This window comes from Bidens hawaiensis, unplaced genomic scaffold, assembly GCF_021521415.1.
Source record: "Bidens hawaiensis isolate Kalapana, Puna unplaced genomic scaffold, B.hawaiensis_p1.1 tig00019456_1, whole genome shotgun sequence".
Lineage (NCBI taxonomy): Eukaryota > Viridiplantae > Streptophyta > Magnoliopsida > Asterales > Asteraceae > Bidens > Bidens hawaiensis.
This window is the reverse complement of record NW_027492958.1, coordinates 379,392-445,231: the sequence shown is the minus strand read 5'-3', so window position 1 is coordinate 445,231 and position 65,840 is coordinate 379,392. Positions and strand designations below refer to the sequence as shown.

General features: G+C 36.9%; 4 protein-coding genes across 4 annotated transcripts in view; all 4 read left to right on the top strand.

Annotated features, from left to right (window-relative positions):
* Positions 1–11,739: 11,739 nt before the first annotated feature.
* On the top strand, positions 11,740–13,926 carry LOC143558424 (outer envelope pore protein 16-2, chloroplastic-like). The gene is made up of 7 exons (XM_077047263.1): positions 11,740–11,887; positions 12,007–12,058; positions 12,134–12,205; positions 12,318–12,349; positions 13,388–13,421; positions 13,503–13,570; positions 13,675–13,926. Exons 1-7 carry the CDS (start codon positions 11,759–11,761, stop codon positions 13,816–13,818), a joined length of 531 nt encoding a protein of 176 aa, XP_076903378.1. The 5' UTR covers positions 11,740–11,758; the 3' UTR covers positions 13,819–13,926.
* A 15,066-nt stretch (positions 13,927–28,992) lies between these two features.
* LOC143558423 (uncharacterized) lies at positions 28,993–29,766 on the top strand. Its single transcript, XM_077047262.1, has one exon. The coding sequence runs from the start codon at positions 29,000–29,002 to the stop codon at positions 29,579–29,581; it is 582 nt and encodes a 193-aa protein (XP_076903377.1). The 5' UTR covers positions 28,993–28,999; the 3' UTR covers positions 29,582–29,766.
* A 1,353-nt stretch (positions 29,767–31,119) lies between these two features.
* On the top strand, positions 31,120–32,874 carry LOC143558422 (UPF0481 protein At3g47200-like). Its single transcript, XM_077047261.1, has 2 exons — positions 31,120–31,346; positions 31,443–32,874. The coding sequence occupies exon 2, from the start codon at positions 31,443–31,445 to the stop codon at positions 32,655–32,657; it is 1,215 nt and encodes a 404-aa protein (XP_076903376.1). The 5' UTR covers positions 31,120–31,346; the 3' UTR covers positions 32,658–32,874.
* A 31,310-nt stretch (positions 32,875–64,184) lies between these two features.
* LOC143558421 (DELLA protein RGL1-like) overlaps positions 64,185–65,840 on the top strand; it is a 1,805-nt gene continuing 149 nt past the window's right edge. Inside the window, exon 1 of the mRNA XM_077047260.1 lies at positions 64,185–65,840. This exon is cut by the window's right edge and continues 149 nt beyond it. Within this exon, the coding sequence (XP_076903375.1) occupies positions 64,271–65,840 (1,570 nt within the window). The 5' untranslated portion in view covers positions 64,185–64,270.

The window sequence follows — 65,840 nt, the reverse complement described above, 5'->3', positions numbered from 1 at the left end:
TAGTTATGAATGTATTGAATGTTGTATGATAACAGAAACTCCTGACTTTTAGTATGCACGCAGGTTAGCAGATTGAGACAGATGGTTTGAGTGAGACATATGGCAGAATCCGAAGGGGCTGGCATCTGGAGATTTATCGTGATGTTTGAAATACTATGTTTTATGTTATGTTTTTGAAAGACAAGTTATGGATGTTTGTAATGAATGGTTGACTTTTATATTATTCCGCGAAAATTTTTAACAACTCTAATATTTAGAACCGCGTTTATGAGTAAATCCAATGTTAAAGTGAGGCACCGGTAACGGGGCCTTACACAATATTTGTTAATAATTAATTTTTCTTTAAGTTTATTTTAATTTCGGGACGAAATTTTCAAAAAGTTGGGGATACTGTGACATTCGTCAAATTCGAGTTTCGATTTTCTTTCGCGTTTTATTTAATAAATTATACTTCAAACTTGTATTGTAAACCTGACCCGATAATTTTATTGATCATTTAAGTCGATCTTCAAATTTTTCACGTACTTAGTTCCTCAAAACCCGGCATGTTGGCGTGTACTAATCGTTGTTCATTTAACATAAAATTAGTTATAAATTGTAAAGGGTAATTCTTGCCATTTTCGAATCTATATTAGCATTTCTTAAGTTTAATACCCCTTCGTAAAATACTTAGAACTTGGAGGGCCTTTCTATAAATATGTGATACATACATACATACATACATATATATAACCTAAAACTCTAACCCTAACATCTTTCATCGAGCCGCCACCCCCTAGCCGTTTTCCGGCGACCTCGAATTTCCGACGAGAAGCCGGCGACGGCGACCTCCGACCCCAAACACCTCCAACACCACTACTCTCTTTCCCTCTCTTGGTTGATCCGGCAACCCTTTTCCCTCTTCTGCCCGTTTCTTCGGCGGCCGGAGCGGCGGCACGGTAACCCCCTCTCTCTCTCCGTCACTCTCTCTTTGCACCCTCCGTCTCTCACTCTCTCTTTCTCGCTCTCTCTGTCTCTCTCTCTCTCTCTCTCTGCTCTCTCCGTCTCTCACTCTCTCTTTCTCGCTCTCTCCATATCTCTCTCTCTCTCTCTCCGCCTCTCTCATCTCTCTCTCTCTCTTCTCACTCTCTACTTCGCTTTTTCGGCAGCCTCCGGCGGCCAGAATCGGTCTTCGACGACCCCTGCTCGGATCCAACAATTGTTCTCGGCCAAACATCATTTATAGGTAATGAGATTTAGAGTTTTATTTGTCTTTATATCTAATCCGTTATTGGTAATCGGACTTGATAATTATAACCGTTCGTAACGAAAACGCGTCTAGTTATAAGGTTTGGGAGGTCACAAGTTTGATTCCCCCTTGAACCAACTTTGAAGAGTATTTTTGGAATTATTATTATTAGTCTCATAACTTATTATAAAACTCATTATTATTATTATTATTATTATTATTATTATTATTATTATTATTATTATTATTAACAAAACAATTATTTTTATCATTATTTCATAATAAATAGATTATTATTATTATTATCATTATTATTATGATTATTAAGTAGTACTATTAAATTCTATTATTGTTAATATTATCCATTTGTGTTATTGAACCGAAACCCATGTGGGGCCTAGTTGCCATTTAACGTCATCGTTACTCGAGTTATATTTTTATCACTAATACTATTATTATTAAAATGTTATAAGTATTAGTTATTATCATTAATATGGCACATATAATTATAATAATAATAATAATAATTAGTAAAATTTATAAACCTATTATTAATGTATTCAACAATAAAAGTAATTATTATTATATTTATTACTATTATTAGTTGTAACAACAATTTTCAATTGGTAGTATATTTATATATTATTATCATCATTTTCTTATATATATATATATATATAACATATTTTAAAATTATTATCATTACTATAATTATTATTATTAATATTGTTATAAGTTTTATTGTAAATTCATTTTTATGGAACTGAACTCTTGATTTAAAATCCGTCTTGTTTCTATTTAATATTGGTTAGGTATTTAAAAGCCCAATAAAATAATATTATTTTTATTTTAATTATCAATTTAGTATGAGTCCTTAATCGTTAACAAATTAACCGGTAACCAGATTAATAACCGAACATTCCCGTTCAATGTTTCAAATGTAGTTTCAACTAAAGTTCAAGTTCATTAATATATTATTTATTCGTTTTCAATTAGCTTTCAAGCCGGATTTGTTCGTTTCGTTCGCAAGCTTACTATATTTCAATCATCTATTATTCTCGGTTTATCAATCGAGGTGAGTACATTTCATCCCCCCTTTTTACTTTTATATTTTGGGGGTAACATGCATACTTATTCAAAACAAGAATGATTTATTATACACATTTCTCAAACCACAAACTTTAGGGTGTATGATACTTAGAATACTTGCTCTTTTGTGTGTTATATGTCTCATATGCTTTACGTGCACGAGTGTTTATTTTTATGTTGTTGTTGAGCCTCATTAAGTATGATCATACACTCTCCTAACTACTTAGCCTTGTGCTGGTAGAATAGGGCCTCATTATCCAAGTATGTCGGTTGTTACCGATTAGAAAGGATCCTCATTTACATATGTTTTATATACCACGATTGATGCTTTTGTTTATAGTCTCATATACGTTTGTGGATTTCGCTTATATTATATATACTCAAACTATGAAATTTCTCACCAACATACGTTTTGACAAATATTATTTTATGCATTGTTACAGGTTTTGACTTTTATTGACTTGAGGACTTGACGAAAAACGTTACCAAGACTATTAGGATATTAGCAAAACGATCAATATACATGTTTACTTGTATTAAATTTGTTTGTATGAACAAGATGTGTTGTTTATTGATTTTATGAAATAAAATAAGTTGATTAAATATTGTCTCTTTAATAGCGTCTTGTGTAATTGTCCAATCACGTTGTACCCCGGCATGTTCCGCCACCTTTGATCGGAATTTGACAGTTTATACCAAAAATCAATAGTATAAAACCGGACCGAACCGTAAGAGGTTATTATATTAAAGTTTTGAAATATTTCATATATAAATATATATTAGACATAATTAAGACTAAAATTGTTTTTAACTCGATTTAAGTTAAAGTAAATTAAAAGTAAGCAAACCTACTATCTTATTTTTCAATTCTCAATAGATTAGATACCATAAGTGTGCTTTCTAATTTGTAACAATAAGTTTCATATGTTAAGTTATAAAATCTTTATAAAGTGTGTATGCCCGTATATTTTGTTTTATGTGACAAATGTTGACATCATATATGTTCCTTTTGAATTCTCTTATGTATCTAGAATACGTTGATTGTTTAACCAAAATCGTTTATTTTGGGCATCTTGTATAAAATCCCAAAGTGTCTAAACCGTGAAACCAAAATGTTACTAACGGTTTGGTTTGGTTTGGTTTAGTTTAAGGTTTCTACGGTTTGGTTTTGGTTTACAAAATTAAAAAACCGTTAGTAACGGTTTGGTTTATGGTTTAATACAAAAACCGTGAAAACCAGACCGTGAACACCCCTACCATCTATGGTTGTTTTCCCCGTGATCCACTCATCGATAAATCTAATCGTAGCCCCCAAGTAATGTTCTTTGTCCAACCTGATAAGACTCTGTCAACTCTTTGATCAACATCTCATTAGAAACCACTAGTTACTAATTGCTACCCTTATGACCACAAATCGAAGCCGCCGCACCACATTATTATCTCCGCCACAACCATGCCTACTAGGCTACCACCATCAGTGCTTGAATGTATTCACAACGCTCGTCCGTCATCATTAGCCACCATATAAGCACATGTAGCAGATGCACCCAGTTTTATACTCTTTCTTTTTTTTTCTAAAATTATTCATTTCACTATCACTCTTTTGTTTATAAGAATATGTTTATCCAATCCAATTATAATAATAGGTTACAGAAGAGTGGGATTCAATTCTTGCCATACAATAAGATCCAAGATTGATTATTGGTCGTTCGATAAGGATGGATTAAAGAGCGGTTACTTTTTGTCACATGTAACTACCTCACTACACCTAGTAACTACCCCACTACACCTATTTACATGGGTAACCAACCACCCATTACTAGACAATATTTATATAAATTTTGAAGCTTTTTTTTTGCATACATCAACCATTGCACAAAATATGGAAGAAAACCAAAGTGATAAACATGCCCAAGTAAGGTGCAATACATATGTAAGTTTCTTTTGTCTTACATCCATCATTTAACCATATTATTTGAAAGATGATTATGTTGTATTTTTAGTTACAATGATAATGTACACTTTATATATTTTCTTTTGTTGCTTGTGGTCTTGCTTATTTTCAGACATGTCGTGAGAGTGTTGAAGTTGTATCATTCGGAACCTATAGTCCATACAAATCACAACTTTCTCGTGAGTTCAACGAAGAAGTAGTTTGCATGAAGTTCTTCTATTAGACTTTTAATGTATTTATGTCTTATTAAGTTTATGAACTTCCAACAAACAAGTTATTTATGTTTTGTAGATCCGTCGTATAGTGAAGAAAAGAAAAAGAACCGGAGCCTTGCTATAATGGAAATGGAATGACGTTGTCGAAATCAGCAGTTCTAAGGAATCCTTTGAGTTTGTTGATATCATTGTCGATGCTACCATCCCGTCTGATTATGATTCGACACCCTCCGAAGATGCAACTGCCGACACGGCTGATTCGCTAGAGAGTTTCTACAACAGACTGAACATTCCAAAAGTTTTCATTAACCACCACTATCGTGTTGTCAAGCTTTAAGTTGCTGCTTTTTAGTTTTTTTTTTTTGGGTATGTTGTTTTGTGTCATTTTGTTGGCTTCTTAAGTTGTCTTATGTTTATGTTACAAGATTTACTTTATCTAATTAATATTTTATAACATGACTCAACAAATGTTTAAGCCAATTATTACAATCATAGTATCTAATTAATATTTTATAACATGACTCAACAAATGTTTAAGCCAATTATTACAATCATAGAAAAATCATACTTACTGTTGGCCCTAAATCCCAATTTATTAACTAAACACATAAGCCCAATGTTGCATAAGCCCAAATTAATCAAACGGGGTGGATTATAGTTATTTAACGTTAAAATCGGATCCTATACCTACCTTATACTCGACCCTTATAAACTCAATAAACTTATCTCGCTCTTGATCTACGACGACAAGTTTATTGTAATTAAGTTTGCACAATACACAAAACTCGCCTCACAAAACTCCTGGTAAGTTTAAACCATGCAGTATATTTTCCATTAGTCAACTGAACCTTGCTATGATGCTACTTCTTTTAGGTGGTACGACGTTTTTGGGAATAAAATGATCCACGGGCCGCTATTAATGCCTTGCAGAAATTGCCAGATCATGATGTATGAATTCCAAATCCAAAGGTACTTTCTGCATCTTCAGCGTTTACATATTTATGTACAATATTTAATAAATTACACTAGTGATTAAATACGTCTTATAATTTATATTGATTTTTTTTCTAGGGTAAAATGTTACAAATAAAATTCTCAACTGGGTATTAGTTATTGTCCTCTACCATGCTCTCCTACAAATAAGTTGAATTCAAATGTTCTATTTAATAAAGTAAATGAATTTTTATTAAATATAAACATACTTAGACAGTTTTAGTTTTTATATTCAGCGGTTACGTCTCACACAGCATGTTCACTATCTCCTACAAAGTTGGGAAATGGAGTTTCAACTGCTATGGTAGTGGCTATGACTCTATATAATGTATTCTAGATACCACTTCTCAAGTGCATTGTTTATTGTGTTGCTAAGTGACTCTTATCATGGATAAAGAATATAATCATCACACAACTCTCTATAACGAGGAGGTACGTCAATTAATTTCTTTTTAATAAATAAATTCATAATCACAACCAAAGTTATAAGTATTTATCCATGAAATTACTTTCAAGTCAACCGAACCTGCCCCGTTTTGAGTCATACTGACAAAACAACCTGTTAACTTTTTTTTGAGTTTTGACCCGTTACCCAACCCATTAGTCTTACCATCTCAGGGCATAGGGTACACCGCAAGCAACTCGACCCAAGAAGCAATTTACGCAACCGAACATGGCTTCGCGGCCGGAATGAAAACTTCTTTATTCTATTCGTCACAAGCACGTTCATGAGAGCTTGTTTAAAATAAGTTTTTATTTATTTATTTATGCTTCAAGAACTTATATTAATAAACTTTCAAGACTAAAACATGTCTTTCGTTTACATTATTATCAGGTGGATTTATGCCCGAAGGCCTCGAATGACAGTTCTATTGTCTGTGTTCACAATTACTATTAAAGGGCAAAATTCTCTGCGGTACTCTATTAGTAATTATTGTTAATTCTAATAGTAATTTTAGAATCAAAAAGTTTGCCCTGCTTGTGATACTATATGGCCATATTTTAGCATGACAAAATGGATGGACTCGGTTGGATAGGGCAAGGGGTCCAAATGGGTTATGAGCATAATGAGTTTTGATTGAGACATGTTGTTTTTAAAAGTATCAATTTTGTTCGGGTAAAACAAATGTTGGTGATTTAAAATTGGGTGACACTCAAAATGGTGAAATCGTCTTTGGTCATGGCTCATTTCCTGATCAAAATTAGAAATATATTCAGTGATGACTTTTCAGGCTGGGTTGACATTTTTACTCTGTGGATCTTTTGGATGCTGTTGACCAAAAGTCAAAAATGTGATCAGAGTTACTTTGAGTTTTAAGTGTCAGATGATGAATAAGGAGAATATGCTTGAAGTCAGAATTTAATACTATATTGGGCTACAAAGAATGCAAAGAGAGTTATATTAGGAGTTGGCCATAATTATTTTTCCCCAACTAATCTGGTGTTATTAGAGTATTTTAGATCTTGTAATTTTTACTATTAACTTATAAACTTTTACATATTTAAATTATTGAATCTTACGGTTAACATATTAATATTATTGAATTAATGTAGTCACATTCTCGTGTTGATATTCCCGTTCACCGGACGGGGAAAATACTAGTTGATACAAGTTGGTGATGTGCATAAACGGGCCGACCCCAAAAACCCGATAAAAATAACTGGATCAACTTGTTATAAGTTGTAACCTGAAACTTCTTTAAGTGAGTTGGTGTTTGATCCTGAGAATATTTTTGATCTTAGGCCGGTCTGGGCCTAAACCTAATGAGAACTACTAAAGCATGAAAGCGCTGCTTGAGAAAAGTAAAATTAATGTTTCTTGCATATTCTTCTTTATGGGTAACTTTGGACAAGTAAATAAAATTAAATCAAAAGAAAAACCTTAAGTTGACTAAATATTATTTTGTTTGTGTCATCGAAGCCTTTGAATTCAAAACAACAAAAATAAAGTGATCTAATTGATGCCGTGTTAATCTCAGTTGGAGTTCGTATAAGTCGTATTCATCCCAATTTTAGTACCATTCGGTTCTTGTTTTCATCCCGGTCGAATCATACGCTTGTATCGTATATATGAAAAGGCTTTTATACTATATGATCGAAAAGATGCGAATTATTGTAATGACTTGGGTGATCTTCTTGACCCCAATGTGATTGATAATTGATAGTATGCTAAAAGTTTACTAGAATTATTTAAATGAATAAACATTACAGATTTTCAGGTCAACATATATGATATTACATGAGTTAAAACAGAATTACACATACACGATCTTTATTACGCATCCTTTATGTACCTTGGTGTTCCTAGCTATCAACTCGTTTTTATCAATCTACTTTCGGGTAATACATATGTTAATAGACAGGGCCAGCTCAATGTTTTTAGGGCCTAAAACGAGTTATTAACTCAGGCCTTTAAAAAATTCCCTTACGATTTTAATAATTGTTATAGTTAGATTGTTATATACTACTTATATATGCCTTCAAACTTGGTACATACATAAGTCTACAATCCAAAAACTAAAATAGGACAAGAAAGTTTGTGTACAAGTAAAACTGAAAGAATAAGAAAAAAAAAATAGCATTGATAGCTACACTTATTTATACGAAGTAAAAAAATGTAAATAATAATTAAACTAAGGTGGAAGCAAGGATTCGAAATAGTGTCTCCATACTATAGAGTTGAACAGTTGTCACTACATCAATACAACAATCAATCAACTTTATATTTATATATATATATATATATATATATATATATATATATATATGAATTTATGTAAAAATTGAGGACCTAAAATTTTGATGGCCTAATAAATAGTAAAATCCTCTTAAAGTTGATCTTTTGAACCCGCTTCAAGTCATGATAGCTAAACAATAAATCTTGGGATAGACAATCTGTAATACTTATATTAACTTTTCTTAACTTTTATACATAGGAAATGAGATTCAGTCTTTTACTACAAATTTATAAACCGAAGATGAAACGGTCGGTTAAAAAAATATAAGGTCTTGTATCAAATAGGTTCAAATAATTCTCAAGTACAAAAAATAATTTCGAACATTTCATATCTTAATGCTCTTGAACAATTTTGGGCGGTGGTATTTGCTCGTTTGATAGTAAAACAAAACAAACAAAGTTTCTCTACGATCAAGTTGAAATAAGAAGCGACAATTATGATATTTTGACATTATGGAACTATCATTTTATTTTATTTTGTACCGCAACTATCATTAAAATCGGTAAACTAGCAAGATGCTAGAGCCACAAATCACAAAATAAATTAAAAGTTGAATTTAAACAAATTATTCTAACGAAGAGAATTAACTAAAAACCTATTTTTAATCTAAAGAAACCCCAAAGACTTGGCATCCGTCTCCGATGTAACAATGCTCTAAAAAATGGCCTGTTTTTTGCCTTCCAAATGCTCCAACAAACCGTGAATATAATACCATGAAGTGCTTTCTTCTTTATACCCAATGGAATTGTTTTATGAATTTCGAGAAGATCCCGGACCTTAAAGACGAAAATAGGGAAATATGACGCCCAGAGCTAATGAAGCTTCAAACTTAATTTGCGATTTGGCAAGAAGTGAGTGTATGTTCTGCCGATCGTATTGATATCTAACTCTCTTAAAGATGGAGAAAGGGAATACTTATTATTTTTGTATGCTTTTTTAGTGATTTACTCAATGCTAATTATATTTATGGTTATTAGATAATCTGGATATTTTGATTTGCAGTCAGTTTTTAGTACTGGTGTCTGAATAGTGACGTCGTATAGAAGCTCATTCTCCTATCCTTGAGGCAAATACCTGCACGCAAGATTGGGTTCGAAAGAGAAGAAAGGAAATCAATGAAAATGAGGATTTAGAAAATCTTGGCGAATTGCAAAGGGCATTTTCCTATTGATTAATCATAGTGTTAATTACATTGGGATGAAGCTTTAGAATTGTCATATGAATTGTTCTGTTTCAAAGTTGGAAAGTTTGAAAAGATACAAATTATTTGAATGATTAGATTGATTATGAGATGGTTATGAATTCTCTTCGTTCTTCTTACTTAAAAATGTAATGAATTATTTTTTTAAAAAACAAAAAAAAAGTGTAAAAGTGATTGGGCGCCACGTGGCGCATAACGCTCAGGGATGAGGCATTATGACTACACCCTCTTCTTGTAAAAAATCATAACTCTGACTGGATGTCACGTGACGCTTAACGCCCAAGGATGAGGCATTATGACTACAAATGGTCTAAAGTTGACAGCCCTTATTGGAGCTCGAAACACCACTGACCCCATGCAAATTTGGCAACCCGACCTGAGACCAAGTCCTTGCTCTACCGGGATCAAATAGCCTGACACAAGTGGACCGACCCATACTATGATGTAATGGTCCAATCCTCGAGTTTGATTTTGTGTGGTTTTTCGTTTCAATTTCATTCCAGTTCGGTTTGGGTTTGACCCATAACCCATTGCACACTCTACGCACTAGCTAGTTTTACTTGCATAAGTGTCAACCTCAACCTCTATATATAAACAGTGTCAATATAGAATGTAACTAGTAAGACTCAACTTGCACGTTCTGGCGATGACATGACATAATTTAATTGGTATCTGTTTGTTTCATTATAATACCAATATGGTAGTTATTAACGAACGAGAAACCCAAAAACTAAAGTCGTAATACATCCAAATATGATGGCATTGATGGAACACTGTAAATATATAGCGAATTCATGTCAGTCGTAATACATCCAAATATGATGGCATTGATGGAACACTGTAAATATATAGTGAATTCATTCACATGATTAAGTGACGATATCAACAACAAATAATGTGTGTGTGTTAACATACAAATTGAATTATGATCATACTAAGCTTTTAATTGATAAAACAATTCGCAAGTTTCAATTATTCAACTGGTTATTCATAATTTTGTCACAACGTGTCTTCTATTCATAATTTGATTCACACGGAGGTCGAATAATATAAACCTCTTAGTAAATTATTATCACACACTACATTTTTTGTCACAGCGTGTCTTCTACCAAAATTGGTCTACAACCCTTAAGAATGGCAGTGAACCCGAACCCGATGAAAATACCCGATACCCGATATAATTGACCCGTCCCATTAGGGTATGAGATGGGTCTGGGATTAGTTTTTAAATTTTTCACGGGTCTGGGACGGGTATGAGATTTCTAATATACCCGATTACCCGATAATATAGACCCGTTTACCCGATTATATACCCGACATAATTATATATACACACACATAATAACAATAAAAAATGGTATTTGTGTTCAATTGTCCTTTGTGTGTCTTCCATGAATATTAAAATTATCTTATATATATATATGGGTTATATTAAAAAGAAGAAGTTTCCTAGAAAGACTAGGAATAAATCATAGCAATTGGATCATGTTAATCAATGGTTGAGATTTAAAATTACCAAAAACCGACATAGTCTCCTAGAATTACTCTTTCACCACTATAACCGACATAGTTTCTTAGAATTGTTCTTTCACCATATGTTGTAATGTCACTTGTCAAAAATCTATTGGTTCTTACCATTCTTAGAAAATACTTTATTTTTATTTGAACCCTTATATATATATATATATATATATTGTATTACATCCCGCCACTCACTCATCCTCTATAAACTACGTAGATTTTTTATATATATTGTTTGGTATAATTTTTTCTTTTTGTTGAATTGAGTGTATCATGAAACTAGAAAAATATTTTTTTTTGTATTTTCAAAACCCGATGGGATTTGAGCCGGACATACCCGACGGGTATTTTTAATAAACTAACGGGTATACCCGTAACCCGCGGGTATACCCGATACCCGATGGGTATTTACCGATAAATACCCGACGGGTCTGGGGCGAGGTTTTATAATCGGGTCCGGGTCTGAGAATACCTAGACCCGTCCCAAATCCGACTCATCGTCATCCCTAACAACTCTGTGTTAATTTAAGATAATAATAATAATAATAATAATAATAATAATAATAATAATTCATTATCCTTAATTCAATAATTATTTACATAGAAATGCAAAAACAATGATTCACCTCATCACCACGTGTGACTACGATCCGATCAACCGCCAAAACCCTCGGCTGTGCATCCCTCTTCTCTTTACACGTGTGCACTTACACCATCACACGTGTCACTCCCTCCTACATCTTCCACTCTTTCTTCATCACCCAAACTCCTCTTCACCTCTGCAACTACACTTCTCACACACCAACTAATTGTTCAACCATGGGACAGAATCTGGAAACAAGATCATTGCTTGATGAACTCAAAAGCTTCGACCGAAAAGGCGGTTTGTTCAATTTAGGGCATCCCTTGTTGAATCGCATGGCCGAATGCTTTGTTAAAGCGGCCGGTGTACGTATTAATTCTTCACTCTTAATTTAATTACTCACGTTTGTTGGTACATACCAGTACCGGTACTATTTGCTCATCCCTATTGCATAATATATTAATTGGATTTATTATTTTTGCAGATTGGAGCGATTCAGGCGGTGTCGCGGGAAGCGTATATTACGATTACGGATAGTGAGTAAACTAACCGTAATTTATTTGAATTTGTGTAGTTTTGAAGATTTACAAAAATTGGTTGTTGATTTATAGGTGGAGACTCGAGTTCTATCCCGCCGGAGATTCCTACTGGACACAAGAAGCATCGGTTTTCGGAGCTTAGAGGTATAAATAATTAGTTGAATATACATCATTTTAAATAATTATGGAGCATGGTGTATATATGTTTATTTTGTCACTTATGAAACGTTACGATTATAAATGGTTATTGTTGCAGGAGAAACAAATCGAAGCTCTGTCGAAGCGCTGGTATGTTTATTCCTATCATTTAATTACTAGGTTATTTCTAGACGTATCAGGTTTTAGGGTTATTACATCTTGGACCAGTATGTTTTTTATGTTTACCATTTTTTTAGAACTCTAGCCTGCTTAAATACCAAGTTCACAATTTCATTATAACTTGTATTTTTGTTTACAATTAGTTGGGTCGACACGTAAGCTCACTTATTAAAAGCTTTCTCATGTTTTACAACAATCATGTTCATCTAACATGTTTGTTTGGTTAAACGGGTTGTATTCTCCTTGAGTATCTAAACATGTGCACCTGCTAGCTTGTTTACTGTTTACAACATGTTATGGCTTTTGCTACAACCCTCCAAACATTTAACACTTCATAACTTGATTGCAACCAAGGGTGAAGCTTGTATTGTGCCCTGCTCCGGCCATCCCATATTTTGCTCAGTAGTGTAAATTTATGTGTGTTCGTCTAAATTTTTTTTTATTTACAGTGCGCCCCTAGTTTATATGTAGTACAAAAAATTATTGTCCGAAACTTTTGAGCCCCCCCCCCTAGTTTATGAAACTTTATACACGTATTGAGCTCGGTTACCCTGGGGTTTTCGTCCAAGCTTCGCCACTGACTGCAAATCTTTGTACTTGTTCAACTAAATGAGTTCAAGGGATTGTACTTGTACAACCTGTTTTAACTGCTAACGCATTTAGCTTTTACGACCTGTTTTAGTCCATTTTCCGAACTTGCGAACTCTTCTAGTATTTTAACATGTTTACAACTTGAATAACTTGATTGTAGCATGGCATATCAAGACTTGTTTAGATAAATAACAAAACTTGAATAACTCGATTATAGCATTAGCATGTCGTGTTCGATTTTTGTGTTTTAGTGAAAGTATGGCGGTGTTAGGATGTATGATTTTAAAATGAATTGGATTTTACAATTCAACAATTTTCACCAAAGAACGAGTAAATTACATTTTCAACATCTCCATTATATGAATTAAAAGCAGTTCTGATCGATGTCTGCAATTTTATGCGTTTAAATGTTTTCAGATCAAAAGCACAGGGAAGGAATCACTACAATGGGGTAAACACATGATCAACAATATATCTAAATCATAACTGTGCTATAGATATTCTTACAATCAAATGTATCACCGTCTCTCAGGTTTGGCTGCGGGCATGTATTCAGGCATTACATATGGATTAAGAGAGTCGCGTGGAGTTCATGATTGGGTAAAGCGATTCAAAACTGTGTTAACTACAATTTCATCCATGAGACTATTGAGTCCGAATAACAATTGGAGCGTGATAAGTTGTGGTTTTGTGTTTGTGTGCAGAAAAACAGTGCAATGGCAGGAGCTGTTACGGGTGCGGCTTTGGCGCTAACATTTGAAGATTCTTCTCATGAAGAAGTTGTGCAAGGTGCCATCTCGGGTGCAGCTATATCCGTGGCGGCTAATCTTCTCACTGGCATATTCTAGAGCTTTATTTTCATATGTTGTTTCTGAATCATATTTTTTGTGCATGCAACATGAGGTGTGTATAACATTTCTGCATGATTAGTGGCTTCAGATGTTTTCATGTTTTTTTGTCTTGTTATAATTTAGGAGTGATTTGGTTGGCTGCTAAAGGGTAGTTGAGGGAGTAGTTTTTATATCATATAAGAATGTTGGATATGAAATATAGGAAAACGTTTAGAAAAGGATATTCTTATAAAAATAAAATCGATCAAATAAGCAATCCGAATGTATGTAATTTAAAAAAACCATAGAAGCATCACCGGAACATACTATGGTCTATGACCAGCCATTGTTATTCCCGCCCTTCAAGCTATGGTCAGCCGTTGTCACTGCAACATACAACCACTTAACCATAGGAGGTCAACGGGTGGTGGTGGCGCATACAGAGTGGTGAGAGATTGCATATAGTTGCTAGCAAATGTTACTATTTTTGGTTCGGGCTCTTAAGTCGTGAGAGATCGAGTTCACTTTGGTTGAAAATTTTCAATGTTAAAAGTGGTGAGAGGTGACAATAGTTGCTAGCGAGTGAACTTCTTCAATCTTATTTAAGTTGCTAGCGAATGAACTTGTTCAATGTTATTTGAGTGGTGAGTGGTGGTATACACTTGCTAGCAAGTGTAACTATTTTGAATTCTGGTCTTTTTTAAGTGGTGGGAAGAGAGATCGAGTTCATGGTCAAGTTCACTTCAATTGAACTTCTTTAATGTTATTTGAGTGGTGAGAGATGGTAACATATATAGATGCTAGTTGTTGGGTTTATGGAGGCTTAATTGGGTCCGATAGAAGACATCTTTGTGGCAAATTAATTAAATGAATACTAGTGGCAGACCTGACCTGTATTATTTAATTATAGCACATTATTAGTTTCTTGGAGATTAAGTTGTAAACCATAATCATGTATCTATTTATGCTTAGACTTGTACTTGTAATCCCTCATCACGAGTGAGGCAGAAAGCAATAATAAAGTATCCTGGTTGCAGCCCGTGGACGTAGGTCAGCCGACATAACCGCGTAAATCTCGCGTATTCATCTTCGTTTATATTTTTCTCTGCAGATTTTTTGTGTTTGTTTGTGTGTTGCAATACCCGAATCCCTAACAGTGGTATCAAGAGCCGAAATTATGGTTACATACCAGAGCACACAATCGCTAGAGAGATTGTTTGGATCAAACTAGGATAAAATTTTTGGCAGCCGGCCATTAATTGAAACCTAGTTAGCTTGATTGGAGTACGGTACCCACACCTCTCACATTTACATCATAATAGAAAAAGCGGTTAGTTTTTTTTTTTTTTTTTTGTTGTTGTTTTCGTTTGCCAAGTGTTCAACAAGAAAAAAAAAGTAAGAAAGCAATTTCTTTGCTTTTACACTTAGGTAGCGTTTGATATACAGGAATGGAGGATGAAATGGAATGACCCATTATGATGGAATGGAAAATAGTGTGTTTGGTTGACCAAATGAATGGAATGACCCATTACATAGTCCATTCCATTCCCTCTAAAATACCTCAATTTCATTCTATCCATACCCCATGTTTTTTTTTTCTTTCCATTCCCTCATTCACCCTACATCACCTTCACCACCCTCCCAACACCACCACCACCCAACATCAACACCCACCACCACCACCAACCACCGCCACCACTTCCACCTTCTTCGCCCATTATTGCCACCACCCACCTCTACCAACCATCACCATCGGTGCTAGCCACCCAGCACCGCCAGCCACCTGCCGCATATACCAACCATCACCCCACAATCACACATGCCGCCTACCGACACCGCTGTCACTACCACCACCATCGGCGTCCACCGCCGCCACACACCCACCTCCACAAACCATCGCCATCAGTGCTAGCCACCCACCACTTCCAGCCGACCGCCGCATCCATCAATCGGCGCCCCACCATCACGCACGCCGCCCACCGTCACCGTTGCCCACCACCTCCTCCACTGTTACCGCCACCACCACCTCCACCGTTACCGCCACCGCTCTCACCACCACCACCACCACTCACTACCATTTTAATTTTATTATTTTTTATTTTTTTCTTTCCTACCAACAATACAAAGTAATGATTCATTTCATTCCCATGTTGTAACCAAACATTTCATTGGAATGGTAATAACCCATTCCATTCCTTTGTCCATTCCATTACCACGTCCATTCCATTCCGTCGTCCATTTCATTACCTCATACCAAACAGACCCTTATTGTTTGTTTAGTTGAGATAACCTCCACTGCCACCGTCATAGTATTATATATATTGATCATAGCCATTACCTTTTTTTTCTAGCAAATTAGAACATCGATCAACAGGAACTAAAAGCAATTATATTGCTTTGTTTTTTTAACCATCTATGATCAGAAAGAAACCTTGGAACATAATCGCGTTGTTAGTTCCTTTCAGTTTCTGATTATTAATTTGGTTTGGGGTTGGTTTGTGAGTTTGAAGTGGTTTTTTTATTATTATTGGGTTTTGGCGTTTATCGGGCAGTTTAGCCGGGTGGTTTTGTTGTGGTTGTCGGGGTTATGTTGTTTGTCTGAGATTATTTTTTCTGATTTTGTTACCGAGATCCAAAGTCGGAAATTCTCAGTTTGAGAATTTGGCTGAGAGCGGGAAACTTCAGATTGAGAAGTTTGATGGTAAAGACTTTGGTTGGTGGAAAATGCAAATTGAGGATTTGCTAGTTCAGAAAGATTTGGACATGGTATTGGGTGAAAGACCGGAGAAGATAAAACTCGATGAGTGGGAGACTTTGGATAGGAAAGCCAAGGCAGTTATTAGATTGTCGTTATCGAAGGATGTTGTGTTCAACATCTTGAAGGAAATCACAGTGCGTGGGATAATGAATGCATTGTCTAATATATACGAGAAGCCTTTGATAGCTTATAAGGTTTTCCTGAATCGTAAATTGGTGAATACGAAGATGAAAGAAGGAAGTTCAGTTACAGTACACATCAACTAATTAAACTCGATTTTGTCAAGACTTGGGTCAGTTAGTATCAAATTCGAGGATGAGGTTCAGGCTCTACTACTGTTATCGTCCTTGCCAGATAGCGGGTCAGGAACTGTTACAACGATTACTAGTTCAACCAGTGAGTTCACTTTTGATGGGATTCGGGATCTTATTTTAAGCAAAGACGTCAGACGATGAAATTCAGGTGAATCATCAAGTGATTTAATGTATGTTGGCAGAGGAAGGAAAAATAACAGAGGTAGTGGGAGCGGGAACAGGAAAATGAGTCAGTCTAGGACTCGGAAGGATGTGGTATGTTGGAACTGCAATGAAGCGGGACACTTTAGGAATCAGTGTCCGAATGATAAGAATGAAAATAAAGAAGTCAACACTGCAGAAGAACATTCAGAGGATGAGTTTTTAGTTCTTAGTGTTGAGGATAATGTTGATTCATGGGGTCATGGATTATGGTGCTTCATTTCATGCTACCCACAACAATGAAGCATTGCAGAATTTGAAGGAAGGTGATTTGGTAAGGTTAGACTGGCGAACAATGATGTTCTTGATGTTACGAGCATGGGTGACATGAATTTAGTTACTTCAGCCGGTTCATGGACCTTGAAGGATGTCAGAGTGATTCCAAGCTTAAAGAAAAAGTTGATTATCGTTGGGCAGTTGGATGAACAGGGACATGAGGTTAAATTTGGGAACGGGCAGTGGAAAGTTGTGAAGGGAAATATTGTTATTGCTCGAGGAAAAAAAAGAGGGGTTCATTGTATATGGTTAGTTTATCGTCTAAGGAGTGACCAACCCAGTTCAGAAGAAGACCAAAGTCCGGTTCACAGAGTCTAGTGGGCAGAAGAAGGTTTGTTTTGCAGGAGATAAATCCAGAGCCACATGTCAGATTCAGGTTGAACGTGCTAGAAGAGGTTCAGAAAAACCAGTCAGAGGTAGGGATGTTCAAAACCGGATATCCGAAAACGGATATCCGAACCTTTCGGATAGTGAAAATCACTATCCGAATCCGAATTCGAAACTTCGGATATCTGAAGTTCGGATATCCGATCGGATAGTGAACCGGATATCCGGAAATCTAAAAATAAAAACCTATTTTAAAATTAAACTTACAAGATCTCATGGATCTAAATTTTCCAATCCAACAATCTAAAATAAAAATTGTTCAAAACACATACAAACAAGCAAACAAAACAATCCATTGTTCAAAAGAAACCCAATCATTCTTTCAAAATTAACAAGTTTCTTGAACAATCATCTTGTATTTAAAAGCCATCTTTAACATCATCATTCCATATATCCATGCCAAGTGACGAGGGCCGGACTGAAGTGGTGGTGGCGGACCGGTGGTAGACGGATGTAAGGCCCCGTAACCGGTGCCCTACGTTGGACGTTGGATTTTGTAACGATTCCGGCAAATTCAGGTATACCCTAGCCAGAATATACTATTTACGTGTTATTTAATATTGAATATATGAATTATAATGTGATTATACGAGTATATAAGATTCTCAGTACGAATTATACTCAAATGTACAACTAGTCGTATCGGAATTACGATTAATCGATGAACGGTTATTGAAACCCGAACGAATCGGGAATTACATTATAGACGAAATATATAATGTTTAGTGATGTTTACGAAGTATTAAAGCTTCGGGATAAGGGAATTATAGCACAGAAAAAGGGATTTCGATTTATTAGTACGTCGGTACGATAAACGAAACCTTTAACATCAAACCAAGCAAGAGACGATCGATCAAGCCGAAAAAGATGCACAATTACCGACAATACGAGGTGTTAAGTCATTAAATGTCATGGTTTAAGTTTTTAAAGTTTTTAAATCAGTTTTATATAAATTTCATTTTTAAGCCGAAAAACGACCGTTTTGGCCTCGTTTTGAGCGGAATTAAACGTTTAACCGAGAAACGAACTGAACCAGATTATCCACAACATTATCCGGATTACACAATCCAAATGTGTGGCCATGGTTTGAGATGTGGGCCCCCCCCCCACACCACAACTAGAACCGGCCCTATGCACACACACATACACATTTCATTTTTCTTTTTTTCTACACTCCAACTCCACATTCCTCTCAACACCCTTCAAAGTTCATCCAAAAACCCAAGTTTTAAGCAAGAATCATAAGGTATAAACATGTTATCATGGTTTAATCTTGCTTTTAATTCCATAATCTTGAGAAAATGAGGTTTCAAATGAAAAATGGGTGAAAACCCGAGATGAAACCGATTCTTGGAGGATCAAGTGATGTATACAAGTTATACAAAGGATCTTGGTCCAAGAAAGGAGTTAAAAGAGTCAAAAACGAATTTTTACGGTCAAAATCTTTGTTTTGATGTTTTAATCGAAACCATGAAAGAAATGGCTTGATTGTGGGTATAACTTGCTTGGTGTGGTGTTGTTGTGCTTGTAAGTGTTGTATCTAGTGGCTAGCAAAGGCTAGAAACCAAGATCTTTGCGATCTAACGCTAGAAACACAAAGTAGTTCGGTTTTCGTATGATTTGTGTGATTTGGACAGATTGTGGTAGGCTTAGATTTGGGTCATGAAATTTCACAGAGATGATCTACACATGAAAATATGAGATCTGTGAAATTTTGGTAATTTTTGGATAAAGGATGAATATTTGGTGAATTTAATGCTCAGTTTTGGCTAAAAATGGTGAAAAATAGCTAAACATCATGAAAAATTCTGGAAAATTTAAGATAAGCTTTTTATAACATATAAAAGTCACACACAAAATTTCAGGTTCATTGGAGAAGTCTAAGTAGGCTTTTCGGTAAAACGAGTTCTAGGGATTTCTAGCTCGGTTTGGGTGAAAATGGCATGAAAAATGAGTTTTTGGTTCTGGAAAAATTACTGGGAACCATATGGATGGCAGGAGTCATCTCAGAAAAATTTGGGATTTTTCTAAAGTCTTTTGGTATTTTCGTCATATTTGGTGTTTAAATGACGTTTAAAAATGGTTAAATAAATCTTAGATATAAAAATTAATTCTGGAAAAATTTTATAAAATTCCTTACTGTCAAAATATGGTTTGTACAAAATTTCAATGTCCAAGACTAAACGGATATTTATTTGTGCTAATTGGAACTTAAAAACAAACTTTTAAAGCTTAAAACGAGTAAACCGGCGAAGTTCGCCTAAGCGAACTGACTGGTGCATAAAAACCTTAAAAATGGACTATTTTCATGAAACTAAGTTAATCAAGTAAAAATAAATCATCCGAAAATAATTCGGATGATTTGGGTAATTTTACCCGATTTAACCGTTTCCGGTGTATTAAAGACGGAAACGGGCCCCGCGGCCAAACGGGGTGTCTAACCGAGCTCTAATTTCACCACTTTAATGAAAATATCAATAACAACTATTTTCAGGGTGTGTGTGGTCAAACTCATTTTTGAAAACATAAAGACGGATAACCGTGCTAGGCACGCAAAACGAAAAAACAAACTAACGGTAGTTTTGACCAAAGAACTCTAAGTGATATCACAATCTAAGTCCTGAAAAGTATTTCGGGGTTAACATTGTCCCCGGATCGAGTACGGTACTGGGTTAGCAATGTCCCCAGACGTACCGGTTAACACGAATTTAAGTTATATTGTTAGAAATTGTGTAGTAACGATTTGGGGATCGTATTACAGATCTGTACCAGTAGCCATGCACCGTAGTACATCTTGCTCACAGGAATGTGAGTTTTCACGAGCCCCTTTTACTGAACTGTTTTAAATATTTTCCCGGGGCGGAAAGCATGTTTTTATCAAAGTGTTTAAGTACATGCTGATCGCATGGAAATGAACGTATTTATATATGTTTTATTGTACGGGAATCGTACGGAAATGTACTAAGATGGTAATTGTCTGAGTTACTAACATTGTAAGGCCCCGCAACACGAGTGATTAACTGAAAGCCGGTAGAGTGTGGATAGTACTATTGGTCTGACAAACCCAACTGGTCCGGCATGGATTTGCTGATGTTTCCCAGCCAGTTGCACATGTCTATTTTGGGTGTTATATATATTTTGCTATGTAATGTTAGACATAGCGGTTTGGGGCAGTTCCGTGGACGGGGGATATGTCAATTGTGTGTGATGGTCAGAGGTTTCACTTGTGGGCTCAGCATAATTACATCGCTAATATATGATTTATTATAATAAATTGTCAATGTTTATTTAAATCAGTGAAACTCACAAACTATTCGTAGTTGACCCGTTTTCTTTACATGCTTTCTAGGTACACCCAAATTGGAATGAGTGATACGTGCTTGATGATGTGTGCTATTTTGTGGAAGATTAAGGATCTATATTTTGTTTTAAATATGTTAATGTACTATCGGTAAAACTTATGTGATAACACCTAGATGGTAACGAAACTCGGAACAATGTAATTCACTTAAATTAATGTAGTGGTGTTTTCTTTATAAGCAATGCTGTTGATATCAGATGTGTCTGTTGCATCCCGTGTACGTTTCCGCTGCGGTTACGGGGTGTTACAGATTTACTCATAAACACAGTTTTACAAATCAGAGTTTATTAAAACTTTCGCGGAAACGTTAACTTTGATCATTTAACACAAAAACATAACATATTTTCTTTACAACGTAATATACATCATATTTAAAACATCAATTCTCTTCTGTCTTCAGATGCCAGTCTTTCAATCCATGTCATGCGCCCTCCTCATGCTAGCTCATTAAACACATTCACCTGCGTGCATACTAAAAGTCAGCTGCGCTGAGTGAGTTCTAATTAATCATGCGTCATACAATTCAATCTCATACATTTCTTTCTGTATCCGAAGACACGTATTAATACCTTAACCTATAAATATCCATAAGAGGAACATCACGTAATATCTAATAAAACGACCATTACTAATACCCATGCTATATATTCTCCATAGTAGGAACACTCTATATACTTTCCATCGAAGGAACACCCTATATACTTTCCATAGAAGGAATAATCTATATATATTATCCATAGAAGGAACACTATACTATCCATAGAAGGAACATTACACTATCCATAGAAGGAACACTATGCTATCCATAGAAGGAACATTGTACATTATCCATGTAAGGAACTCTATATATTATCCATAGAAGGAACACTGTATATAAGTTATCATTTAATATCTATGTAAGGAGCTAATCACTTCTCTTGACAATACGTGCAATATCCGAAGATCGTTCACGTACCGTCAAGCTTTCATTCATAACGTTCATACGTCATCTTTACATGTTACATACAATATTCATATCTTTATTTATAATATGACAATACATGCAATATCCGAAGATCGTTCACGTACCGACAAGTCTTCATCTTTACATCACATAGAATATTCATATCTGTATTTATAACCTGACAGTATGTGCAATATCCGAAGATCGTTCACGCATCGACAAGCCTTCATTCTCGTTCAAGACATATATAGATAACATATAAATCATACATGGCATACACTTACCATTTAAGGTAAGTGTATTAACTATCACATCGAGTATGCACACATCCCCAAAAACATAACAATGAATGGGGCTAGAAACTCACATGAATCCTTTTTCGTTCTCCGTTTATTGTTATTCCTTTCCTTAACTGAGCTCGGCTGACTGTACATTAATTATTCGTATAAATATATAAACCCTAGCCATATTGTATTTCTAGTTTAGTTAATACCTTCAACGAATGGGGGTCCGGGGACAGCGCCCTTGGCAACAGGGTTCTATGGGCGGCAGCCCCTAGCGGGGTTCAAGGGGCAGAGCCCCTAGCTGGGGTTAAGCTGCCAGGTCAGCTTAGAAAAATTTTATTTTCATTAACTGTCTTAACGTATTTTCCATTAGGATTTTAAATTATTATCTTGTTCACCCACTCATTCGTTACAACGAATTAAGCCTAATTCGTTTGCCTAATTCGTGGTCTAGTACTGGATTACTTTTACATAACATATTTAGGGTTTTATTTATTCTAGTATTTTATCCCTTAGGTCCTTACATTGTATACCTTCACGCATATGCACATATATGTATACATATACGGGTCGCCATGTATCCAGGCCCAATTTAAGCGAACTTATATATAAGCGAACTTAGATATCATGCGAACTTACATATAAGCGAACTTAGATATTAGGCGAACTTACATACGGCAAAGTTAACGCAGGCGAACTTGTTATACACGCGAACTTATATGTGAGCGAACTTGCTCAGCGAACTTGTAGCAGCAGCTATGGGTTCGTTCTTAACCCCCATAATCATCTCCGTTTCAACGTGTAAACCCTTGATATGATACTAACCAATCCTGCGAACATTCCCCTGATCATTTTCGGTTAAAACTCGGCCCGGAAAAGCATAAAGTTTGGACCTTTAAGCTTAAAAATGTTTAAAACTAGATCTAGGGTCTTTCTTTAACGAGCCGTTCATAACCGCAGGTTCGTTAAGTTCATTTTAACATCAAGTTTGCAACTTTAATACTCGTTTATACCCGATCTACTCTAGGTTTACGTTTCTAGACTAACCGTTTATAAAAATGTAAACTTTAAGATCACAAACATACCTTTATGTGTTCTTTAGGTCTCGGTTATCTTGGTTATGAACTTTAGAACTTGTATCTATCTTGTATAATGAAGATCTATCAAGAATCAACGTTTGTTTGGCTTTGGATCTCTCTCTCACTCTCACGGCCAATTTAGGGTTTTTGGGTGGTTTAAGGGGGTATTTATATCCCTTGAAGCCCATGGACCTAAGGCCCATTACCCTTTAATCCATCTTAATTAATCCAAGTCCATGATCCTTTCTTTGCTAATACTAATTAATTATTTATGCTCATCAACTAAATGCGACTTTCTTTTATTAAATATGAAAATTTTAGGATGTTACAACAGAGAAGAAAGGGCTCGAGTGATGAGCGAAGATGGTTGGGCTAGAGTGGTGATGAGCGATGACTGACGACGAGATGGTGACCGGAGGAGGTCGGAGGCCACTGACCGGAGGACCTATGGAGCATAGATGTGAAAGATGTGAGTGACGGCTTTATGAGGAAATTACTAGGTTAATGTTAATATGTTATGTTATATGAGATCAAATGCTTGTTTATATATTAAAATAAAAAAATAATAACTTTAATATTTCGGATAGTTCGGATATCCGAACTAACCGAAAATTCTAAAAAATGCTATCCGAATCCGAATCCGAATTTTCGGATATCCGAATTTTCGGATATCCGAAATTTCGGATAGTTCGGATACGAATTATTGGATAATTCTGATACGGATTCGGATACTTTTGAACACCCCTAGTCAGAGGTTTTCGTGGCAGTGGGAGCACTGGCAGTCAGTCAGTCAAAGCTTTAGCCACAGTTACCAGGCAGTGGGTTAAGAGAACCAGTATTTCAGCAGTTAAGTCTCTCAGAAGATTACCTGCTTAATATGGAGAGTGTTGTTTGTTCTCAAGGTATTCCAGGATTCGGCACTTCGTGTAAATGGGAGCCGGTAGGGACATAGAATGAGTCGTTGGCAGTTGTAGCCATGACTGATGTGTTGGAGCTCGGGGGAGCTTCAACAGGAATTTAGGTCAACTGATGAGAAGACAGATGCAACCAGGAAGACGAGGAAGATTACAAGAGGTACAAACGATCGTTGGTAGGCAGTTTGAAGATTATCAATCCTCCAAGTGGGAGATTGTTGGGTTTATGGAGGCTTAATTGGGTCCGGTAGAATACATCTTTGTGGCAGATTAATTAAATAAATACTAGTGGCAGGCCTGACCTATATTATTTAATTATGGCCCATTATTAGTTTCTTGAAGATTAAGTTGTAAACCCTAATCCTGTATCTATTTATACTTAGCATTGTACTTGTAATTCCTCATCACGAGTGAGGCAGAAAGCAATAATAAAGTATCCTGGTTGCAGCCCGTGGACGTAGGTCAGCCGACCGAACCACGTAAATCTCGCGTGTTCATCTTCGTTTATATTTTTCTCTTGCAAATTATTTGTGTTTTTGTGTGTGTTGCAATACCCGAATCCCTAACACTAGCAACTACCACTATTTTTGTTTTTAGCTCTTATAAGTGGTGAGAGATCGACTATACTTCAGTTGAACTTCTTCAAATGTTATCTGAGTGGTGTGAGAGATTGCATCTACTTTGGGCAGGAAAGACTGAGTGGTGAGAGATTTGAGGATACTTCGGTTGAGCTTATTTAATGTTAAGTTTAGTTACATGAAGAATTTAAATTCTAATTTATTTTTTAGTTAGAGTATGTTTAATTTGTGAATTCTTTTAATGAAATTGAATTAAAAGAAATTGGATTTAAAATAGAAGTTTAAGAAGGTTATGTTACTAAAGAATTTGAAATCTATCACTACATTTTGAATCCCTATTGAATTAGGTGACAAAATACTTACCAAAAGAACTAAAACATGTCACTTTGACCATCACCTATATACCACACAACCACAATGAGACCATGTCGCTTCTGCCATTGGTCTACTGCCTATCCCTCACCCGGTTTAGGCATAGTTGCTACAACCACCTAGCAATCGTCATAAACGCCATATCCATCTATCAAGTGTCATTACTTATTTACTTACCGGTCGTTACTGCAACCATTGTCGAATGTCAATATCGTTGTCCATTGCACATTTGAACCACGACCATCGATGGTGATGGCGAAGACGAATCCTAGGGTACTAGCGGCGGGAACTGTGGCAAGGATGCGGGTAGTGTCGTGGTGATGGCGTTCAGGTGACAAAAGACTTTGATCTTGACATGATGGAGTGGAAAATGTGACGTGGACGAATGGCTGGAGACTTGGAGATACTATTTGATTTGATTGAATTCTTTCACATTTTGTAAGGACTTTTTTTAAATAAAAGGAACTAAAGAAATTAATTCCAATTTTAGTTCATTGCTCAAGAAACATATATTAGGATTCCAACTTCAGTAAATTATGCGAATCAACAAACTGAAAGATAAGATACAGATTTATTTGATACAAAAGAACATTAATGGATAACGATTGATGTTCGTGGTTTGTAGGTATTTTTTTTTATATAAGATTAAGGGAAGTCTAGTTATGACCATGTGAAGTTGTGAACTGCAATATCCACAATTGTTTATAGATAAGATATGCCATGTCTAGTGCAATATCCACAATTCTTTATGGATATGGCATGTGGTCTAGTTTTTAAATTGATTACAAATCTTGCCATGTATTTGTTTTTATATTTTGACATTCATTGTTTGGTCCTACTTAAATGTAAGCCTCTACTATAAACTAATTTACATAGTTTGTGTCGGTGCTTATAAGCTTATGAATATCATTGTATAAGGGGTAAAACACTGAAAAGGCAAATGAGACAAAATGGACGATTCAACCATACTTTTGCTTTTTATCATATTACATATGTTTTTCAGGTATAGTTTTGTGTGAGGGTATATGATATATGTAGTAAGAATGTTAAAAGCAACTAAGAACCATGTTGAGAATTATATACCAACATTGATTATACACTTGTTTAAGAATAAAAATTGATTTTGTAAGACTAGAAATACTTAAGCATAATTTGTTAAGTTTAAAATAATAAGATGTACATTTACCAAAAAATTTCTAAATTAGAACAGTCAAGACTCAATTTACCAGGCTAAGCAAAAATCGAGGATCAATCCTATGATAGTAAGAAAAATCGTCATTATCTCGTAGCCGTCGCTATTTGCTAATCAAACCGAGTAATTGACCACACCAATAGGACGGATAAGGCCTACGATACCAATATAGAGGTGTTTTTTAACCATGCCTGAATACCAAACCCAGCCCGAAGCTACCTGAACCCGAATTAGAGAATATCCGAATAACCGCGAACCCAAACAACCCGAACCTTAAAAATATTTTGAATTTTATATTTATTTAGTTGCTTGATGATATTTTGTGAATAAAAACATTATTTTTTTCATTTTAAATTTAAACCCGAAAGCCGAACAACCTGAGCTTAACTAACCTGAACCGAACCCGAAAAATTAACTAAAAAAACACCCGTGCACTAATAGTTGAAAATTTTTGGGTTAACCTTGTCAAAGATTGAAATGAAAAAAAGGTCAATTAGTGAAAACATAAAACCATAGGGTTCAATATGCCATATATATATATATATATATATATATATATATATATTAAGTTAAATCCGAACAATCAAATTATTAATATCAAGTAGAGATCTGTACAACCGCCGCCGGTGACGTCATCTTCCGTCTCCAATTGAGCAGTAAGTTTCAGTAGACAAACTAATTATTATTCCGTCTGATTGATGCACGAATCATATACTTGTTGCTTAATACTCTATATATTTTGTTTGTTGTGATTTAGTTTTGTATTTATAAATAATCGTATGCATAAATTGATCACCAGAAACCCTAGCTAGGATCTAATTGCTTCCTTAATAAGACCTGTAGCAGCAGTTTGAGGTGTAGAAATATTGATAGGATGTGTTCATTTTAGAACCAATATTATGTTACGAGGACCGTGAAAACCGCATAATAAGTGGGGGAAATACCCAAGATATAGACACACCACTCAAGAGCTTCGTTGGGCGGAATTTCTAACCCGAATTCCCGATACGGTCACACCGTGAGAATCAGAATTAGCCTTCCCATCAGTTGTGTAACCGTCTTATGTATTACATTCAAAGCACTACAAACAAGTGCATTGTGCGGTTCTTCTAGTTCTCAATGTGTTTTTAGTTTATAATTTTTTATTTTTATTTTTATAATTATAGTATCATTAACTGATACGCTATATATCATAATATTAAAAATAAAAGGATCCAATTACAATAAAGAGGCAGGTAAGCGGGCAACAAGCTGCGCCGCCACCCCCTTTTGAATGGCAAAACCGATCCTAAAAGTTGCAGTGTAACTATTCATACCTCCCACAAAAGTTGCAGTGTTTTGGTTTTTTACAATTACTCAGGATAGGATAACTCTGTTTCCATCGTAGTCATTATTATCTTTTCTGTTGATTCTATTAATCTTGGTTCACAATATGCTCTTGTTTTGTTATTATTAAAGGCGTTTAAGATGGTACTCATTTACACATGCTTCTACAAAACTACTTGTGCTGTCACACAATGTAATTTTCATATCACAGAGTACCAAATATGGTTACAACTTTGAAGATTTGTAAAGTGAAAGTACCCTTGATTCTATCACAAATGTTGTTCTTTTAATCAAATAAATTGTGCTTGGTCAGCTGTAACTTAAGTTTAGTTGCAATTAGCTTTAGGGATAGCTTTCTTCAGTAGTGTTGCAGTTGAATTTCAGTTGTATTCAAAGTTACAAATGACCGACTGAGCTTTAGTGGAAACTTCTAGGGGTGTGCTTTAGTGGAAACTTCTAGGGGTGTGCGTGGAACCGAAATAACCGACCTGTAAGGGAAGTAACAGAATCGGTATAATCTTATCCAACCCAAAACCAACAGTTTGATTTTAGAATTTTTCAAAAATCGAACGAAAACAAAAAAAATTGGTTTGGAATAGTAGTTCTTGTTTTTAAATGTTAAGTAATTAAAAAAAATGTTAATAAATGTAACCCAAAAAAGATTTAGGTCTAAATGTGTAATTATCAATTAGTCATTAATTAACAACAAATTTAGGCTAAAATCATTAGTTTTGGCCGTTTGATTCGGCTCAAAAAGTTCAAGCCTGAATGGAAAACCGAAAAACTGAAACCGAATAGAACCCATTGTGAAAACCAAAAACTGAAAAAAGTGAAACTGAATGGTTTCTGGTTTTGGTCGGTTTGAGCCCAAAACCGACTCAAACCGAGCCATGCACACCTCAACTTCCGGTCAGTAGCAACTACGCTTGACTGACAAAAGTGGTTTTGTATCATGAGTCCCTAAAAATCCTAACTAAGTAAAAGAATGGGCGCCTTGCTCAACGCCTACTATTTAACAATGTTTTGTATAAAGTTATACACACATTGTGTAAGAACAGTGTCTTGAGTTGCGATTAATCTTGTATGAATCTGTTCCAAGTTACCTTACTAAATTTGTTGTCAAGTGAAAGGGTCAAACTATAAGTGATTGATCTATGTTTTTCTCTTGGTGTTTAGGGAATTTGAATAACTTTTAAATCAAGATATATTTGACCATGTCTGAGAAAATGAAGGCTGCAGCCTTATCAGCAGCAACTAAAGGGTTAAGTCGTGTTCAAGCCGAACGCGCAGCAGAAAACGCATCACGAAACGTAAACGCATATGGGCAGAAAGAAGAAGGGCCAAGTAGATGGCAAGAAAAGAAAGAAGCAAAAATGCAAATGTATCTTAACAGTACCGAAAAGCAGCCGACTTTGAACCAAAAAAGATGTCAAAAGTGTCACCAAACTGGGCACTGGACATACGAGTGTCAAAAGCCGGTACCTGAAACCCCCAAACTGGATGGTTTGCAAGTTTCACATGATTTAGGTGGTGTGTTTGTCAAGAAAGATGAGAAAGCTGAAAAGGGTTTGAAGAAGAAGGAAAAACGTAGTAAACATAGAAACAGGAAAAGAAGACATAGGTCAAAGTCAACGTCAGAATCCTCTGATTCAGAATCGGATGATGATAGGAAACATAGAAACAGGAAAAGAAAATATAGGTCAAAGTCAACGTCAGAATCTTCTGATTCGGAATCAGATGATGATAGGCGCAGGAAGAGGAAAATGCATAGCCGAAAGTCTAAAGGAGGTCGGTAATTTGAGTAGTGTTAAGTAGTCGTAAGGAGATGTATTAACATGGTTTAAACAAATCTAACGTGATTTACTTGTTTGAAGTTCATTTGTGTTCTTTTCGTTAAGGTGTTTTTTTTTTTCTTTTTTGGTTTATATACATATATGGAGGAGTGGATTCAAAAGGCAACCACTAGATAAATAGAAACCGTTATAAGTTTACATGTACTCATCAGTTGAGGTGTGGCAGTAAGTATACTCACTCGGTAATAATGCCTGGCCTTTATGCATCTTTTTCATATCTTTGGTGGGTCTATTATATGTACAGGTGCCATTGTTACTTGATGTACAGCTACAAGACCTTTTGATCAAGCGAATCCATGTTAATAGACGATGTCTCAGTTCTTTGTTTTTTTATGGTTTTATCCCCCTATGAGTCATCGTTCATTAACATGGATTTGCTTGATCAGAAGGTCATAGCCGAGAGGGTTGTGCATCCTGATTAAAGCATCGCTAAAAGCCTAAAATGAAAGTTGTGCATCCTGATTAAAGCATCGCTAAAAGCCTAAAATGAAAGAAGTAAAAGAAGAGAGACTGAAGGTTAGCCTTATTAGTTGAAGGTCTTAATATTATCAATTATTGTTTAAACAAAAGAAGTAAATGAAGTGTCGAACAACTTACTGGGCCTACTGACGCGATGTCTACCCTTCTATGAGACAAGTGGACCGAGTAGGCGAAATGGCTCAATATGCTTTAGACCGAAGTCGGGTTTCACTTAGAAAAGCCAATGATGTCTTATTGCAAAATGTAAATGGGGTTTGGGCATAAGAGCTAAATATTGGTATTCGGCTAGACAGAAATTAGTATTCTTAAAACCAAAGCAAGTAACTGATTCGGGTCAATGGGCCCGGTATAAGGTTATACGGTTCGACTTAATTAACTATATGATTGATCTGAATTGGTTAAATTTGTAATCATTCTATGTATAATGCCTTTTGAATCAGACTTATTTGACTATATGATTGTTATACATCAGTTACGTTTGTGATTTTATGATGTTTTGCTATCATTATCCACGGTTATTGCTACCACCGCTAACCTTTGCTATTCTTACCAATAGTTATACTCGAGTGGTTTCTTATTTGTATCGCTATACTCGAGTAGTTTCTTATTTGTATCGTTATTGTATCCTTAAACCATTGTATTACTTTTGCTTCTTCACTATCGATTTCACCATCACTCAAAGATAGCATATACAACAATACAAACAGAAGTTTGAATCTGATATAAAATCAAGGCAACCCCATTTGAATAGAGAAATAAAGCTATGGTTGTTCCAAGATTAGAAGGTTTGGATGAACATAAACCAAGGGATAACATTAAGGATGATAATAAACAAGAATAATTTACCTGTTCCTTAAATTTTAAACATGTATACTAATCAATGAAATATCATGTGCTACTGTAAACAAAAAGTATGAAAAGCAAGAATCCAAACATTAGTATTATAATGGTTCAACTCTATACAAGATGCTACATCAAAGAATATAAAATGTATGCATATGTAAGTTTTCTTTTTTCATTTGCCATCATGAGCAAGCCATCTTTTATTCTTCTCTCTTTTCTTATTCAATACTCTTTCATACTTATAAAAATCGAAATGTAGGCTTCGATTTAATCCTAAGTACAGCAATTAGATTCATAAAAAGGTTTTCACACGACATACGATTCTAGGCAATATCTTGGGTGCAAACATACTTAAAATTTGATTAACCAAGTGTTGTAAACAAAGGTATGCTACTATGCTCTTATTTGCTGCCGTTTATAGTTTATTTTGTGTTTTTTTTTTTGCAACTTGTTAATTTGTTGTGATTAAATACCTTCAAAGATGAAGTTGGATCCTCAAGGGTCACAGACTCAAGCTTCAAAAGAGATCAAAGTAGATCGACGCCAACACAATACTAATCTTGTTTCGTTGATTAAGAAGAAAATGACCAACACATCCGATTTTAGTCGCATCTGCAAGGTTTCCGAGAAATTTTATAAGGAAGCCGAGGATATATACTTCCCACGTATGGTAGCTATTGGCCCATTTCATCGGGGCCAAGAGAAGTTAAAAGCCATGGAAGAGCGAAAATGGCAATACCTCAACACACTTCTCTTGCGTGTAGTAAATGCTGACACACATCTAGAGAAGTGTGTTGAGGCAATAAAAATGACAGAAGACCGTGCTCGAAAATGCTATGGGGAACCGATAGACATGGAAAGCGATGAGTTTATTGAAATGATGTTGGTCGACGGGTGCTTCATCATCGAGCTTTTTCTCAAATGTTGTTGTAAAGGAATAAGACGAAGAGGCGACCCATTTCTTGCAACAAACCAAGTGTTTATTAACCTAAAACACGACTTAGTGTTGCTAGAAAACCAGATTCCTTTCTTCGTACTACAACATTTGTTCAACCTAGTACCGGTCCCAGCACAATGCCAGGACTACTCGTTAATCGAACTTGTGTTTCGATTCTTCAAGAAAATGGTCCCCGACGACCATCACAATCTTCAAGACAAATACGGTCAAGAAATCCACCATTTGCTTGATTTTATTCACCAATCGTTTATATCTAGAACACATATTCTCCAACGACAACCTCAAATGGACATTCCGACAGCAACTCAGCTCCACAAAACAGGGACACGAATTAAGAAAGTCATGTCTCCGAGTGTGTTGGGATTAAGGTTTTACAAAGGAGCACTTAGGATCCCGGCTTTGGCATACCATGATCTCATGGAAACGTTGTTAAGAAACCTTGTTGCAATGGAGAATGGTTGCTATGATGCTGCAAAGTATGTAACATCTTATGTGTTTTTCATGAGAAACTTGATCCGGTCGAATGAGGATGCGAAAATACTTAAAAAGAAGGGGATTATCGACAAAGAAGAAGAGTTTGTTACGTTGTTTAGTGAAATATCGGTCGAGGTTGATGTGAAAGATTTCTACTATGGGGATATGATGGAGAGACTAGGCGGGTTCGTAAAACCGAATGTAAGTATTCGGTATGCAAAGAAAGTTAGGAAGTATGTTGTACGATGCCTGCGACAAATCTAGCTTTAATCGAACGTTATACCATAATGAATCAACTAAGTGTGTTTGTAAACAAGTATAATGTTATAAGTCATAAGTTTGCTTATCTCTTTTTTGTAGTCAAAGCAGATTGAGTTATGGTTAAGATGTTTAATTAAATAAACCATATGCGAGTTAACATGTTTTGTTAAATAGGTATTGTTTGGTTTGACGTGTTTAACATTTTTAGTTTAGACAAACAACGGTTTAGAAGTAGGAAAGAAAATATATATATTATATATTGTCAATTGCCATTTTATAATCACCAACCCTTTTAACCATTTTACAATTTGGTTATAACACATTTCCGGTTTGTGAGCCCGTTTGATTTGTTTAGATAAACGTGCAAAATAGACCGATTTGGAGTTACATGATTCAAGTGTCCAAGTTAGGTTTATGTGTTTAACATGAAATATATATATAAGGGGCGTGCCCGTCTTCATGATTCAAGTCCATCAAGCCGAAACCTAGCAGCCAGACACGATTGTCATCCTATTTCTGGACATCAAAACAATTAGGCTAAGGGGTATACGCCCGTCAACACCATTCCCCTCACTCGCTATGTTTGTGTCACGTCAGTTTTACCCATCATCATTCAACCTCACCCTTAAATCAGGAGTATACACTCTTCGCCTCATTCTCCATCATTATCTGTTTTTTATTTTTTTTTATTTAATACAAACAGATGAAGAGAGTGTGTGACGGCAGTGACCACGGTCACCATCCTCACGTCACATGTGACCAAAAAAGGGGAGGGGCGGTGTACCAGAGGTGTCACGCGTGGAGTTGGAGTATATCGCTAGCCTTAGTGTTGTTAAAGCACTCCTTAGCGTAAGAACTTGAAAGATTAGTTTCATTGTGTATCAACTTTTGAATATAGTCAATATACAATACCACTAAAATGATTTTTTTTTTGACAAAATGACAAAACTAGTTCTTTATGTTTTCACGCTTTTTTAATGGTCGTCCTTTGGCAAACTTAATGTCAAAAAACATCATTTATTCTTAAAAACTCTATCACGGTATGTCCTTTGGCCCTAACCCAATTATATTTTTTCGTTAAATCTAGACATGTGCAAGGCACATGAGGGTAGTTTAGTCATTTTACTATACTAAAAAAACTAAATGATATTAAAAATAAATCACTCTCTTTTTTCCATCTTTGTTCTTTCTCTCTCTCTCCCTCTGTGTATACTCTATCTCTTGATCAGGCTCACCACCACATCAACACTATCATCATCCCGTCCAGTTTTAGCTCACCACCACCGCTACCACCATCATTCAAATCCACCACCACAGGCCACCGTTGTCGAAAAAAGCTTGGCCCAAACCTCCCTCACTCGCCGCACTCTTTTTCCTCAACAAAACCCCTCCAATCCACCACAACATAATCACATCGGTTTTAGTTGGACTCACATTCGACCCGTCAGGGATAGGATTAACCTTCTTTTATAAAACCAGAACTCAATCGACCGAATTTGGAACTCATCTCAACTCCGAAACCCCTGTCAAGACAATCACTAGTAATGGTGGCTGTTTGTTTTAGGTCGCAATCATCTAAGGAACAAAAAGCCCCTGTCAGTTTAAACTGACAGAGGCAAATCGTTGAGTAATTGGGGAATCAAAATTAGGGTTCTTGTTGGATTAGGTGATTCCGACCATGTCTGGGGTTCCGACGAGATGAAACAGAAGGGTGTTGTAGAATGGTGGTGGTGGTTTGTGACTTTTAGGGTATATGGTGGATTGATGGTGTGACGCTCTGGTGGTGGTCACCGGCGATGGTGGTAATAGTTACCGGAGATGTGGTGGTGATCATCGCTAAACAGAGATGGTGGAGATGGATTAGGGCTAAAGTTAGGGTTTTTTATTTTGTAATTATGAAGATTGAAGAGTATTGTGGATTATTTTAGGGTTTTTAATGTGTGGGAGTTACATATGGAGGCAGTCGGCGGTGACTAGTAATGGTGGTTGTGGGTGGAGACGGCCAGCGGTGACTAGTAATGGTGGTTGTGGGTGGCGAATGACCGGATTTAATGGCCGGCGGTGACTAGTAACGGTGGCTGAGAGAGAGAGAGTATTTACTTTTAAATATATTTTCTTTTTTATTTTCAATTTTAAATAAATATGTAAAATTACAATACTACCCTCATGTGCAATGCACATGACCGTATTTAACGAGAAAAGATAACTGGGTTAGGGTCAAAGAACATACCGTGATAGAGTTTTTAAGAATAAAGGATGTTTTTTGACATTAAGTTTGCCAAAGGACGACCATTGAAAAAGCGTGAAAACATAAAGGACTAGTTTTGCCATTTTGTCTTTTTTTATAGTTCATCACGAGTTGAAGGAATATTCGATTTATGGAGTTTGGAAAATATCTAAAAGACAAAATGGCAAAAGACGTCCTTTATGTTTGCACGGTTTTTCAATAGACGTCCTTTGGCAAACTTAATGACAGAAAACGTATTTCATGTTTCAAATTCTATTCACGTTACGTCCTTTGGTACTAACTGTGACATTCTTCAAATTCGAGTATCGAGTTGTATTCGATTTGTAAACTTTTATTACGTAAACCCGACTTAACTCTTTTAGAACCTTATTTAATTATTATATAATATTATTAAACACCTCGATCTTAAATAAATCGGTATTTGTCATAATATAGTATCGTTAAGAAAAACTTAAGGGGTTCAAACTGATTTTTGTAAACTCGTTATAAGCTTTTGAGAACCTTTAAACTAGTATTTAAAATTGATTGAAACTTAAGGGGGTATTTTTAAAAATACATAATACATATAACCAACCCAAAACCCTAACCCTACCCACATTAACTTCCCAACCTCCATCTTCTTCTCTCTTTTTCCGGCCGCCGCCGCCACCATCTCCTACGCAACACCACCACTTCCCTCCTTCTTTTCCATTTATCCGGCAACGCCGCCACCATCTCGGCCGTCTTTCTCCCCTTCCTCCGACGCACCACCACCCACCTCCCTCAACCCGACACCACCAGCCCGTAGCCCCTTTTCCCTCTACACGTTTTTCCGGTGACAGGAAAACCGGCCATCGGTGTACCGCCGTGCTTCCTCTCTTCGGCTATCTCTCTCTCTCTCAGCCGTTCTCTCTCTCTCTCTCTCTCTCTCTCTCTTTATCCCTCTCTCTCTCTCCCCGCTGGTCTCTCTCTTCGGCTCTCTCTCTCTCAGCCGTTCTCTCTCTCTCTCTCTCTCCCCGCTGGTCTCTCTCTCAGCCATTCTCTCTCTCTCCCCCTCCGGATTCTGTTTTCCGTCTCCGGCAGGTTCGGCTCGGGTTCTTCTCGGTGTAGAGCCACGACCTCGTGAACACCTAATAGGTAACTTAACAATTTTGAGTTTAATTATGGGTTTAATTAACAATCGTTATCTTGGTTCGGTTGATTTGTATGTTAGTTGTTAGACTAGAGGTCTCGGGTTCGAGTCTCCTCCTAAACCGATTTTGTGTTATCGTTGTTAAATGTTACATCCCGAAATTTCCAAAATAATATTAACTATATTATTTAATATTGGAGGGAAAGTTTACTCGGGTTAGCGGGAAATAATTAAATAGAGTAGGAGTTGGTATGGGTGCTAGTGTTGGGTTATGAAGGAAAGAGGGAAGGACCATGGGCCTAAGCCCATGTTCCATAATTATATAAACCTTAAATCACCATTTATCCTTCATTTCTTATATTCCATACACCACCAAAACACACACTTAGCTCTCTCTCATCCTACTCTCTCTCTCTCTCTAAGCCAAAACCTAGACGAAGAAGAAGGAGAATCAGTTTACGACCCAAGGTAATGATAGTATTATGTTGTATGAACTCAACCCCGTAAGATTTAGTCAAGAAACGACGAGCCGACACCGTTAAACTATTGAAGTCACAAGATCCGGGTGGAATTGGGTATAAACCAAACCTAAGATGAGCTTAGGGATCACCTAGCTCAGATCTGGATCGAATGGGACGAAAAACGGTGAAAACGGTGGTGAAACGGCTGAGATCTCGTTTTTCCGGCGAGATCCCGGATTTCCGGCGATGACGGCGCCGGAAATGTTGTACGAGGTTAAGAGAATGTCAGAGAACATTCTGACATTCCCTGACCTAAACCTAGTTCGCTAACGGATACTTAACGAACTAGAAGGTAATTCGTTATGTGATTCGCCAAGGGGAGATAACGAAGCAGACACAATTCGTTAAGTAGTTCGTTAAGGAAGAACTAACGAATGAGCCCCAGTTCTTTAAGGGTTCAGTTCATTAAGGGTTCAGTTCGTTAAGGGACCAGTTCGTTATAAAGGTCCAACTCGTTATGGAAGATAACGAACCAGAATAACGAACCAGCAAACGAATTAGAATAACGAATTGCATGATTTTCAGATAACGAATCAGGTGCTGATTAGAGGACGAATTAGTTAACAAACCAGATCACTTAAGACAAGAATTGGTTAACGAATTACGCTTAATTCGTTATAAGGAATGAGACGGCGAATTAGATAATAACTTAAAATCCTAATGGAAAATGTGATAAGACAGTTAATAGAAATAAAAATTTTTCAAGCTGACCTGGCAGCTCAACCCCAGTCAGGGGCTCTGCCCCTTGGACCCTGCTAGGGGCTGCCACCCCTAGACCCCGCTGCCAGGGGCGCTGCCCCCGGACCCCCGTTCATTGAGGGTTGTAAATAAACTAGAAACGTGATATGGATAGTAATAGTTAATTGATATGTGTAATTGTTATACAGTTAGTCACGCTCAGCTAAAGGAGTAACTGTTAACCGACTTCCGGTGAGTCTCTAGCCCCATTTCCTTGTTATGTTTTCGGGGCTGTGTGCATACTCGATGTGAAGTGTGAATACACTTACCTTAAGTGGTAAGTGTATGCTATAATGTTTGATGTGATATATTTATGTATGTTATGTATGGATATCTGTTGGTGCGCGAACGATCTTCGGATATTGCGCGTACCGTCATTCGGGAATGATCCCCAAGTGGTTATTAGTGTGTATATAAAGGTTGTCATGTAACTTGATTATTATATGAATGACGTGATGATATAAAGTGTGTTGTAGACAAGCAGAAGTGGGGTGTGATAGAAGTAGCAAGGGTCTAGTAAGAGTGTTAGTGGCATGACGATAGTACGTGGTAGGGTAAGCCTATACGTGACTTCGTTATTAAATTGGAAAAGTGGCATAACGTTATTCGTTATTAAAGTGGCATAAAGTGGCATAAGTGGCTAAGCTGTAGGGGTAATTAAGAGGCTAAGTTGTAGGGGTAACTAGGTGGTTAAGCAGTAGCAGGTTAGACAGTGGATTATGTGTCTTCGGATACGTATATATTGTATGTAGTGGTTGTACGACAAGTTGCTTGATTAACTAGAACTCACTCAGCGTAGCTGACTTTTAGTATGCACGCAGGTGAGCAGATTAAAGAACTAGCATGAGCTTGGCACATGGCATGGATTGAACGACTGGCATCTGAAGATGGAAGAAAAGGTGTTTTAAATATATTGTTGTGTTTTACGGTATCAAAGAAGAGATTGAATGTTTTGTAACGAATGCTTTAAGTTAACGTTTCCGCGAAAGTTTTAATTAACTCTGATTGTAAGAACTGCGTTTATGAGTAAATCCGACGCTAAAGTAGAGCTACCGGGAACGGTGCCTTACATTAAAAGTCGTATAATTAGTATAAAACTATTTAAATATATAAAACTCATTATTTATAACAATTAGTATTATTATTATTATTAACTTTTTATAAAAAAATGTATATCATTATTAATTCTAATTATTGGTACTATAAATGTTCTATTTATTAATAGATCTTTAATATGGTGAACTCGTTTAGAAACCGAATCAAAATTTAGTATGGTATTATTATTACTATTATTAAAATTATTATTAGTATCATTATTCTTATAAATATTAAAGTTGTTAATATTATTATTAAAGATCATATTATTATTTTATATTAGAAATTATATTTTTATCATTTATTATTAGCAATAATATTATTATATTTATTTTGTGAACTCGTTTAGAACTCGAAGCGACATCGAGGGTGGTATAATTATTTACAATCAATATTATTTACTATTATTATTATTTTTATCAACAACATTTTAATTAATACTAAGATTGTTATTCTTCAACTATTATTATTAGTATTATTAATAATAATTATTGTTATAATTACTATACTATATTAGTATTATTAGAAATAGTTATTGTTATTATTATTATCTTATATATCCATATATATATATATATATAACATATAACATATTTTTAAAGTCATTATTATCATTTCTATCTTTATCATTAATAATATTATTATAAACTTTATTATCAATTCATTTTTATAAAACCGAACTCTTGATTTAAACCCGTCTTGTTTATTTTAATATTGGTTAAGCTATTTAAAATCCCAATAAAATAATATTAGTTTACTTTAAATTACCAATTAAGTACGAGTCCCAAATCAATAACAAATTAACCGGTAATCCGATTAACAACCGAACCTTCTTGTCCAATGTGTCAAATGTAGTTTCAACTAAAGTTCAAGTCCATTAATATATTTTATTTATTCGTTTTCAATTAGCTTTCAAGTCGGATTCGTTCGTTTCGTTTTCAAGCTTTCTATATGTCGATCACTAAGTAGTTTCTCAATTCGTCAATCGAGGTGAGTACGTTCATACCCCTTTTTCCATCTTTCGTTTTGGGGTGACATTTCATACTTATCAAACTAAATGCTTTATTTATTTGAATCTTAAATCCACAAACGTGATTGTATACATTACTTAAATACTAGCTTGATTTGGTGTTCTATGTTTATTTGCCTATGTGTTTATCGCTTTTGGTTGGTGGAAGTCTATAAATCCGTGAACTATCTGGTATTCTCTTATAGCACGGTGTCGTTAACGTAATGCAATTAACGACATTCTATTGAATTCATGACCATCTGGTATTCTCTTATGGCAGGTGTCGCTAACATAAGTCTATTAGCAATTTTATCCAAATTATGGCTTTTATTTATTGTTTCGTATACAAGTTTTGTGGCTTTTTTATTACTATGTACTTATATGCTCAAACTTATGAATTGCTCACCAACCTTTGTGTTGACAAACTTTATTTTATGGAATGTTACAGGTTTGACTTTTGTTGACTTGAGGCCTTGACGACAACGTTACCAAGACTATTAGGATATTAGTAAAACGAACAATATAATTGCTACTTGTATTCAACTTGTTTGTGTGGACGAGATGTATTGTTTATTGATACGTTGAAATAAAATGAGTTAATTAAATATTGTCACTTTAAATAGTGTCTTGTGTATTTGGGCAATCGGTTGCACCCCGGCATTTTTCGCCGCCTTTGGTCGGGGTGTGACACTAACCCAGTTAAATTTTTTCGTTAAATATGGTCATGTGCTTTGCACATGAGGGTAGTGTGGTCATTTTCCTCTTTAAGGACTGTCTGTGTAATTAGACTAAAGATTTGGTCATTTGAAAAAAATACTCCTCTCTCTCTCTCTCTCAGCCAATTGTGCCCAGCATCACTTCACCGACCTTCACCACCACCAACACACACACCCCTCTGGCAACCACCACCATCTCCTTTACCAACCCCTTCTGATGGCAACACCAAATTGTTTCAGATTTGGATTTTAAATTGGGTCTAAATCCCCAACGCTCGTTTCAGATTCGCCAAAGAGTTTGACCTACCTGAGATCTGAGTTTGGGCACAAGCAATAAACCTTGTTTCAGATCTGTCCATAGAGAGATATCTGAGTTCAATTCCATTCTAATCAACAACTCTAAATCAAGGTAAAGCGATATCTTAGTTGAATCTTTTCTTGTGGGTTAGACCATACCAAAGAAAAAACGGTTGATCAGGTTTTGGGTGTTGAGTTTCCAATTCGTTTATCAAGCGTAATCAAGCGGCGGAAGTGGCGACCTTGAAAACCCGGTCATTATTCTTGAACTGAAAATTTTTCAGTCTATTTTAAAATAGGTTTTGTCTTTTTGGTCAATATCAATCTTCCATTACTCCATGTTCTTACCTTTGACCATTACTCCGGTTGTTGTGAAGTGGATTGAATGAAGAGATGAAGATGCTATAGAGGAGGAGATGTTGTAGTGGATGGCAAAGATGAGAGAGAGAGAGAGAGAGAGAGAGAGAGAGAGAGATTTTTATTTGTTTTTAAATATATTTTATTTTATTTCTTTTATATTTATTAAATAAATATGTAAAATTACAAAACTACCCTTAACTATTGTGTAGATGACCAGATTTAACAAGAAGTATTAACGGGGTTAGTGTCAAAGGACGTAAAGTGATAGGGATTTGGAACATAAAGTACATCTTTTGTTATTAAGTTTGCTAAAGGACTACCATTGAAAAAACATACAAACATAAATGACCAGTTTTGCCATTTTGTCTATCTAAAATGTCCTCTGACCATGAAGGATTTTATTAGTATGTACTGTTTTGGACAAAAATCTGCTAAGGATCAAGTATCCAAATCTGTTAAGTGAGGTAAGGTGCTAACTTGATAATGACAAGTGCGTAAGCGTAATATTGGTGAACACAAAGGTTTGATCACGAGGGAAAAAGCCCTTAACCAAGATAGTCTTACTTCGGTCAAAACTTATCAAAGTAATCTTTGGTCGAATCTCATCAATCAAGGATTAATCAAGTAATCGTTGGTTGAATCTTTTCGGTAAAGGATCAACAAGGTAACCTTTGGTCGATGAGTATATGAATATCGTGATCTCCGGCACAAAAAACCCCCGGACGGTGAAAACTATCACCGTCGTTTATATTAGATAAAAAGGGTGTTACAAACGTAGTGGAGCCAATGATCGAGATTACAAAATAAGCTAGTGAATAGAGAGACTACTTGTTTCTGCTCTAGTGTGTGTGTTGATACATGTGTTTTTCTACTCGATCATAGCTTGTTTAAATAAGAAATATCACTAACAATAATCCCTAACTATCCGGAAATCTTCCACCTAGTCGCTCCACGACCTTTGACCACGTGCCAATAGCCATCCAGTAGCGAGATAAGCGGGATAATGAATCTTATAGCCGTTGTTGATATTTGCACGTTCATCTTCACATGAGTTCGTCCATTAACAGCTACATTGAAGTAGGATCCTAGATCCATGCTCCAGCTAGAGAATGCTCTGTGAGGATAACTGATGCAAGTACGTCTTAAAGTTGTCACACATGTCCAACACATCACCATACTAAACGCAATCATTAGTAAACAAGTAATACCGAGGATCGACGATCCTTTATATCCTGACACATATTTCAAGGATAAACTATCCATAATACAGTTAAATAAAGGATCCTCAGTATAAAATTCATGGCCTAACAATTGCCCCTAAAATGGCGGGTGACAGTGGAATACAGCTGTCATTTTGAAATTCAAAATTGCTGCGAAACTGATAGATGGGACGGTTTTGCTAGAGTATTTACCATTTAACCCCCGAGGTTAATTATAACCGTCTGTATATGCTGCCCTATATCTTTGATTATATACACGCTTCCTTCCATCGCATCAGGTATCCTTTCTACCTCTTTCTCTTATTTTCTTTAATCATGTCTGCTGCTTCCTCTTCTTCTTCTCCGGCTGCTTCTAACCCTTCCGAACAAACTTCCGATGACCGCGAGTTATCGGAAATGGAACCCCAATGCCTCATAGCCAACCCATCTTCTGAGAATTGTAAACTGACAGATCCTGAGATTGACGAGTTCCGCCCGTTATTTCCCCAAAAACCCTATTCCGCCTTTATGAATGTAGTGTTCATTGCGACGTGTATTCCAAGGTATGGGCGTGTTTTCCGGCGACTCCCTTTCTTATCGGCTGCAAGTACCTTTTTCCGTCTTTTACCCAAAGTTTTTTCGATTCTACCGGCATCTCTTACATACAAGCTATGCCGATGATTTGGAGGGTTCTTATCACCATCGAGAGAATCATTGAAGAGGAAAAAATCGATTTTGGCCTTCCCGGGTTATCATATTTATATACCCTCACTACCCACGGTCCTGCTCGTTTTATCTTCAAATCCAAGCCCCGACAGCCTCATCCGATCTCAAAAGCCACGCTAAACGATTCCGTGTGGAGGAATCAGTTCTTCTTCGTAAAACGCGACTCAATACTAGGGGGAATTGATCTTCCTTCAATGTGGGTCACGAAGGGTAGGATCCTGGATCCTTAAGGAATAGCATGATCCTTTATTCTTCAATTTTAATCCTTATTCTTTTTTGTTGTCTGCAGTTGAGAACTTCGCTTCATTGAGCAAATTACCTGGAACAGAAGAGAAAGCAAAACGGTTCCTAGAGCTGGATACCGAAGTTAGGACCTTTCAAGCTCGATTTGTTGAAGGTTTTTGTGATATCCCCTCAAGTTCAAGCATGTCAAGTAAGTTAATAATTTTAAAGTAAATAAAATAAAATAGAGTACTTATCTGTCGACTTTTCTTCTATAGGCACTAAAAAATCAGGAAAGTCCGCTCTCAAGTTTTCCCTAGATGACATCGACTGTATGGTCACTACTCCTGCTGTCAAGAAGGAGGCTTCAAAGGCTGGCACTAGCTCCGAACCCACGACTGCCACGACCAGGACCAAGTCCGCAGCTTCCAAGAGGAAAAGATCCTCTGATCCTGAGACCCATTGTGACATCGTTGCTCTGTAAGTATATTGTATCTTGTCCTTTCGCATTTTAGGATCCAATATTGTTCCAACCCTGATATGAGATTTATTGATAGGCTGTGATCGCTATGAGGGACCATTATGAAAAAATTATCCATCAGATAAGCGAGAAAATGTCTGGGTTAGGGAAAGCTATGGTTGCTAAGGACAAGGCTATGATCCAGCTCTCCAAAGAAAAGAAACAGTTGGAGGATCAGCTATCCTTAGCCGAAACCCAACGTCAAGAGGCAGTAGAGCAGGCAACTGATGAGCCAAGGTGTGGGCTGTTAGGTCAATATTCCAGGCGCGGATCAAGATGGCGACGGAGGCCGGTGATCCTGCTTTTGACAAGTCGGCCTGGGATGTGGAGAAATGGAAGGCTGCTCTTGACGACCATTGTGGTGAGGATGATGAGGAAATGGTTGAGAACACCGAGGCCGGGACCAGTGGCGTTAAGGAGGCTGTTGAAGCTGGCAAGGGAGAAGGTGATGTTGTTGAGGATGCAGCTTAAGTGGGCGATGAAGGATATCAAAGACAAGGCCCGAGCCCACTTTTTTATTTTGTGTTGATGTTTTTCTGAACAATTTCTATGGTCTGTAATAAACAGTAGTAACTAGGATAAAGGATCCATGATCCTTAAGACAATGTGCGGGGGTGACAAAGGTGCAAGGATCCTCTGTTTGTGGGGATGAAGCCTTTGTTGCCCCTGTTTTTAAATTTCCTTCACTTATAAACTGTTAGTAACTCTTACTTAACCCGGATAGATGGTCCATATTTTGCATGGTGAAGTCCGGGTTAAGAATTTTGGATAAGTCCTTGCGACTTATTAATATATAAATCTTTTGACTTTTTACTTGTTATTTATTTTCAAAAATTTTGTTAGATATAATCTTAACATTGTTGAGACTTTGACAAATAATTTTAAGCAAAAGATTGTTAGGATAAAAGATCCTTATGAAAATCGTTTAGGATAGAATATCCTTAAGGAAAAAATATCAGGAAAGAATATCCTTAAATAACAAATATTAGGATAAGACATCTTTAAAAGTTGATAAAATTTATACAATAGAATTTTCTCAGAGGGTAAATTTTTGGATAAAGCTTCCTTAAGATAGGCAAAATTTTTAGTATTAAAATAATTTTAAAGGAATAATCCTTTTGAACTGATAGATCCAAAATTATTGCAACAAATATTATAGATAAGTTAATTAGCAGAGATCATACCAGAAGGTCAAGATAGACCTAAGTTACCAGAAGTGTTGAAATCTCATTTGTCTTCGAAGGAATAGCTTTAGGATCCAGGATCCTTAGATTTTTGATCTTTGCAAAAACTTAGTTAATCTGTTGCATATAATTCATAATGTTAACTGGGATCAAACTCATTATGCTGGGGACAAGCCCAAATAATATACTGGGGACAAGTCCGTGCAACTGGGGACAAGCCCGTGTAACTGGGGACAAGCCTGTGTAATCTGGGGACAAGCCCGTTCAACTGGGGACAAGCCCAAACTGGGGACAAGCCCAAATACGGATGTTAACTGGGGACTCGTCCAAACCGGGATTTATCCCAAACGTGAGATAACGTGAAAACGTTATAAACCGGTGGTATGGTACGTCTACCATAAATCCTAGGATCCTCCATATAGCCGGAAACAATGAAATTGTCAGCCACTAAAAGTGTACTGGTCCCGCTGCCCCGGACTATACATCGGATAGCGTGCGCAACTGGTGATCGTGAGAAAGGTGAAAACCTTTAAACCGTAGGGGATATGACCATCGGGGGTCATATCCAAATGTGGGCTAGGCCAAGGGAAATAAGATAATACCTCAAATGCAAAGGAGAGGTGGCCAACCTCTTGAACATCAAATGAATCATTATAATCCTGCATGGTTATTCAATACTTGGAAAAAATAAAGTGTTAAGCATATATTATCCTTAAATTAACAGTAATAATTCAAAAATAATAATTGATTCAGAAAGATGTTACCGATTTAAGGATCCTAGATCCTTTTTAGGATAAACTATCCTCTCAGGATAGTGGATCCTGATCAGAAAAAATATTTCTTGAGGTGGATGGCATTCCATGCTCTTGGTAACCTATTGCCTTCCATTGTGAGCAAATGATATGTCCCCTTTCCTGCTTCCGACTCAATTTGATAAGGTCCTTCCCATTTGGGCGCTAGCTTCCCATCAGCCGGATTTGTTGTGTTTTGGAAGGCTTTCCTTAATACTAGATCTCCTTCTTGAAATCTCCTGATTATGATATTTTTGCTGTATGCCCCAGCTACCCTTTGTTGATATGCTGTCATCCTGATCTTGGCTAGGTCTCTGAGTTCTTCAATAGTATCCAAATCTTCAAGACGGATTTCTTTATTGGCTTCAGGATCACAGATGCTCATTCTTGCCGTAGGAACCACCATTTCTGTAGGGATCACAGCTTCTGATCCAAACACCAATGAGAAGGGTGTTTGGCCTGTTGCATTTTTAGGCGTAGTCCTGTCAGCCCAAAGAACATGAGGAAGTTCTTCAGCCCATTTTCCCTTCTTGGATCCTAGCTTCTTCTTTAAATTGTTGATGATGATCTTGTTGCTAGACTCTTCTTGGCCATTGGCTTGAGGATGAACCGGAGTGGAAGTAATCATTTTGATGCCCCAGCTGTCACAAAAGTTAGTAGTTCTACTCCCGATAAATTGGGAGAAATTGTCACAAACAATTTCGACAGGAACACCAAATCTAGTTATAATATTTTGTTTAATAAAAGATATCACTTCCCTTTCTCGGACTAGTACGAATGCTTCTGCCTCAATCCATTTGGAGAAGTAGTCAGTCATAGCAAGCATAAAGACCATTCCACCTGGTGCTTTTGGTAGCTTGCCTACAATATCCATACCCCATTTCATGAAAGGCCATGAGAAGGATATAGGATATAGAGGCTCCGCTGACTGATGAAGGATATTTGCATGTCTTTGACAAGCATCAAATTTCCTTGAGTACTCCATTGCATCCTCTTCATTGTTGGCTAGAAGTATCCAGTTCTGAGTATCCTAGAAAATAATGCTCTTCCACCTGTGTGGTTGCCGCAATCTCCTTCGTGAAAATCTTTAAGTACTTCCTGGATTTCAGGATCCTCGATGCACCTCAAGTATGGACCTGCAAGAGATTTTATGTATAGCATATCATCTAATACAATATATTGCGATACCTTGAGTCTGAAGGATTTTGGATTCTCCGTAGTTGGGATCTCTCCAGTCTGAGGGAGGATCCAGGATCCTTGATTGTCCGAGGATAATGGATCCCAAAGTACAATCTGCTTATCACTTGTTATTTCCCCAACTTTTTGCTCTCCAATTGCGGGCGAGAGTATGTGAATAATTGGGATCTTCGTATTTTCTGGTATTTTTAGGGATGAGGCTAAATTTGCTAAGGTGTCTGCCCCAGCATTTTCCTCTCTTGGTACCTGTACTATACTAAGCACTTCGAAGGATTTTGCTAATTCCTTCACAATTTCTAAATATTTGATCATATTTTCACCTTTTACGGTATAAGAACCGTTAAAGTGGTTAGTAATGAGTAAAGAATCCATATAAATTTGAAGATACCTGATCATCATACTTTTGGCTAAAAGTAAACCTGCTATGAGTGCTTCATATTCTGCTTCATTGTTGGTAGCTTGGAATGCACATGCAATGGACTGGGGTATTATGTCCCCCTGTGGCGATTTCAGTAGTATGCCAATCCCGTTCCTCTTACGTTGGATGCTCCATCTGTGAAGAGGATCCAAGGATCCTTGGTCTTTTCCAGTTGTTGGACCTCCAAGTCAGCTTCTTTTTGTAGATCACTAGTGAAATCAGCCACAAAGTCCGCCAGTGCTTGAGACTTGATTGTTGTTCTCGGCTCGTACTGGATATCATATGCACTTAACTTCACTGCCCATTTGGCCATTCTACCTGATAACTCTGGTTTTCTAAGAACATTCTTCACAGGATAATTAGTACTCAAAATAATAGGATGAGTTTCAAAATAGTGTCTCAATTTAGTAGAAGCCATAATTAAAGCAAGAATTAATTTTTCAAGATGAGAGTACATGGCTTCTGCATCTAACATACTCTTACTTACATAATATACGGGGTGTTGTTCACCTTCATGATCCTTGACGAGAACAGCACTTACTACATTACCTGAAACTACTAGTTATAAATACAAGGATTCTCCGTCCACAGGCTTCATTAAGGATGGTGCTGAGGATAAGTAATCCTTCAACGACTTAAGTGCAGCCTCATGCTTTTCTGTCCATTAAATCTTCTTATTCTTTCTAAGAATATCGTAGAAGTCTTTGCATTTCTCGGAGGATCTTGAGATGAATCGGTTGAGAGCAGCTATTCTTCCCGTTAGTTTTTGGACGTCCTTGACGTTTGCAGGCGACTTAAGGTTGATGATGGCTTCAATCCGTTCAGGGCTTGCTTCAGTTCCTCTTTTAGTCACCATATATCCCAGAACCTTTCCATCCTTAACACCAAAGTGGCATTTTGACGGATTCAGTTTCATGTTATATTGGTCAAGGATATTGAATGCTTCCTCGAGGTCTCTAAGGTGATCCTCAGTTTTCTTTGATTTTACCACCATATCATCTATGTAAACCTCCATTGTCTTACCAACTGATCCTTGAACATCATGTTGACTAATCTTTGGTATGTTGCCCCTACATTTCTTAGTCCAAACGGCATAGCAGTATAATAATATATACCGATAGGAGTCATGAATGCAGTATCTTCCTGATTAGATGGTTCCATCTGAATTTGTTGAAATCCAGAGGAAGCCTCCATGAAAGTAAGCATTTCATGTCCTGTCGTTGCATCCACCATGGAATCTATATGTGGCAATGGGAAAGGATCCTTGGGGCATGCCTTGTTTAAATCGGTAAAATCGACACACACCCTCCACTTTCCATTCTTTTTTGAAATAACGACCACATTAGCTAGCCATCGAGGATATTGAACCTCTCTGATCATACAGGCCTTAAGAAGTTTTTCAAATTCTTCTTGTATGATCTTGTTCCTCTCAGGAGCGAATTTCCTTCGCTTCTGATGGACGGGTTTAACAGATAAATCAAGGCCGAGTTTATGAGTGATTACCTCTTTTGAAATACTTGTCATGTCCGAGTGCTTGAAGGCAAAAGTAGATCTTCTTTGTCCTAAGAAGGATATTATATCCTCCTCAATTTTACTGGGGATATTGGATCCTAGGAACACCTTTACTTCTGGATCATCGGGGTCCAATGATACTTCTTTAAGGTCTTTCTCTCGAGCTTCCGGCACGTCCCTAGGATGTTACTGTAGTTTCTATGCTATAGTCTGCTTGGCTGTTGGCTTCATTGACGATGAATAATAGTTCCTAGCCTCCGCTTGATCACCCACTATCTTTACAACTCCCCAAGGAGTAGGTAGCTTGATGCATTGGTGATAAGTTGAGGCTACAGCCTTCATTCCATGGAGCCGAGGCCTACCTAAAATAACATTGCAACAAGAAAGGTTATCTATAACACAAAACTTTTTATATGAATTTAACCATTCGATATAAATTGGGAGGTTGATGTCCCCCCAATGTTTTCTTGGTTTCACCATTGAAACCTATAAATTGGGAGGTTGATGTCCCCCAATGTTTTCTTGGTTTCACCATTGAAACCGACCAGCACCGATGTTCTAGGAACAATTTTTGAATCCGGGATGTTCATCTTCTTGAGGACATCATGTTGGATAATGTTGACTGAGCTGCCACCGTCAACTAGGATCCTGCGTACATAATGGTTAGAGATAAATAAAGTAATAATCAAACCGTCGTGATGAGGATCCTAAATGTTCATCTTGTCTTCCTCATCGAAGAAGATTCTCTTTTCTGTTGTTAAGGTGGTTGACACTATTGGTCGATCTCCGTTATCCATCTTTATCTCTTTGGCAAGTCTTTTTGCTGCAGAGAAAGAAGTTCCACATTTGTCTGAACCTCCGGAGATGAAATTGATCGTCTGCATATCCAGCTTGTCCTGATGAGAATCCTGGATCCTTGAATTGAAAAAGATTCTCTGATCAGTCACTCGAGTAGTAGGAATGAGTGGCCTTCTCTCATCGTCCAACTCGAATTCTTCTATGGGATTTTCTTTTATGGCACAAGAATCTTGAAACAATTCGTAGTCTCTGGAGACAAAGTTGATCACATGAGCATCTGGTGGTGGTGGTGGTGTTGCTTTTTGTGGAAGGTCTTCAGGATCCTGGATCTTGGATTTTTTCCTTCCCAAGATGTAACATCCCGAAATTTCCAAAATAATATTAATTGTATTACTTAATAATAGAGGGAAAGTTTACTCGGGTTATCGGGAAATAAATAAATAGAGTAGGAGTTGGTATGGGTCGGGCTAGTGTTGGGTTATGGACTTGGGTTATGAAAGAAGGAAGGAGAGTCCATGGGCTTAAGCCCATGATCCCTAAATATAAATACCATTAATCACCATTTAATCCTCATTCTCACATATTCCATACACCACCAAAACACACACAACACCATCTTATAACCCGAACCAAGATCCGAAGGCGAAAACCCGAGCTTGTTGGTGCTGGAACGTCGTGACGGACCAAAACAACATCAAGGCTTAACCGGGTTCGTAGTTCGACTCGTTCAAGGTACGTTTATAGTTAGAAATCGTTCGTATAGGTTCGGTTTGATTTGGGAAATCATAGATCTGTGTTAGTTTGTTATAAACGAACCTAAAACAACAAATATTACTGGAATTGATTAGCATTTGCTAGGTTAATTGTTAACCTAAAAGAACCCGTAACCTATATGCCTAAATCGCACCCCTTAAACATCGATGTTAGGCCGATATGATGGTTGGGGTTTGTAGGCGCTGGTCAGACGATTACGTGGATACCTAAATCGAGTTATTTGGTTAAGAAACGAAGATGATTAAGGACGAACAGTAGCTGCAGCCGACAACTTCGCCTGCAAGCTAAGTTCGCCTGATGAACTTCGCCTGCAAGCTAAGTTCGCCTGATGACAACTTCGCCTAAAGCTAAGTTCGCCTAAGGTTTAACTTCGCCTAAAAGCTAAGTTCGCCTAAGGTTTAACTTCGCCTAAAGCTAAGTTCGCCTAAGGTTTAACTTCGCCTAAAGCTAAGTTCGCCTAAGGTTTAACTTCGCCTAAAGTCAAGTTTGATTGGAAAATAAATTAAAAACGATAAGTAAAAGTAAGCTAATACTAGGCCACCAGATTAGATCAGGCGAGTATTGATACGTGTAACTTATACAGTCAGCCGAGCTCAGTTAAAGAAGGGATTTACAACTATCGGAGGAAGAAGCAGAGTTCAGGTGAGTTTCTAGCCCCATTCCTTGTTATGTTTTCGAGGCTGTGTGCATACTCGATGTGTTGTTAATACATTTATCCTAAGTGATAAATGTATGCCATATGTGATATATGTGATGGATATGAATGATTGCTTGTCGGTACGCGAACGATCTTCGGATATTGCGCGTACTGTCAGGTTAAAAATAAAGGTACGAATATTATATATCGAAGATGTATGAACATTACTACGCCCTGCTTGCGGTGCGCACATATAATGTATATATGTGTGAACCCTTGGGTGGGCAAAAGTAAAATTGCACTAATTTTGACGTTATTTTACTAATCACGTGAAAATAACGTTAAAAGTGGCGGAAGGTTAATCAGGCATCATGTGGTGGCGTTGATAGCCGAAAGACAAGGGCACATGCACCAATCAGCCAGTGTCCCGATGATTGAGTGTTATGTGTCTTATGTCCAAGGCTTGATTCAAAACTACTATCGAGCCGGGGGTCTCACCGGAAGCAACCTCTCTATCCCTATGGGATAGAGGTAAGGCTGTCTACATCTTACCCTCCTCAGACCCTACCATAGCATTGCTATTGGTGGGATATACTGAGTACGATGATGATGATGATGTATGAACATTACAAATGAATACTTGTCGGGGCGTGAACGATCTTCGGATATTGCACGTATCGACAAGAGGTATGGTTGTTAAATGAATGATGTAAAGAACGCCTAGAGTGTTCTTACGCTATAATGTAATTATTGTATATGTGAAGTATGTGTATACAGGTACACGAATGGTATGTGAGTTCTATGTTCGACATAGTAAGTTAGGATGGCAAATCCCTCTAGCTTCTGTCGGACATAGACTCGGCTGGTGATGGCGTAGTTAAGGACTGTGGGCCTTATACGTAATGTAGATGATAGACGCAAACGTAGATAGGGACGGTGGGCCTTATACGTGTTACAGATAATAGACGACAACGTAGTTAAGGACTGCGGACCTTATACGTATTATAGATAGGCATCAAAATAGGAAAGGACTGTGGACCTTATACGTGCTGTATTTGTATTGTGGTAGCATAGGGGAGGACTGCGGACCTCGTACGTGCTATGTATTTGTATTATGGTAGCATAGGGGAGGACTGCGGACCTCGTACGTTCTATGTATTGGTATTGTGGTAGCATAGGGGAGGACTGCGGACCTCGTACGTTCTATGTATTGGTATTGTGGTAGCATAGGGGAGGACTGCGGACCTCGTACGTGCTATGTATTGGTATTGTGGTAGCATAGGGGAGGACTGCGGACCTCGTACGTGCTATGTATTTGTATTGTGGTAGCATAGGGGAGGACTGCGGACCTCGTACGTGCTATGTATTTGTATTGTGGTAGCATAGGGGAGGACTGCGGACCTCGTATGTGCTATGGTTTAGGTTGCAACATAGGGAAGGACTGTGGACCTTGTACGTGTTGTGGATGTAGGATGGTATAGGGAAGGACTGCGGACCTTGCACGTACCATAAACGGTGAACATAGGTAAGGACTGCGGACCTTTTACGTGTTCACGACCTTGAGTACAGGTATAGACGGCGGACTATGAACGTACTCTCGGTAGACTGAGGTTAGTGATTGTAGATATGTATGTATGTATGGTAGTAAGTATGTATGTAGAACAGAAGGGTAACTAGTTAAGTATGGATATGTATCTTCGGATATGTATGTATGTATATGTATTGTATGGCGTCCGATTAACTAGAACTCACTCAGCGTAGCTGACTTTTAGTATGCACGCAGGTGAGTAGAATGAGACAACTAGCTTGAGCGGGCACATGGTGGGCGAATAGGAGACTGGCATCTGAAGACTCAAGATGTTTTAATGTAATTGACGTTTATTTTGAAAGACAAGAATGTTTAATTAAGGCAAGTTTTGGATTGTTGTAACGTTTCTTGAAAGTTTTTATATTCCGCGAAAGTTTTAATGAACTCTGATTTGTAAGAACTGTGTTTATGAGTAAATCCGACGCTAAAGTAGGGCTACCGGGTTCGGGGCCTTACACAAGAGTTCTTTAAAGGTATCCAATTTCCCTCCTTAAGCCGATGCACTCGTCTGTGGCGTGGCCAAAGTCTTCGTGGAAAGCGCACCACTTAGACTGGTCCTTGAAGCCGACAGTCTTCTCATTCTTTCACGGCCATCTCGCTTTTTCTCCCAGATCCTTCATGGCACAGATCAAGCCATGAGTATCTACAGAGAAACAATAGTCGGAGATGCAGGGATAATCTTCATCGTCATCTCCTTCTTCAACTGCCCGTACGTTCTGGTTGGTGAACTTAGTGTACGGCTTAGAATTGTTGCTCCTGTTTCAGGATCCTTTATTCTTTTCGGGGGTTTCTTGTTTTGGTTGTCCCCCAAGACGATCCTGGATCCTTCTGTCTTCTTCCAACCGAATGTATCTTAATGCCCTGTTTCTGACTTCACCTAATGTCCTGCATGGAGTCATCACTAAATCATCATAAAAGGGGGAGCTCTTCTGAATTCCCATCTTGAATGCTATAACAGCAGTAGTCATGTCAAGATTTGGGATTTCTAGAGCTTCCTTGCCGAACCTGGTAATGAAATCCCTAAGGGATTCATCACTAGGTTGGACAACACGATATAAATCACTGGTTAACCTCTCAAATTTCCGACTGCAGGAAAATTGAGTGTTAAATAAGTTAACTAAGTGTGAGAAAGAAGTAATTGAAAAAGGAGGAAGACTTAGCAGCCAATTTAGAGCGGATCCCGTTAGCGTGGATCCAAAGCCTTTGCACAGACAAGCTTCTTTGAGTCTCTCCGGAATAGGATTGATCTCCATCCTTTCCCTATACTGCGCTACATGTTCTTCAGGATCAGTGGTCCCGTCGTAAGTTTTCATATTCGGAGTCTGGAAACGCTTCGGGATTTCAGCATCACAGATAGGTGGAGCAAATCTGGATACTTTGTGGCTTCCCTCAGGTATCTAGGGGATTGGTCTTATGACTCCGGGAACACTGGATATCATATCCTTGAGCTTCTGCAGCTCCTTGGCCATAGCTTGGTTGATACCTGCATCCTGCACGAAACCACGGTTAGCATATAAGGTTAAAGGATCGTACAAGTTACCTATTTGCTGAGTGAAGGTTGGCATCTCGGATGAGTAGATGGGGTAAGAGGAGTCTGCGATAAGAGTTGGTCCTCCAGAGGCTATGGTTTGCATGGGGATTATGTCTCCTTCATGGACTTCGGAGGATCGTTGATGTTGGACTCCTGAGGATCCTTGATCCGGGAAGAAGGATCCTTGATTCGGAATGAAGGATCCTTGAGGTTGGGCACCATAGGATCCTTGTGGAAAGGTGGTTGATCCTTGCCGATAATATGAGGATCTTTGATTCTGCTGAGCCATGGATCCTTGTTGGAGATTAGTCGACCTTGGCGGATCTAACGAGAATCCTTGAGCCTGTTGACCCGTGGACCTCTGCTGAAGGATAGATGATCCTTGCTGAAATAGCGAGGATCCTTGGGACTGTTGACCCATGGACCCTTGTTGAAGGATAGATGATCCTTGTGAGAATTGAGCCATGGATTCTGGACTGGTGAAATCTAGCATCCTTGGCATCCCGGGGGGTGAGATCCTCTGCTGGCCTCTTGTTCTTCCTGAGATCTTCTATCTCACGGAGGATCCTCTGGTTGGTCTTGTGCTGCTGCTCCATGTATGCTTTAACCTGCGAAAACATAGATGAAACATCACTGTTAGTATTAACCACCAGGGCAGCAGCAACGGTTTTTGAGCTCTGGAAGACTGGTAGTTGCGTCTTGCTCCGAGCAGCAGCAGGCCGTTGCGTTCCCGTAATTGGCGGAGGCATCGGTGGCAAAGTCCTTGATGAGAGAGGAACCATAGCCGGCATGGTTGATGAAGCAGAGGTTGATTGAGAGGCCATTGATAGTGATATGGGTATGAAAAAGTTGAGAATGATAGGAATAATATGGATTATAGCACCAATCACTAACAATATTCCCTAACTATCCGGAAGTCTTCCACCTAGTCGCTCCACGACCTTTGACCACGTGCCAATAGCCATCCAGTAGCGAGATAAGCGGGAGAATGAGTCTTATAGCGTTGTTGATATTTGCACATTCATCTTCACATGAGTTCGTCCATTAACAGCTACATTGAAGTAGGATCCTGCATGCTCCAGCTAGAGAATGCTCTGTGAGGATAACTGATGCAAGTACATCTTAAAGTTGTCACACCTGTCCAACACATCACCATACTAAACGCAATCATTAGTAAACAAATAATACCTAGGATCGTCGATCCTTTATATCCTGACACATATTTCAAGGATAAACTATCCATAAGACAGTTAAGGATAAATGATCCTCAGTATAAAATTCATGGCCTAACATGTACATTTGTCATCTGATGCTTCACTCCATGGTGGCTACTGGCCTATACAAGTGCTCAGGATGATAATTAGATTGGCTGAAAATATAAATAACAAAGAAAATTAAACCATAATTAAAAGTTTAAGGTTCTACAAATTATTAGTTATAACAACATAAACACATTAATATTATATAATTGTTATCATTTAAAAACTCTAAAAAAGTTAAGAATTCAGACACTCTTAACAGTTAAACATTTTTTTTATGTATATTAACATTATTTAAGAGTAGTTTTATTATATTTTATATATAAATTTTTGATTACATATATTAATCATAAGTTTACATATATGTAAAATTATGTACTAACAAATTTACATATGTGTAAAAAAACATAGATATGCATAAAACTAATTTTCAAAATTGTAATCGTAAATATAAATATAAAAAAGGAAAATTGGTTTTAGACAAAATGGCAAAACTCTTCCTTTATGTTTGCACGGTTTTTCAATGGTCGTCCTTTGGCAAACTTAATGACAAAAAACATCCTTTATGTTCATAAAACATTGCACGGTTCGTCCTTTTCACTAACGAGGGTTAATTTTTCTCGTTAAATCCAGTCATGTGCACCTCATGTGAGGGTAATTTGGTCTTTTTACCCTCTCAGGGGTTATTTGTGTAATTGACTAATTTTAGGTATATATAAAATAAACTCTCTCTCTCTCTCTCCTCCCGGCCAAGCATAACATCATGACACCACCACCACTTCTTTAGCATCTCTGTCAGTAGTTGTCTCTACTTGCCGACCACCATCACCACTTACTCAAAAACCTTTACCCTACCACCGTTCATCGCACACCCTTCACCATCACCGCTAGGTCCGCTACAACCACCCATCACCAGAATATCCGTCCCAGACCACCATACCCACCACCGCCATTGCCGCCCTTCTCCATTAATATAAAAACCATCACCACAGCCGTCACCCTTCATAATTTATAACAAAATGCGCCTCGAATAAACCATTAAGTTGTTCATAATCTGACCACTGACGACGGTGGTTCTCTAAACCTAACCGTTTTCCAGCGATATACCCGTCATGTATTTTCCGGCGATGTGAAGGTTCCAGCAAACACACCCGAAACCCAGATTTGAGAACAACAGTGGCAGCCGATAATCTGAAGACCACAACCTCATTGAAGATCTGTAATTTTGCTTCAAAAAGAGTGTTTTCAAACTCCGGATCTGATCCATTCCTCCGATTGATTCCCCACAGTGGCAGCGGCTGCCGAAATCCCAGATCTGTGTACGTCGAGGAAAAGGAAAGAGAGACAGAGAGAAAATTTAAGGACAGAGAGAGTGGGTGGTGATGTTGCTATGTTGCCGGAAAAAAAAAACGACATAGCGTTTGTGTTATAGGTTCAAAATCCTAACTTGTTGCTCAAATTGGAGATTTATGATAGAGCAAAGCCCTAATTAGTTGCTCAATTTGGGGATTTAGGTTTGTGTTATAAGGTCAGATCTTGAAGATGGATTGAAGAAGGAGAGAGAGAGAGAGAGAGAGTATTTACTTTTATATATGTTTACTTATTTTGTATTTTCAATTATTAAATAAATATGTAAAATTACAATACTACCCTCATGTGCAATGCACATGACTGGATTTAACGAGAAAAGATAACTGAGTTAGGACCAAAGGACATACCATGATAGAGTTTTTAAGAATAAATGATGTTTTTTGTCATTAAGTTTGTCAAATGACGACCATTGAAAAAGCGTGCAAACATAAAGGACCAGTTTTGCCACTTTGTCTTGGTTTTAAATACAACTATACCTTATTGACAAATAGCAGGCCCAACTTTGCACTTGGTTGGTGGTGGTCCCAACTAAAGGAGTATTTATTTTTAACAGTTCGCGACTAACGGATGACTAACTCCGTTAGTCTGATGATTACGTGGCATGATTTGTTGTCAAAACCTTGATTACGTGGCGTAATACGTGGCAACTAGGCATAATAATAATAATAATAATAATAATAATAATAATAATAATATAACATATATAGATAGGTGTAGATCCACATCATTCGTTCACCGTCTTCTACATCCCCACTTCACCATCTTCTCCGGCGACACTTTCGCTGCCAACCTCACCATCATCCGGCGAGTTATAATATGTCGTTATCTTCCTCCTCCATGTTTATTCTCTAAGAGCCACCACTGCACCACCGTGCCATTGCCACTAGCAGCCGCCGCCATCGTCATCACTTGCAACCGCCATCATTCGGCTCCTCCCTCCCACTGCATATCCCTACATGCACCCACGTTTTTTTGGCGAATAAACGAATCACCACCACCACCAGTGGCTTGTTTGAATCCAAAAAATCAAAATTGTTTTTCTAGTGGATTGTTTGAATTCCAGCAAGGCTCTGCGGCATATCAATTCAAACACCGTTTGAGGTAATAAATGTATCATTCAACTCGTTTTTATCAACCAAATAAAAGCCCTAAGATTTTAATTGCAATCCATAATAAATAACATGAATTTTGGGTTCGAATTGGAGTCTGTTTCTAGAGTTATAACGAAAAACCCCACCATTGGACCAGAACTTCATCGTGAAGCATGGTGATGACAGATTAGCGGCAACATTGGTGACCGCGAATGGTGGTGGCTGGCGTCTATGAAGACGTTAGTCCATGAGAGAGAGAGAGAGAGAGAGAGAGAGAGGATATTGTGCCATGTAAGTTGCCACATAAGCAATATTTTGACAACTAGGCTTGCCAACTCAGTAACAAACTAACGGAGTTAGTCACCGTTAGTCACGGACTGTTAAAAACAAATACACGTTTAGTTGAGACCACCACCAACCAAATGCAAATTTGAGCCTGTTATTTGACAATAAAGCATAATTTGAAGTTTTAAAACCAATTTTCCTATAAAAAATGATAAAACTACACTCAAATAAAATTAACATACCAAAAATTTTACTAAAAAATGTTAGTTTTCAAAAATTTCTTTAGAATCTTAAATAATTTAAAAGTTTTGTAATAATACTCATCCTTACAATAATAACTAAATTGTTCCGGTCCCGTTTATCTTATATCATATTTAATCTTTGGTAATATATAAATTTAAAACTTGTAAACTTTTACAAGACTGTTTTTTATTTACTATTTCCTTTATATTATAAAGTATTTAACCGTGTAATCGGATTCATTACCTAGTAATATATAAATTGGAATATCATGGTGGTTGGTTTTCTTTTGTTTAGCTAAAATTTAATTGCCTCTTTTGGCCGGCTCATTTGCCATTAAACATATAAATATATGATTTTATATTTCTTTTCCACCCCCCCCCCCCCCCCCCCCCCGCATTTTGAGTTTTTTTTTTTGGAGCGCCTTGTGTAAAACGCGAAAAATGGGCTCAAATATCAAAATATATCCGTTAAATTCATTATAGATCTTGAATATAGATTAAAAATTAGGTAAAGAACAAAACCTTAATTGCAATGGATCTAGGGTTTTCAAGTATTTGCATCTGTAGAGGCTGCAGCAAGAAGAAGAAGAAGAAGAAGAAGAAGAAGAAGAAGAGAGACTTGCAATTTAGGGTTTGTTGGTTTATAAATGGTTGAGAGTTTTTGTTTAGTCCCTATGGTACTATTTATTTATTAGTTTAAACCTTGTTTTTAATAGTATTTGCATTTAAGTCCTTGCAACTTGGTACTTTGTTAAAGAGATTTATATATAGAAAAAATTTGGAACAAAATGTATTTACGATAATAAGATGTCATATGCGAAAGTTGATATAAAAATGAATTTTAAAACTTCTACATCCGTTTAATGTATTTTTTAATTTTAATGTAGTTTTTTAATTATATATTTAATTATTTAAATGAATTATTATTTAAAAAAACAAATAAAATTAATAGTGACTGGGCGCCACGTGGCGCATAACGCCTGAGGGTGGAGAGTTATGACTACAGCCTGTTTTTGTAAAAACCATAACTTTGACCGGGCGCCACGTGACGCATAATACCTGGATGTGGAGAGTTAATATTTTGAACAAAAATGCATGGTAACCACTTGATTGATACTACCGATGTTAAAACCTCATGCCTTATTATTAACTAATTGTCTACTGGAAAAAAAAAAGTAAAAAACGAAAATACGTTATCAAGAAAAAAAAAATTTTCGGAACGAACAAATATATTATAAGAAAAAAAAAAAGATTACATAGCATACAACTAGATAAGAAGATACATCAATACAAATTGTCCCATATGTTTTGTGAAGCGGATTTTAGGTGTGAAGCTTGAACTCTTGAATTGACACGAGTCTCACTTGAAACCAGTTTGACAATTCAATGCCAACATTTCAATGGTGTTGACTAGGGACAACATGGGGAAATGCGAGCTTTAGTTGAGACTTTTTTTTTTCTGGAGGTCAATTTTTTTATATAAGTATATTTAAAAATATAAACCTTATAAAAATTATTGTATATAATAAATCTTGTAATGATTATGCCTAAAATTATTTTAATCCAAACTTCGATTAATAAAGTATAATTAATTGGGCACAAACTAAAAGCTTAAATATAAGAAAATTTATTAAATCAAACAAAGGAAATCATAAAAAATAAGTGGCTAATCAATATCATCACACACGTTCCGTGCAATTGGAACAAGCATGACCACCAGCCAACCACCACCGTTAGCCCGTGATGCAACAATTAACCCCTTATAGGCACCATCGTTAACCACCAGCCCACCTTCTATCACCAACATATGTTTTATTTTCTTTCTCCAATTTATCGATGCACCCAATTTTGCCCTAATTTATAATAATAGTTTAACCCTATATACTATTTGATTTTTAGCAAGTATGTCTCCTGAACAACCATCCTGTGCTCAAACAAAATGTAAAAGGAGAAAATTAGATGAAGCAATTAGAAAGTCTCGAGCCGGTGTTATTTATAATATTATGCATAAACCGCCTATTGAATAGCTTGTTAAAGGGCAAGAGCATGTAGAGCAACAACCTGGTGAAGACCAAGAACATGTTAATGAGCAAGATCATATGAAAGTAGAACTTAAAGAGGCTGAATAGAAAAAGAGCATGCCGAGGCTAATTGTTATAAGGTTAATAGTCTTTTTTAACAAAGAAAATAGCATATATAATTCGTAACTTGTTAGTATGTATAGCCCTTTTTTATTTAACTTTGTCAAGATATTTAAATTCTGTTGTGTTCCCGAGATAATTAAAAAAAGAAAGGAAAGGAAAAGAATCATTTCCTTTCTTTTTCTTTTCATTTCATTTCCTTTTATTCACTTTCTTTCTTTCCATTCATTTCCTTTCAAATTGGAAGGAAACAAAACATTCCATTTTACCCTTACTTTTCCTTCCAATTCCTACCATTTCTTTCCTTTAATGAAACTTGGGAACACACATTTTCTTATTTCCTTCCCTTTCCATCCTTAAATGAAACTTAGGAACACAATAATCTTTTCTTTCCTACCTTTTTCTTCCCTTTCTATCCTTAAATGATACTCAGGAACACAGTGTAAAACCGGCCATGTGTCAAATGATGAGAGGATGTTAGCTCCAAGCCTCCGATTATGTCCTTATCACGTTACGACATAGCTTTGTTTGTTTACACATTTAGTTTGGGCCTAATAATGATCACTTAATTGAATCACCATGATGTCATCAACCAGAAAATTTTTCTTTTCTTTTAACAACTAACAAATAAAGAATTGCTTAGGTACTCTGTACGGGATGATCCAATGGTAAAAGGCCACCGCTAGCTGACCCAACCCAGTCATATGAAACCCTTTATGATAGAGACCGATTCGAGATGGTCAATCTCCCAATAGACCCGTAGAGTGGGTTAGGCTCCAAGAACAAAAGAGAAGAAGAGAAACCAAACTTGAGACAAATTTTCTGATTATTTTTCTTATTGAAACGATTACAATTTATAGGAAAAGAAAAACATATAAAATAGGAAAAGATAAACAATAAGGAAACCTAATTATAATACAATAAGGAAACTAAATAAAAGATAAACTTAATTAATATATTAAACTTAAATAATATTTTATGATCATATCAATTCCTCGCATCTTCAAAACGTTCTTGTCCTCAAGAACGGAAAGCGTTGTCCATGGTGGCCCCCATTCAAGTCTGACTACCTCAACCGGGGCGGTCTCGACCGCTCGCCATGGCGGTTGCCACTCTCGTCTCTCCGCAAGATATGTGATCATAATTTTACTAGAATGAATTGGCTTTGCGAAGAAACTAGATGTTGTAGGAATTGTTGTCAAAAACCTGGACAAATCCTTGGTAGAGATGCCTTCTTTAATCATTTTAAAGTAAGTTTGTTGAAAACTTATTTAAGGCAGGGAGCAATATGCGTATGGGACACAAAATGGAGGTAGTGATGACCATGTGCTTTTCTTTTTTATAGTAAAAGAAGTCATAGCCATTGGTAAGGGCATATTGGTGGTCTTGAGTCCATTATATGGAATGAAAACAATGGGTTTGGCTAGTGATGTGGGTTTAGGGATTGGAGAGGCATCATAAGCTGTTAGAGGTGATGATGGTGACTGTGGTTTTTCTGGTTTCGGTGTTGGGATTATAGGTGGAAGATCTAGTTTTGTGTCGGTTATCGGCGAGGAGGTGTCAGAAATTTTGGTGAGGGCGGCGGTAAGGTTAGCGGTGATTTGGTTCAAGGTGGTAGTGAGGGAGTCAAACTGCATCTTGGCAAGGGCGACACTTGATTCTTGTTGGATTAATAGCAGATCGATTTTGTCGACCAAGGCCATGATCATGTCTTCACGCGACGAAGGAGGCATGAGAACGATTGATGAAAGCACCAAATTGATAAGACCGTATTCGAGATGGTCAATCTCTCAATAGACCCGTAGAGTGGGTTAGGCTCCAAGAACAAAAGAGAAAAAGAGAAACCAAACTTGAGACAAATTTTCTAATCATTTTTCTTATTGAAACGATTACAATTTATAGGAAAAGAAAAACATATATAAATAGAAAAAGATAAACAATAATGAAACATAATTTTATTATAATAAGAAAACTAAATAATAGATAAACTTAATTATTATTATTATTATTATTATTATAGAATCGTATCACTTTAGCACATTCAAGTTATCTCAGTTAAGGGGAAAATCCACCCGTCCGAAGGCTCAGTGATAGAAAGGAACAATTTTTCTTCATTGAGTCATCTATGTCCCCTCCAATATAATGTCAGTGAGATTCTTACCACTACATCACGTTAAAAAGGAACATAAAACCTTTCTCTTATGATGTGATTTTTAGTATTATAAGTATTTTAGTTAATTTGATTTAAATAAAAGAACAAATAAAATTTGAATAAATATTGGTACTAGGGAATCAAACGAGTCAAGTAGCTCGTAAAGTATTTGAGATATGCTCTTTAAAAGCTTCAATCAAGCTGAGTTTGAACAAGCTTGAGCCAAGCCTAGAAAAAAACTTGTTTCATAAATGAGTTTGGACTTCACTTGTCAAACTCAAGTCGGCTTGCGAGTCTAAACGAGCCTACTATTTACATAACTATTATTTAATATAAAATATATAATTTTCTAATAATAATTATTATAAATAATTTTATGAAACAAAACAAGTAAATCATATATATTATGTTCTAATAGTAATAACAAAAACAAATTATATAAAACAAGTATAAATATAGATAAAATAGTATAACAATAATAAGCAAATTGAGTCTGAACCGAACTAAGAACTCTAGCTTAAAATACTACTCACAAACCAAGCTTCAACTTTAAAAGTAGAGTAGAAACAAGCCGAGCTTATATGACTTATGAGGCATCGTTTAGAAATATGAAGAAAATAGCGATCACAAATCATATTCAATGAGCTGCAATTAGTCCAAAAAAGGCGGTCACAATCATGGATACAATACAAGCCTATGTCACTCATCTAATCATCATTCAGTTATTTAATTTAACCTGTTTCTCGCATTTGGACCGTTTAATTGATAAATCATCGCCTTCAATACGTATGATCTACTTCGGTCAACTTGGAACCACCAACATGTATCATTTTGATATTCAATTATAAATATTAATGAACTTATGATATTTGTGACATATATATAGTCTCTCATAAATTAATTTCATTATAGTTTACCATGCCCGAGTACTATCCGTCTAGGCTAAGTACTCGTAACTCCTCAATCGACCTATCTGGAAACGCCTAGCGGCTTCAAGTTACACTTGGAGATTTGGATGAAGCATATATCTATATCTATCTCTATCTCTATCAACGATCACATCAAAGGCGAACTCCATTTGTTTGTATTTGAGTACATGTTTCTTGTTATATTCACTGATATTGACCTTGTTCTCTTTGTTAGGAACATGTTTTATTTATTTATTCATACTAGGTCTATCTGATCAGTATGTTACGTATTGGTTTCAACTATAATTTTGCAATTAGATATTCAAATAAACCTAATTGACCAAGTTTATGATTGGACGGACCATTTTATAATGCCTTTTAGCCTAAACAAGCCAAGTCCCACGTTAGCTACTCGAGACCAGATCAAGATAGCAAGCTGAGCCTTATCATGCCCATGCCAGAACCCAAGCTTGAGCCTTAACGAGCCTAGTGTATTTTTAAGGTTTAACTCTTTTAGACTTTTATGTATTTATTTCACTCTTTTGGACTTCTAAGTTATAATTAAAAATGTATAATATATATTAATAAACGAGCCGAGTCGAGCTCAAACTTTAAAAACAACTCATGAGTCGAGCTTGAGTCTAGTCAAGCTCGGGCTCGACTCGTTTACGCCCCTACATTTAGGTATGATTTTGATTATACTAACGACACAAACACTTTTCCAGGATCATATGAACTTGTTTTTTCATATGAATACAATTTTCATCGAATTGTTAGTGTTAAGTATATATATATATATATTTTTTGTTACAAACAAACATATCTTCTACAAATGGAAATAAAATGATTCATCTTGCAACTTTGTGTCCTTTTCAATTGGAAGTTTGGAACTATCCTATGAACAAGTCAATGCAAACATTTGATTAATATAGTGATAACGCGTCAACATTGTACACATCAACAACGTTAATATCTATGTCCCTTGTCCTGATAATAATATATGCAACGCATGTTTTCCCTTCTGTTTGTGACACTATCATTTTAACAAAACATTTGGTACCCAAAAACATTCAAAAACCAACTGATCAAATGCCACCCTTTGATACTCATATCTTTAGAAGAATCCACAAATACTCTAAAGGCGATGTCGAAAATCAAGAAACCTATACGCGTGGAGGAAAGCTGCCTTTGTTATACGACGGTTCGGGTAATAAATATAAACTGACCGATGGGTTTTCGTTTTCAACAGCGAATCATGGTTTAGAACGCGAACCGGTTAAGGATTTTAATACTTTAGATGCCTTGTTTCTCGACACCGCACCACTGTTTCGTTCAGATGAACATAATATGCAAGAGCTAGCGGATATAGAGTCTCAATATTTGGAGCTTATTAAACCAAATACTCAAACTGGCCCGAAGATGTCAACCGAAGCAGTTATTCGGTTAGGAGGAGAAAGGTTCATTCAGTCGTGTTCATCGAGTTCGATAAACGATGGTTTGATACCGAACCACCCGTATAGCAGCTCGTTTTCGGGCCTTTCGGGTCAACAAGTTAAAGATGTTCAACTTGTTGAAAATCTTTTACTTTCTGCAGAGAAAGTCACTCAACAACAGTTCGAACGAGCGATTAAGCTTCTCGATTGGTGTCACGTTTTGTCGTCTAGCTCGGGAAACCCGGTCCAGCGACTAGTTTATTATTTTTCAAAAGCGTTACGCGAAAAAGTTGATAAAGAAACCGGGAGAGGTCCGGGTTCTTTCGGGTTGGGAAAGAAAAATGTAGAAAATGTTGCAGGGAGTGTGATGAGGCCAAACTCGGCTGCGGTCTCGGTTTACGAGAAATCCCCGGTATTCCAAGCGGGTCAGTTTTCGGCTGTGCAAGCTTTGGTGGACGGTGTATCCGAGTCGAAAAAAGTGCATATAATCGACCTCGCTATTAAACAAGGTGTACAATGTACAATATTAATGCAAGCTCTTATATCTCAACCGAACTGTCCTATCGAGCATCTTAAGATAACTGCGATTGGGACTAGTTCAGAATCAGAAATCAAGCAAACTGGTGACTGGTTAAAGAGTTTTGCTGTATCTATAAATTTATCTTTTTCTTTTAATGTGGTTATAGTTGAAGACATGTTAGATTTTAACAAAGAGCTTCTTGAAGTGGACCCGGATGAAGCTTTGGGTGTTTACTCATCGTACGGGATATGGACCATGATCGCGAACCAGGACCGTTTAGAAAGTTTAATGAAAGTTATTAAAAGTGTTAACCCGCGTGTTATGGTGGTGTGCGAAGTTGCAGCGAATTTGAACTCACCCATCTTTGTGAACCGGTTTATTGAAGGTTTGTTTTACTACGGGGCGTTGTTTGATGCTTTGGAAGATTGTTTTGATCGTGAAGATGAAAACCGAAGGATTACTGAATCGATGTGTTTAGGGAAGGGGATTAATAATATTGTGGCGTCGGAGGGTGTGGAACGAGTGATTAGGCATGTGAATATTGATGTTTGGAGGAAGTTTTTTGCGCGGTTTGGGATGAAGGAGGTTGAGT

Excerpts from the sequence above, each read along its gene's own strand:
- LOC143558424 (XM_077047263.1), top strand. The coding sequence starts at position 11,759 with ATGGGACAGAATCTGGAAACAAGATCATTGCTTGATGAACTCAAAAGC. Across the intron at positions 11,888-12,006 it reads GCTTTGTTAAAGCGGCCGGT|ATTGGAGCGATTCAGGCGGT; the intron begins GTACGTATTAAT and ends TTATTTTTGCAG. Across the intron at positions 13,571-13,674 it reads CGCGTGGAGTTCATGATTGG|AAAAACAGTGCAATGGCAGG; the intron begins GTAAAGCGATTC and ends GTTTGTGTGCAG.
- LOC143558422 (XM_077047261.1), top strand. The coding sequence starts at position 31,443 with ATGAAGTTGGATCCTCAAGGGTCACAGACTCAAGCTTCAAAAGAGATC.
- LOC143558423 (XM_077047262.1), top strand. The coding sequence starts at position 29,000 with ATGTCTGAGAAAATGAAGGCTGCAGCCTTATCAGCAGCAACTAAAGGG.